The sequence below is a fragment of the Gadus macrocephalus genome, chromosome 10 (genome assembly GCF_031168955.1).
Source record: "Gadus macrocephalus chromosome 10, ASM3116895v1".
Lineage (NCBI taxonomy): Eukaryota > Metazoa > Chordata > Actinopteri > Gadiformes > Gadidae > Gadus > Gadus macrocephalus.
This window is the reverse complement of record NC_082391.1, coordinates 17,582,599-17,646,129: the sequence shown is the minus strand read 5'-3', so window position 1 is coordinate 17,646,129 and position 63,531 is coordinate 17,582,599. Positions and strand designations below refer to the sequence as shown.

At 44.4% G+C, this 63,531-nt stretch overlaps 6 protein-coding genes and 1 long non-coding RNA gene across 13 annotated transcripts; 3 read left to right on the top strand and 4 right to left on the bottom strand.

Annotated features, from left to right (window-relative positions):
• The first annotated feature begins 4,804 nt into the window (after positions 1-4,804).
• On the top strand, positions 4,805-8,343 carry gpr101 (G protein-coupled receptor 101). The gene is made up of 2 exons (XM_060063006.1): positions 4,805-5,226; positions 5,718-8,343. Exon 2 carries the CDS (start codon positions 5,750-5,752, stop codon positions 7,097-7,099), a length of 1,350 nt encoding a protein of 449 aa, XP_059918989.1. The 5' UTR covers positions 4,805-5,226; positions 5,718-5,749; the 3' UTR covers positions 7,100-8,343.
• Positions 8,344-8,967: 624 nt separating this feature from the next.
• On the bottom strand, positions 8,968-20,785 carry tm9sf5 (transmembrane 9 superfamily protein member 5). Of its 2 annotated transcripts, XM_060063004.1 has the most exons (18): positions 20,430-20,761; positions 19,913-19,980; positions 19,737-19,830; positions 19,501-19,628; positions 19,283-19,412; positions 18,281-18,408; positions 17,819-17,933; positions 17,623-17,702; positions 17,354-17,459; positions 17,013-17,060; positions 16,529-16,661; positions 15,188-15,307; positions 15,049-15,106; positions 14,036-14,195; positions 13,753-13,904; positions 13,522-13,633; positions 12,365-12,536; positions 8,968-10,006 (listed from the first exon to the last, which is right to left on the bottom strand). In XM_060063004.1, exons 1-18 carry the CDS (start codon positions 20,562-20,564, stop codon positions 9,939-9,941), a joined length of 2,007 nt encoding a protein of 668 aa, XP_059918987.1. In that variant the 5' UTR covers positions 20,565-20,761; the 3' UTR covers positions 8,968-9,938. The 2 variants fall into 2 exon arrangements, with proteins under 2 accessions (XP_059918987.1, XP_059918988.1); XM_060063005.1 differs by lacking the exon at positions 17,013-17,060 and having other exon boundaries at positions 20,430-20,785.
• Positions 20,786-22,097: 1,312 nt separating this feature from the next.
• Positions 22,098-29,637, top strand: rbmx (RNA binding motif protein X-linked). 2 transcript variants are annotated; one of them, XR_009527719.1, is made up of 10 exons: positions 22,098-22,257; positions 22,508-22,645; positions 22,913-23,019; positions 23,101-23,269; positions 23,380-23,505; positions 25,821-25,935; positions 26,054-26,182; positions 26,549-26,640; positions 28,991-29,088; positions 29,496-29,637. XR_009527719.1 is itself a non-coding variant. In XM_060063002.1 (9 exons), the coding sequence occupies exons 2-9, from the start codon at positions 22,537-22,539 to the stop codon at positions 27,772-27,774; spliced, it is 1,158 nt and encodes a 385-aa protein (XP_059918985.1). In that variant the 5' UTR covers positions 22,098-22,257; positions 22,508-22,536; the 3' UTR covers positions 27,775-28,097. The 2 variants fall into 2 exon arrangements, 1 of the variants encoding a protein (XP_059918985.1); XM_060063002.1 differs by lacking the exons at positions 28,991-29,088; positions 29,496-29,637 and adding an exon at positions 27,464-28,097.
• A 489-nt stretch (positions 29,638-30,126) lies between these two features.
• Positions 30,127-54,109, top strand: arhgef6 (Rac/Cdc42 guanine nucleotide exchange factor (GEF) 6). Of its 5 annotated transcripts, none has more exons than XM_060062999.1 (22): positions 30,127-30,435; positions 31,178-31,261; positions 33,743-33,827; positions 35,044-35,156; positions 36,031-36,235; positions 36,910-36,962; positions 37,580-37,674; positions 38,231-38,326; positions 39,310-39,432; positions 40,796-40,934; positions 41,194-41,253; positions 43,158-43,304; positions 44,384-44,470; positions 44,737-44,818; positions 46,412-46,527; positions 47,434-47,613; positions 49,210-49,230; positions 50,184-50,280; positions 50,940-51,026; positions 51,199-51,295; positions 51,438-51,492; positions 51,663-54,109. In XM_060062999.1, the coding sequence occupies exons 1-22, from the start codon at positions 30,271-30,273 to the stop codon at positions 51,783-51,785; spliced, it is 2,310 nt and encodes a 769-aa protein (XP_059918982.1). In that variant the 5' UTR covers positions 30,127-30,270; the 3' UTR covers positions 51,786-54,109. The 5 variants fall into 5 exon arrangements, with proteins under 5 accessions (XP_059918982.1, XP_059918980.1, XP_059918983.1 ...); XM_060062997.1 differs by having other exon boundaries at positions 47,434-47,637; XM_060063001.1 differs by lacking the exon at positions 30,127-30,435 and adding an exon at positions 31,031-31,081 and having other exon boundaries at positions 47,434-47,637.
• Positions 47,761-48,181, bottom strand: LOC132466013 (uncharacterized). The gene is made up of 2 exons (XR_009527721.1): positions 48,011-48,181; positions 47,761-47,974 (listed from the first exon to the last, which is right to left on the bottom strand). It is a non-coding gene; the product is annotated as an uncharacterized LOC132466013 (long non-coding RNA).
• On the bottom strand, positions 53,727-56,838 carry LOC132466012 (uncharacterized). Its single transcript, XM_060063003.1, has 4 exons — positions 56,335-56,838; positions 56,017-56,059; positions 55,480-55,599; positions 53,727-55,320 (listed from the first exon to the last, which is right to left on the bottom strand). Exons 1-4 carry the CDS (start codon positions 56,566-56,568, stop codon positions 54,953-54,955), a joined length of 765 nt encoding a protein of 254 aa, XP_059918986.1. The 5' UTR covers positions 56,569-56,838; the 3' UTR covers positions 53,727-54,952.
• Positions 56,839-59,188: 2,350 nt separating this feature from the next.
• On the bottom strand, positions 59,189-63,106 carry tmtops3a (teleost multiple tissue opsin 3a). The gene is made up of 4 exons (XM_060063788.1): positions 62,520-63,106; positions 61,522-61,850; positions 60,115-60,348; positions 59,189-59,437 (listed from the first exon to the last, which is right to left on the bottom strand). The coding sequence occupies exons 1-4, from the start codon at positions 62,893-62,895 to the stop codon at positions 59,189-59,191; spliced, it is 1,188 nt and encodes a 395-aa protein (XP_059919771.1). The 5' UTR covers positions 62,896-63,106.
• Between the last annotated feature and the right edge of the window lie 425 nt (positions 63,107-63,531).

Genomic DNA, 63,531 nt, shown 5'->3' with positions numbered 1-63,531 from the left:
TGACAGACCATCTGAATATTCTTACCAAATATCGTAGACTTCTCCGTTCAGGTCCGAGTATTTTGACTTATCCATAAGTTTGAAAGTGCTAGCGGGTATAGCAGGAAACACGTATTGACTCATCCATCTACCATTAGTAATAAACCTATATTTATGATATTTACTCAGACCGTACTGTTTATAGTTGATTTCTCTGCTCTGTCACTCTCTGGGTGAGGCAGTCTAAGGTCAGTGCTGAAATGAAAATGTGTTCTATTATCAGGCAAGTCCAACCAGAAATGTAAAGGCCCCTCTCTCTCTCTCTCTCTCTCTCTCTCTCTCTCTCTCTCTCTCTCTCTCTCTCTCTCTCTCCCTCTCGCTTTCTACTGGGATGTGACAGGGCAACTTTCCCACGCACAGACACACACACACACACACACACACACACACACACACACATACGCAAACACACACACATACACACACACACATCCACCCACACACATACGCAGATGTGCACACACACACACACACACACACACACACACACATACTCACACACGCTAAATGCATGCACATACGCACACATTTTTACTTTTATGTCCAAGAACACGTGCGTGAGGGCTCTCTCTCTCTCTCTCTCTCTCTCTCTCTCTCTCTCTCTCTCTCTCTCTCTCTCTCTCTCTCTCTTTCTCTCCCGCTTGAGCACTCTCACACTTAACAAACTCAATAAACAATTCTCCAAGGCTTCACACTTGTATGTATACACACACACACACACACACACACACACACACACACACACACACACACTCACACATAGAGACGCACACATACAAAGGCACACCTGTCAGGGCCTTTCCACTGCGTGAGCACAAGCAAAGATGTCTGGCCCCCTTCTCTCTCTCTCTCTGTATGTGGTATCCATGTCTGCTCTATCAAAGCAGCTCCATTCAGCTCTTACTTTCTCATCTATAACCCTGAAATAATAGCAAGAGCAATTTTCACATTAAGGCAAGCAAGAACACATGCACTTTTTTCTTTTTTCCTTTTCTCAAACTTTCTCTCCCTAGCTCATTCTCTCTCTATGCCTCTTTCTCTCCCTCGTGCGATTAATGAATGGGATTGAGTCTGACCCCCGTGGTTGCAGTCTAAGCAGCCTCCACGGCTAAATTGGCGGGATTACATCTCTGTAGTTTCAAAGTAAAAGTATGATTAAAAAAAAACTCGCTGAACTCAAACGGTGAGAAAGAAAGCAGGAGACATGCACCGCGAGATGTCTGATAGCTACACACATCCATCCATCTTTAAACATCCCCTCCATGGCATTCATCTCAGTGCAGAGGGAGGAAGCGTGGAGGAAAGATCAATGGGGAGAGCTTCCCGCGGGCAGTGGAGCCCGGGGGCCTAGCCAAGGGGCCTCCGACGGCCTGGATCCAACGCCGTCTGACGTCCAGTTGAAGGAGGAGCGGGCTGTCAAATACGAAGGGGAGGATGAATTAAAGTGCACTTTGGTCCGGAGAGTGGTGCGCTCACTCTGCCAGTTTTCACCACAACATGTCTTGTCCAAAAATAATTAGATCAGGTCACGCCGTTTTTCATTGCCGGGAGTAGCCCGGCGGATTCTTCAATGGTCGAGCAAAAAGGGGGAAAGAAATTGCCCTGGCATTGAATGGGAGACTCGCCGCTCCCAAAGGACACTTTATTTCTCTACACTTGAGGTTTGTTGTCTTTTGTCACTATTCCCCCCCCCCCCCCCGCCCTCGCAACCCCCCCCCTCCCAGCCTTATTCACCATTTGCTTTCATGCAGCTGTGGCCCCTGTTAAAAAAAACACACAAAAAAACGTTTTTGTGCTAGCACCATGAATACTTGGTGATGGGTGGGTGGAAAAGGGGGGGGGGGGTTGTGGCCATGGCAGGTAGCCCTGATTGCAAGTTAATCTTGTGAAAGAGGCTCATACAAGTACTTTTAGATTCTCCATAGGCCACAGAGGGCTCATCATCAATCGGGGGGCACTTGTCCCCTCCTTTGTGGCCGAGATGAGTGCAGAGCGCGGCCTGTGTGGCAAGGCAATCACCTTCTGGGGGAAAACACTAGTAATTACTTCTAAACTGTTTGGGCTCCATAGACAACCCGCATTGTGTGGACGGAAGGAATGAGAGAGGCTTCCTTTCACGAGCCGTCGGTGTGACGCTGATCTCCTGTTATCTGTTTGTTTACACTGAGCTTGCACTCTCTCTCTCTCTCTCTCTCTCTCTCTCTCTCACTCTCTCTCTCTCCATCTCTCTTTCACTCTCTCTCTTTCTAGCTCTCCCTCACTCTCTAGTTCCTTGCAATTTGCTTGTGCACTAACAGATTTTTCCTTGTGCATGTGTGTGTGGCAGTGTGTTTGTGTGGCAGTGTGTTTGAGTATGTGTGTGTTTGAGTATGTGTGTGTGTGTGTGTGTGTGTGTGTGTGTGTGTGTGTGTGTGTGTGTGTGTGTGTGTGTGTGTGTGTGTGTGTGTGTGTGTGTGTGTGTGTGTGTTTGATTTGTTTTTGACAGGAAGAACCTACTGGAATGTAGGATACAAAGCACATACCACAAAATGGATTAATTGAGAAAGAAAAACGTCATTAACCACATTATTGTCCTACAGTTAGGACACCCCTTTATTTTTGCTTTTTTCGAACATCCTAATACAATATGAAATTATGTGACAGATGAGGATTAAAAAAACATGGAATTACACTAACAATTAAGAGATACTACGAGTTAAATGTGACGATTAATCACAATTTATCTTTTATATCAGTGGCACGTTAAAAAACCCTTTTTAAATTTAACTGTCATTCTATTTTTGGACACTAGGTTGTAGTCTTGAGCAATACATGTTTTTCAAATCCCTATCAGATCATCAAAAGCATTGTGATCTTTTGTACTGAAATTATGGGTCAAAAATACAGTTTGAGGTGTAATATCCGCCAACACACACACACACACACACACACACACACACACACACACACACACACACACACACACACACACACACACACACACACACACACACACACACACACACACACACACAATGCAGTGCAATGCTGTACGAATAATGAAAGACGAAAGGGGACGAATGTATCTGTCATATTGTTTGTTGTTGCAACACATTAAAATGGTATAGGTCTTACTTTTGCATCAACTCAAGAATTTATGCAAAAATAGTTTCAAATTACTGCTAATATTACTAATTATGTAATGCATTGAGTAAATATATATATTTTTTGCCATAACATCTTTGAAAGATCTAACCAGAATTGACACACAAATCAATGGCCTTCGTGTACATACTTTCTTGAAAGTTATTTTATTATATTGTATACCTGTATGTTATATCCTAAAGAGCCTTGGTCCAGTTGGTCTTCTAAAGAATGGCATGCCTGACGTAGTTCGTTTGAACCATACGCCCACAACAAGTTGACCCTGTCAAACAAGTTTTTCCAGGGCAACACACACTTTAAATAACCTATTATATTGAGGGAGGGGGTGTGTGTGTGTGTGTGTGTGTGTGTGTGTGTGTGTGTGTGTGTGTGTGTGTGTGTGTGTGTGTGTGTGTGTGTGTGTGTGTGTGTGTGTGTGTGTTTTTTTCCTATTCCTTGGTGACATGAAAATCTGATAGTTCATGAAATTAACTATCAAGTCGCATGTTTTATGATGATAGTTTGATAGTTGCTAGCTAATTTCAAGAAATTAATTTCATGAACTATCAAGTTTTATGTCACAACAAAAATTAACTATATTGATTCAGAAATATAAACAGTGTAAAAAAGACTTGCCCCCTCAAACAGGCCATAGCGACCGAGATATCTCTCTCTCTCTCTCTCTCTCTCTCTCTCTCTCTCTCTCTCTCTCTCTCTCTCTCTCTCTCTCTCTCTCTCTCTCTCTCTCTCTCTCTCTCTCTCTCTCTCTCTCTCTCTCTCTCTCTCTCTCTCTCTCTCTCTCTCTCTCTCTCTGTCTGAGCAGGGGTTGACGAAAGGTGGCACCCCGCTGTGCCTGTCGCTGCTAGACAGGCACTTGCAGCACCTTAACGATGACTTAACTAAAGAGGATTTTTCTAAAAGATGAGCTTATCCCACGCGCTCTGTCACTGTGGAGATATATAGGTATACCACGAAAAATATATATATTTAAATGATTCATCTTCAAAGCGGTTCAAATGGTTAAACTGTGTCGACTTTGCACGTCCTCATGTCAATTGCTGGAGAAAAAAAAGAGAAAAATATTAAGAGCCTGTTTTTATCCATCCCCCACTGTAATAAACATTAAGGAGCGCACGCTGCGTTATTAGTTATTACATTATTATTATTTATTTAATACTTCCCAGGACAGCTCATCGTGTAAATACGTCAAGATCACGGACAGGTTTTAGGAATAGCATTTGCTCTGTAAAAAGACACGCATCAATACACTGAAGCGTGCTTGTACACAGCTGATTGGGCTACACAGAGGTGGGGTGGGGGGTGTTACGTTAATGACAGCAAAAAATACCACCTACCACCATACCATGCCACCTGCACAGAAGCACCAGGCTACGTAGGCCTAATCTATTTTGATATTCTGCCTCCGTTTATGGCGGAGAGTCGAATATTGGTGTAGTACTAAGGGTGACCACTAGGTGCCAGAGTCTGACTAGTAAACATGGACCGATCCCACCTCCCCGCACGTCCCCAACTCACCCAGCCACCTAGAGGGGGACTCTTGTGAGTAGCCTACTCATAGTGTGACAGCTTCCCCAGGAAGCTCGGGTGACATTTGCCTCACTTAATGACAGAGTATCAAATAGAGCCTTGGACGGTCCAACACCCACACACACACGTGTGTGTGTGTGTGTGTGTGTGTGTGTGTGTGTGTGTGTGTGTGTGTGTGTGTGTGTGTGTGTGTGTGTGTGTGTGTGTGTGTGCGCGTGTGTGTGTGTGTGTGTGTGTGTGTGTGCGTGTGTAGGTGAGAGACTTCTCGCTGGGCGAAGGCACGAAGCGTATGCTGAACCGACGCGAGAAGCGCGGGGGGGGGCAGCCAGTTTACGGGGACGACAGCTAAAATGGGAGCAGAGGAGAATGATGATGACAACCGTGTAGCGACCACCGGAGACCCTACGATCCGGCACTGAAGGTAGGACGGCGGCAGCCATCCGTGGATATCGCCGAGCAGACAGAACCACGAAAAAAACAAAGGCATTGAGAACGCACTGAAATAGAGGATCAGAGGTAAGTCTATGGCATGATTATTGAACGTACGCTATTCTGTTGAAAAGGGCGGTTCGATTCAATGGTTTTGATGTTGAATGATAAACAGTGTCATTCTGTGCGACCAAACGTCGTTTGTTGAATTGGTATTTCATATTCAGCCCGATCCATATTCATTAGCTGCTTCTTTGATTCTCCAGAAAGGACGCTGTCGTGCATTGACGTATCCAAAATTAGAACTGGACCAATCAATGATTATGAATTCAACGTGAATACACAACATTCACGTGTGCACATACGAGTGTCATCACACGGTGAATAAGAGTATGCCATTTATGCCATCGCTGAATGCATTAGGCCTACATGGTAGAGTGCTTCCCAATGAAGGATGTTGTTAATTATCTGCTTGAGATGACCTATGGTGCTTATGAGTTGAATATATTCAAATGATCGAAAACCGTCCCATCTGACCCGTGTTTCTGTACCCCCCCCCGCCCCGGACACCTGCACAGGAGGTGCCTCGCATGCACCCGTCGTACCAACCATGACCAGCCCCCAGCCCCCCGGCGTGAGCAGCTATAACTCCACCCCCGGGCCCTGGGACCCGGCCCTGCCCGTGGCCGTGGCCGCCGACGTCGGGGGGGGCCCCGTCTGGCTGTCGGTGGTGAACAGCGCGGTGAAGATGGTGCTGATCTCGGTGATCGTGTGTCTGTCCCTGTTCGGCAACGTGGTGGTGCTGCTGGTCTTCCAGAGGAAGCCCCAGCTGCTGCACGTGGCCAACCGCTTCGTCCTCAACCTGCTGCTGGCCGACCTGCTCCAGACCGTGCTGGTGATGCCCTTCGCCATCGCCGCCACCCTGCCGGGCATGTGGCCCCTGGACGCCCGCCTCTGCCAGGGCCTGGTGGTGCTCATGCACCTGTTTGCCTTCGCCGGCGTCAACACCATCATCGTGGTGTCGGTGGACCGCTACCTGGCCATCATCCACCCGCTGTCCTACCCCACCCGCATGACCCCGCACCTGGGCACCAACCTGATCGCGGCCACCTGGGTGGTGAGCCTCATCCAGAGCACGCCGCCGCTCTACGGCTGGGGCGCCATCGACTTCGACCGCCGCCACAACGTGTGCTCCGTCATCTGGTCGTCCAGCCTGTCCTACTCGCTGGCCGTGTGCGTCTTCTCCTTCTGGCTGCCCGTGCTCATCATGCTCGGCTGCTACTGGATGGTGTTCCGGGCGGCGCGCCGGCAGAACGCCCTGGTGCACCCCGTCCAGAGGCACTCCCCGAACCCCCAGCCGCAGGAGGCCCCCCCGCCACCGGTCCAGGGGCCCGGGTCGGACGCGGCGCCGGTCGCCGCCCCGCCGCCGCCGCCGCCCCCTGGGTACCAGGTGCGGGTGCGGCACCGACGCTTCCACTACCACTGCAAGGCGGCGCGGGTGGTGTTTGTGATCATGGCGTCGTACATCGTGAGCATGGGCCCCTACAGCGTGCTCAACACCGTGTCCTCGCGCTCGGGGGCCGCCGTGCCCCCCTGGCTGTCCTCGCTGGCGCTGGTGCTGTTCTTCGTGCAGTGCTGCCTCCACCCGTACATCTACGGCTACATGCACCGCAGCGTGAGGAAGGAGTTCCTGGCCCTGCTGTGCGGGCCCCTGTGCAGGCAGGGGGCCCCCAACCAGATCTCCGCCATGGAGAGCTGCCGGACGGCCGCCGACGGGCGCTCCGGCCCCCAGGGGGGCCTGGTCCCCGGCCTGGCCAAGCGCGTCTTCCCCCTGCACACGTGGGAGGAGGTGACCACGTCCTCCTCCCCCACCTTGGACAGGAGGTCGAGGGACAGCCGCAAGGAGACCACCTCCGTCAGCCTGAGCCCGGAGAGGGAGGTCCCTGTGGGGACCGCCTGAAGCTACGACCTGCAGCTCGGACTCTCGCTCCCAACCATCAGGATATACGTGTCATGTTGTTGTGTTTCGTTTTGTTTGTACATTTTTAGTTGCCTGTTATTGAGGCGGTTGTGAGAAGAAGAAAAAAGAACAGAACATGAAAGAGCGCGTCTCAATGGTCTACTGTTCAATTTGTCGTAGTTGATGTGTTATGTATATCATTTTTGCGGGCCAATGTGTGTCCTCATGACAGTTCTCTATTTAAATCAATGTTTTGTATATTTTCATATAGATGCAGTCGTAATCGGTTATCGATTGAACCAGCCATGCATAGGTCTGTTACCTTTATATGTTGCAGTGTTGTTGAAATCCAGGCTCACGTTTACGTTGTGAAAAGATTTTGCTGTAAATATGGGCCTTTCTGCTAAAGTAGAGATTTTCGGGGATTATCGTCTGCTATGATTTGATAATCATTGACTCGTCTGCCGAGGTTCAGAGATGACATCTGCCTTGTCACCTCTGAATCTCAGCTATCTTCATCACAGATATCATCTCTCTTTGTGTCAGTGAAAGCAAGCAAACTTGTAAAGCATATAAACTCAGGGTATTAATGTTCAAATGTTGAGTGGCCATGTTTTTAAGCATATTCTGAAATGTGTCAGTCACACTGCCGTGTTTGTTACATCCATTCTTATTTTTTTGTTTTTTTTTACCCAAACAAATGTGGAAGGTGGAAAACATCTATCTGAGCAAACAGGAAATTTTAGAAATTTGCCTTAGTCATTCTCAAAAGGAGGGGTAAGATGTGCCTCATCTGTGACAACGCCATGGTCAACCCTAAGAACAATGGCCGCCTTCAAAAGAATACACTGACAATGACCACAAGTGCATTGAAAATTACGCCAAAAGAAACAAAAAAATGAAACCACACAAGTCCAACTAGTCATTTGTGAAATCGGCATGCAGTTGGATGTTTTTCTTAAAACAAATAGATTTCCATGCCATAATGAATCTCTTTGAAGACATATGGCAAAATATACCTCATACCTGTTTTCTATTTTGCATCAAACCAGAGTTTTGATAGTGTTGTGTACCCTCACATATATAACGGACTGATTTCTGATGTACAGTACATACCATTACCTCAAGGCCCATTTGAGAAAAAGGCAATCTATTGAACTGAAGTGGTAGAAGGCATGGTCGCCTTATCTTTTGATTAGAGCTAAGTGCTGTACCCTGATTGAAGGTCTGTTAAGGTAGAGGGATTGAAACAATAAAAAAACGGCACTTTAGGGCACAAAGTGCAAAGGAAGATGGCATTTCTGCAAGATGCAGAATGAGCCATAGACAAACATGCTACAGATATATATATATATAACATTTTCATTTATCATTTTTTGGTCCACTAAAAAAGCTTTTAAAAAGGCTTCCTAAAGCACTGAATATTTTAAGATAAGCTCGTATGAAATTAGCATAGAAGAAAAAAGTTACATTGACAAATGTCTACAACGAAGGCATGTGGTTTTCTTTGGAGAAAAGAAAAAAATATTTGATATTAGGACCAAACTGTTTAAATTGTTTAATGAATCATACAGGCCTTACATCACCATAAACGAATGGATAGATGTATTGCTTATGTTCTGTACATAAAGAATTTTGGAAGTGCTTTTATAGTATATCTGGGTTAGTTCTATAATTGTATTTTCTTTCAATCGTCTGTATAGAACTCATTAAATTAAACGGATGTGTAAAATGTAAGATACATCTTTCTACCATATCCACTTGACTGATCCCCAGCCATGTATAACTCATTTGGTGAATAGTGTTGTCTTACCTTTATAACCTCCAGATCACCAGCTCAAACCGTGTCAAAGAAATAAACCGAAGCATACTTTTCCAAATAAGTATTTATCATTTGTAAAAATGTTACCAGCAGGGAGTGCCAAACCCACACAGTCCACACTGCTATTAACAACGGAAGAAGAATCTGCATTTCAGGTATTTGTAACTCAAAGTGTTCGCGAACATCGCTGTGCCGTGTACTTCATTATTCTTCAATCTCTATTGCGATGAACCCCTTGACAAACGTTCCATGGTCCCCAAGAAGTCACACTAACCTCCTACAATAAAAACATGTCATTTTAAATAAAAAGGCAGGAATGGAAAAACAATGTAGAGCGATCATGGTTATAGAGAGACCTCATTTATGAAATTACCACAATAATAAGCTGTTTATAGTCAAGTCTGTATATGCCCTTCACCTTCCACAAAAACAGAAAAAATGACTTTGTGTCACTATACTATACTATATACATGCATTTGAAAAGGTATGTATATATATATATACACATATATATATATATATATATATATACACACACACACACACACACACACACACACACACACACACACACACACATTCATACATAAAAACATAGATATACCAACGCATATTATGTCAATACAGCAGTAGAGATCAAAAGACTAATGATAATATAAAAAGTAGACCAAGAAAATGGGACGGAACACAGTTGTGAACTTTGATTTCTTGAGGCCTATTAGTTTACTCTTACATCCAAAATTATTAATATTAACAACAACAGCCAGATCTTTGGAAGTCACCTTTATGTTCAAGGAGCCAAAACCGCTCAAGAGCAAAAAAAAAATATATGAAACCCAAAAAATAGGAGCACATTCAACAACAACAAAAAAAAAAGAAGGATTTCTTGTTTTGCCCTTGCCGTTGTTACAGAGATAAGCAATTTTCTTTTGAGTCTTTTCACATAAATTCCTCTTCAGAAGCCGATGCTGAAGGGGCCTGGGGCTGCGATGAAACCTGTCCGCCTCACCCAGCCCTTCAGTCCACCTTGACCACACTGTAGATCTTATTCACAAACCAGAAACTGGAGAAGAAGCCGATGGTGCCTGGGGCGAGGAAGGAGAAGGAGGAAAGGGATGAGGGTTGAAGTAGACTGTCTCGGAATGAAAGAAGACATCACTAAACCTACAACTAAAGTAAGAAAAAAAGGACTATAAAGACAAAACCTCTGTCCCAGCCGACGACACCGACCCAACTCAGAGAAACACAACGCAAAACCTCCTGCCTTCTCTTCTTCTTTGGTGCACTGCAGCATTGAGCTCCAGAGAGGCGTTTGTGTAGGGACCAGAATGAATTGAAACAAAACCCCTGTACCCAAAGTGAAAGAATCAATTGTGGACGTCGAGGTACCGTCCGAGTGTCAAACCTCAAACCTCAGAACAAGCCGTGCTAACGTGGAAACGGCAGCAGGCGGTCTCTGTGCATCCGATAGCCTGACGGATCTCCCATTAGCGGCTGCCAACACGCCAGGATACTGCGAAGGGAGGCCTGAACCCTTGCCGTACCATTATGTCACGGGGGAAGACATGGAACGTATGACTTCCCTCAAGCCTCGCTCTCCAGGAGACGGGTAACATTTTAATTAGCCCAGCTTTCCCGGTGGCTGTTCAACAGGTTTCATGTGTTCTTAGCGCAGACTTAGTGTCTTACTGTCTGATCAAAGCAGGGTTGAGGGGAGACGGCGATAAAGATCATCAGGAGAGTTCTTATTCATAATAATAAGAACAAGCCGGATTTGGATTATTATCACAATCCGAGCTGGCAGTATAGGATTTAATACATGGCATCTCTTCGCTAAAGCTTGATGCTCGTTGGTTAGAATAACGTCAGCCCCCTGCTGTGATGATGGACCAATAGGCCGTCGTATCTAGCCCCCAGACAGCCACAGACCTGAACATTTCTCCTCCCGACGTCCAATGACATCGCAGCTAATTTTGTGGCCTAACTCCACTCACCTTCTGTCACAATTGTAACATGATGCAGTCATGTGTGTGTGCGTGTACACGCGTGTGTGTGTGTGTATATTTATGTGTGTGTGTCCTCCTCCTTCCCTTATTCAATCCTACGGTCTATCTGTGTGGTAGGGTCAGCAGAGAGGGAAGGATGTTGCCACTAAACAAGAGGCAGCAGCAGTTATTTGCTGGGGAAAGGTTTACCGAGGCCTCTGCGGCGCATATTACAGTCCTTTACAGCAACATTCAACCTCAACACGCCATGCCTCAGCTCACGTGGTCACATGGAGGGCGATGTAGTAACGTGCCGTGGGCGACGGATACATATATCAATTAATTAATGTGTCCATATATTTTACTCTTGAACAAATAATAGTTTGAAATGGTTGAAGCAAGTGTGTGCCCTTGTGCATGCGTGTGTGTCATCACTCGTAGTAACCAGGAAGTGTTATTGACGTTATTCTTTCACATCTAGTTAATCGAGATAAGCTCACAAAATGAAAAGGCTTGTACGGTTGGACTCCTTGGAGTCTCCTTCGTGTGGCATATCGTTTGTGTAGATATCATGACGTGAAAAAGATCGTTTACGTTAGCATTGAGCTTCTACCGTAAGTACATTGGATTTGTAAGAAGCAGCTAGCCACTGGCCATATAAATTGGGGTCCCCCCATCTATCCAGCACACATCTAGCTGGACACGCCCACTTGTGATTTCACAATGCTGCACATTTTTAAACTTGCTTGTAATGGCTAATCACAATCCCACCTGGTGGTATGATATGTCCCCTTTAAGGGTGAAATACAGCCACACTAATGTCATTGCTGTTCAACAGGTAGCTCTCATGCGGCAGCTCTCATGCACCTAATGGACGACTACTGTTGTTATCACGTGCCACACTGCGCGGATCGGATCATATTTCTTTCTCCCCTCCGATAACCGATCCAGTGTAATGGGCAAATATCGGCCTGATATCGATGCCGTGGACCGGATCGGGACAATTATAAATTTGAGGCTAAAATCGTGTTGCAATTCTTCCAGAATCAAAGTCTTTCAGATTCTTTGTAAAGATAACATGCCTTTTGGCTGACGCCTCTACAAGCCCTATAGACATAGAGGGTATGAATGAAAAAAATAAAAGGTTGGGATTTCTCTGGGTGGGGCTAAATGCTAGGGGCCTTGATAATGCAATTTGAAACTGGATTCTTTTACTGCGCAAGATGTGACCAAAGTCCAAATCCTTTGTTTCTGGTTCTCCCTTTCTCAGCAGAGAACCAAGCAAACAGTAGAGCAGTGCTTCCCGTAAGCGCTCCTTGATACAACAGGATAGAGATCCTGCCCTATTGAAACGACCCGCGCCCACCGCCATTGTCACACATCCAGATCACAGGCAGCCATTGTCAAGCCTCCACCCTGAAATCCCTCACCAAAAAATAAATAAATAAATTGTTTTACCTGTGAACAGGAAGAAGATGAGCACCATGATGGTGGTGTAGCCGAAGTAGAGGATGGTGCTGGCCGCGCCTACTATCTGTAGCTTGGAGAAGAAGTAATGGATGGCGTAGATGAACAGGTAGACGGCCGTGAAGCCACTGGTCAGGAACGATCGCCACCACCAGTGGTAGTCCTGGAAATGAGAAAACATTTAAGATTTTAATTAGGAATAAAAATGTACCAAAACATTAGGCTTGCATAAATATGTTTCTTCCTCTTCGTTTTGGTGGATGTAAAGGACGATAGACGTGCATTTGAAATAAACAAGAGGGCCCGGCACTGCTTCTTAATCACCTCGTGAATATGACCTGGTTATGTGAATGATTGTGATTGTATCGATGCGTGATTGTGAAGTCACTAAATTAGCAGTCATCTACATGTTTTGTGTGCACCGTTCCACTTCTAATTCATTAATCCATCCGTTTCACCGACCAGCACCCTTTTTCAACACACTTTTTAGGGATCCTACGAAATCTATAGGAGCCCTATTTTATTTGTGTTATTCGTGTTATGTCCCAAAAACTGTATGCTCAAAAGCTGTACAAATTGCCAGGCTTGTAGAACTTGTAAAATTAGTAATGGGTTGTTAAGTGGTGCACTTGAATTTCAACATTCTCAACAAACTGACCTTTCCCCAAGGAAAGTATGCATTGAACTTTGCATACATGCACCATTCGGCATGATGAACAACTCATGGTGCAACCCATATGGTCAGACCATTTAGATTGAATGCAATGTCCACAATTCAAAGGATAGAACAGGCCAAAGGATACAATACAAAGGATAGAACAGGCCACGTAGGATATTGAGTGTGCGATAATGCCTTGTTTAACCTGTTTACATTGATTGTTCAATGCACAAAATATATGCAGTCGCACCCAGCCACATTCTCATGAGTCTGGTGAACCAGCCATTGGAGGCTGCTTGAACCAGCCATCAACCACAGACTGCAAAGTTAACCTCCGGTAAACCTTCTCTTATGGCCTACCGATACAACTTCACCATAGCTACCAGGCTCACCGTTTCCTCCACGTAAGGTAGACTGCTTCTTTTCAAAATATAGTCTCATCTGTGCTCGATGTACGTAACCATGGGAAACGCCCCGATAATCCCCTCACCTCAGCACAGAGGTGGAAGTAGCAGAGCAGCACTGTCGCCTCAGAGCAGGTGATTAGCAGGATGATGAACACGAGGAACAGGAAGCCAAACATGTAGTACATCTGGTGGGACCTGAAGGACCAGACACACACACACAAAACACACTGAGGCAAATGCATAGCATCATTGAGTATGTGTTACGGCTTTGGGAAGTTAAAGCCACCGGAAGTGACTTCCGGACAAATCCGTACCAAATGCTGTTGAGGATGAAGAAGAGCTGGATGAAGATGCAGCCGAAGGGCAGGATGCCGCCCATGACGATGCCCGGGATGGGCTTGGTGAAGAACGACTGCTCCGGAATCTGCCGGGGAATCTGATTGGTTCGAACGGGCTGCTCGATGGCCTAGATGATTGGACGGCAAGAATCGTCCGGGAAGGTTAATCCGAAAGCATCACAAAATAAATACATAATAGTGGTAATATTTATAATTCTAATAATATAATAATTCGCTCTGAAATGACCGCTAAACTCACAGGTTTCTTGAAGCCAAAGTAGGCGCCCAGAAAGGTGAGGGGCACGGAGATCCCGAACCACAGAGCCAAAATGGCGACGAGGGTGCCAAAGGGGATGGCCGCGGAGGAACCCTCCACCCACAGGATCAGGTTCATCAGGAAGAAGTCTGCGAAGATGATCCTGGGATACGTGGGAGAGACGAGAGCGGAGGGGTGGAGTAGGAGAGGGAAGAGTCATTCAAGTAAACAAAAAAGCAGACTACTCACACCATGACCTTTATTTGGTCAAATATTAACTTTTAACTGGAGTGGTGAGCACCACCACCTCAGCTAACAATGACGACGGCATTGGAGGACAGGTAACAAGGAAATGACAGTGTAAAAAGACTGTATCGGTCGATTTTTCTTTCGTCATGATTTACAGATTTTTAATTGAGACATTGTAACATTTGTTATCATCATTGTGTCATTTTTATGATGTAAATTGAGGGAGGCTTAGCCTGGCAATCCAGACCCACATCTAGAAAGCTGTAGGGTCTGGCAACGAGTAATGAAAATGGCCCAACTCGAGGGGCGGCACCAAGCATGCATTTGAAAATATCAGAAGGATACAAGGGGTGACGTATCCAGACCAGTGGAGCTAACCAATAAATAAGACTCTTGCTGTATCCGGTCGGTAAAAAAGCAACGCTTTTGGCCTGCCTATATTGATACATCGATGTGATTGATTAATGTTCTGGGCCATGGGAGGCCCAGAACACAAAAAAAAAAATCGGCATAGGTATCGGCCCCAAAGAAATTCCAGATCGTCGATCCCTAGTCTCTTGAGTCTGCCCGTTCAGATTACAGATCCCAGCCTCCAGCACCATGATGGCTCGAAACAAATACGACGCGGAGAAAAGGGAAACAAACCGTTGGAACTGGATATGAGCGGCTCCTCGATCGACAGACAACATTCTAAAAAGGTCTCATTTGAGACACTAATATCCAACCAATATGCGTGCGATGAAACAAGAGAAGGACACTCGACCTACCCCGGGCAGAGCAGGGCCGTCAAGAGGACGTTGGTCTTCCACTTCTCCCCCCCGAACGCTGAGGGAGCAAACAGCAACCATCGGTGAAAAAGAGAAACGTGCCAGTACAATAACGAGGTGGACGGGGGGGGGTCCGTACTTTTGTAGAGGCGTGCGGATACGTAGCCGGCCGGTGTGCCGAGGAGGACCCAGAGAACCACGGCGCACGTCATCAGAGCTCCGCGGTTGGCCGGGCTGAGGAAGCCCAGGCAGGCCAGGACTAGAGAGAGGCAGACAGACACACACCCGTCACTGAGGTCCAGCATGGAGCCACACGGTTAATGAGCCACCGTGTCAGCAATGCAATTGAAGACAGATTAAGAATCTTTGAACGTCACGCGAGTCCCACCGCTTGCGCCACGTCTCAAAAATCAATACATCAGGGGGAAGAGAGATAGTTGAGGTATATATATTGAATATTGCTGCCAACCCATCTAAAAAACTAAAAACATAAAAAGTTTTCACCAACTACAGCACATAATTTAAAATAGATAAATATAGAGAAACTAAAGGTATTTTGCATACACTATTCAAATCAAGGGGCAACATAAGAGTTTATGCCATAAAAATGTTCAATGTTCAACTTGTGTGCGTCGCCATGACAACAGTGGCTAGAACGGGAGGCAACCAGGAAGCGCGACTTTATTTACGACCACTTTCTGTGTTGAAAATTAAACCCATTTGCGCGAAGGATCATTGACGGATGGGTAGAAGCCGTTTAGGTAACTATTGCTCAGCATTTGCCCTATTGGACGCATGTTTCTCAAAGAATAAACAGCAGCCCAGACAGGATGAGCAATTGAATGAATTAAAACAGAAGTAGCAATAAAGTAGAGACAGTAAAACTCCGGTCAGGTGCCGGCCTTTACCTACTGCAACAACTTAGGAAAGGTCATTGGATTGGTAAAGGAAGGGCCTGTGTGGATCATAGCGTTTAGTGCGCATTGCCTTCAGAGCAATAGAGAACTAAAGTGAAACGTCACGTTGTCCTGGCCACCAGATTTTCAGTTCTAAACAACCGAACGAGAGATGCCGTTTTCCATTGCTTCCATGTGTTGTTTCTTTCTAAATGAATATAAATCAATTTCAAGAGGTGAAAATCACTACAAATCGAAACATGGCGAGGCGTTCATGTATTCCCCTGGGCTATTAAAAGGTAAAGTTTGCGCTAGCATGAAAGATAAAGTTTATAATGTAACGGTAAATTGGCTCAATCTCAATATTACTTGCATCATTGGTAAAGCAAACTCGCAAATCAATTCCCAAAAAAGATCGTTCCTTTTCTATAAAACGTTCGTGTGGCATACGATTTCCCCTTGTTCATTTGGTTTGTGTCGAACCGAAAATCGGTTGCTACGGAAACACGCCATCGCACTTTAGTACTCTATTGCTCTACAACCAACCATCAAACAAATGATAAAAGCAGAAAGAGGATGCTCACAGAGTGTGATGAAGGTCATGATGAAGATCTGGGTGCCCTGTCCGAGGAAGACTGACAGTAGCATGCCCTTCCTGGGGGGCCGGAAGACGTCGCCGTGCACCTGCTTCCAGCCAGACTCCTCCTGAGCGTCCTCCTAGGAGGGGGGGGGGGGGGGGGGGGGGGGACAACAGAGAGACGATAAAGTGAAGCACTGCAGGGTTCTCTGACGTTTTATGGAGCGGAACAGCCAGTACCCCGTTAGTATCGGAGTGAACAGGCCACTATTGGCAATCAGGGGAGAAATAATTAGGTAAGTAGATCATTATAAATGGAGGTGTTTGAAGGAGAGGTTTACCCAACATTTAGCCCATTAGCTCCTGTGCCAAAAGCAGCAGAGGGGGAACATAGTTTATAGAAAAAATAACTATATCCCTCCCGCTTTTCCCTACCAGAAGACCCAATTTCACCACCTTATATACACATGGATCAGAGTAAATAGTCTTACGTAGTTTATTTGGACTTTTCCTGATGGTGTCGGAACCTTAATCAAGTCCTGTGGAACGTCATACAATTTTTAAATAGCTATGTATTCTCATACTGGTCATACTTAAGTCAAATTAATGCTTCAAATTTTTTGGGGGATATTATTTTATAGATTAGATAAATTAGATATAGATTAGATATAGATTATTATTCTATCGGCACAAGCAAACATGTGTCCGTATTTTGTTTGCAACCTCGTTTGCAACCTCCATTTCAATTGCTCCTAGCTATTCCTGTTAGCCACATAGCATTATTAGAGGCAGGGATAAGAGGAAGAAACCCTGAAATGGCATCTATCTTTACCTGGTCCACCTGGTTGTATCTCGCTATGTCCTTATGCAGGGTTCTCAGCATGATCATGGCAACCATGCCAGACAGGAAGAGGACAATGACTAGCGAGTTCATGATACTGGAAAACACATCGGTCACACCACAGCATCAGCAAACAGGTACAAAAACAAACAAATCAAAGAAAACACACAGGCACACTCTAAATGCTGGCGTACAGTAAGTAGAAACTGTTCAACCTAAGAATCCACGCACAAAATCCCAAATGTAGTATGTCACCATACCTGAACCACTGGATGTTGGTGTGGGGCATGGATACCAGGATGTAATCCCATCGGGAGGCCCATTTGATGGCGTTGTTCTCCTGTGAAACACACAATTTATACGTCACTACAGGCTATTGATCCAGGTTAGGCACCAGTGGCACCGACAGACAGACGCACAGAATCACACACACACACAAATGTTGTGAAATCCTACCTCAAAGCTGACCGAGTAGGTGTATGTTATCTTCAGGTCGGAGTCAAATGTTCCGAAAACATCCATAGGTACTGTCCCGCCACACGCCGGTTTATTCTCGTCCTCGTGTTTGATACTGTCCCGCGACGAACACACAACAAAAAACATTACAGCAATACAACCAGGCGCTAAAGTCAATGAATAAACATGTTGAGGAAACTTTTAGTCAATAATAATAGATTCTGCATTGGTTGCGTCCATCAGCGTAGGGGGATTGCATGGTAAAAAACAAAAAAAATGCTAATCGTGAGATTAGTTGATTGTGTATCCGAAATTCATTGGCAAAGCAATCCATGGTTCCATAATTTCAGTAGGATGGATCGCGAATGCGTCCGAGATTCACATCACATTTTCCACATCATTCCAGTTACCAGTGCTTTATAATGACAATTGTGGCCTTTTGACCAGGCCACAAATACATACCTCCTGGGCTCCATAGTAGCAGCCACCAGCCTTGCACCTTTCCATCCTTCGTCCCCTCCACTGTGGTAAGTGATCTTAATGTCCACATGGTTGAACATATAGAAGCTGTTTTTTATATTGAAGTTGGCCTGGAGAAAGAATAAGGTATTTTTAAACTGAAAATGGTCACTCGTAGATCCACATCGCTTTACCTTTAGAGAAATTGCTTCAATACCACAATATAGAGCAAAAAGACAATAATTCAATTGAGGTATTTTGATGTCAACTGTAACTCAAAGCGATTCATATATCAAGGGGAAGCTCTACCCTAGCCACGGCAACCATTCTTCCAACCTCTCTAAACGCTATATCCCACCGCAACCTCCTGTATTATTCGGACGCCTCAAGACAGACTTAAAAGATACTTTAAAATAACACCGGACTTCAAGATGCATGCATCTTTATATTTATATATCTTAGTTTAGTCGTCTTATCTCAATTTACCTTACAAGAAATTTGGGACCACTGCCAGTGCCAGCTAATCGCTACTTCAACCATCATTGCCTACAATGAAACCTTTGAATAGCGATAACATTACCTCATGAACACACATTTTGATACTCTGTATTCATTACTATACTACTATGTACTCTTATCAAGTGCAAATTATAATGAACATGGTTATATCGTCAATCTCAATTATGGGACAGAGCCTCTGTCAATTTATAGTGTAGACTTATACACTAACACGATTAACAATTGAAGCTCTGCCTCTGTCAGAGCTTCAATTGTTAATCGTGTTAGTGTATAAGTCTACACTATAAATTGACTTTAGAACAATGAGTATTGGTTTACAGTAGGCCTAAAAGTTTAAGAGAACACAAAAGTTCATTTTTGCTGATCAAGTAGAAAGACAATGCCTTCCCCCGTGCACCACTCAAGGTTACACCAGAGCCCATAGAAGAAAGTGAGCCAGTATGTGGCTCATCGGTTACAACTCCATGTTCCTCAGATCCGACTCACATTGATAACGCAGGCGTCCTTGCCATTGCCCTCAGGGGTGACGTAGCAGCCAATTGGAAAGCCCGGATTGCAGTACTTCTGACCCTGCTCTACATCATAGCACCAAGTGACAGGCATATTGTCAACGATCCTGGAGGAAAAATTAACATCAGCCAAACCTGCTTTGCATGGGATTATTGTTGTAAAAATGTTGTACCACAGTGAACAGGTTGGTTTACCAGTGATGCTGGTAGTTCAGCTGCATTCCACGCTTAAGGAAATCCAGTTTTTCTCCATCCTCCTTGTTACCCTTTTTATACACTTTTGTGCATACCTTCTTGCATTCCACTTTTTCATCAAAATTGAACTGTCAAAAGAGAAAAGATTGTGACCTTAACTTAATGGCTTTACATGTTAAGATCTCCTCCCATTTTCCATGGGGACATATTACATATTTACTAGTCATGATTCTCACTTTGTATGGGGAACTCTCAATTCTTTCACCAAACAACACCTGCCCCAGGTTCTCCGATGGTCTGCTCTCCTTGTCATCTTGGCAGAAGTCAAACCTTTTGAGAAATGTGCAACAATTACAAATAAACACCTTGAACACATTCAGTGAAACCACACTAGCCATTGAGAAACACGTACACGTCATATTCGTAAGGTAGGACCGATTCCACTGAATCCAACCGATTCACGAACAGCTGAATCTGAGTCTGTAATGAAACAAGAGTTGTATCGGTCAGTTGAGAATGTCACGAGTAGTTTGAAGCCACCTGTGCCCGCCCAGCAGCTCATTGACAAGCGTCATACATTTTCGTCTGTCTATGCTACCCTTGCAACACACGCACTACTAAATAGTAGCCTACTATGTTTACTTACAACTGATAGATGCTACGTGTAGCCATGTAAAAGAAAGACGCCCTACGGTAAATATTAAGTACATGCACCTTAGTCAGATAGCATTCTGCTAGCAATGACGGTAACGTTACTACTTGCCTTAACTATGCCAATGTGGCAGCGGTAGTGATTGCAACAGCAAATATTAGCAAATTAATTGTTGTTTGTTTAGATGAATCAAGAAACTCAGGCCCAAAGAGAAAAAATAACAGATGTGTATCTATGTAAATCAAATGCATGATCAAATAATGTTCTTTCACTTTACCTGGCATTCACCCTCTTCTTTAACCTCCTTACAGAAACTTACTGGAGCTAAACCCGGAAGATAAAAAGCTGAACACGAATATAACACAGACAACGCGCATAAGGGTAACAACCCAAAGTTCGTTCGAGTCTTCATTTTAACTCGGTTTCGCTTGTTGTCCTGGTCTCCTGGTGTATAATGCGATTATTACAAGACAACAGGATAATGGACCGTCGACTAGCTATTAAGGGTTAGCTCACTAGTTAGCCTGCGCTGCTGCTGCCGCTGCTGCTGCTCGGGTTAATGATAAGGTGGGCCGAGCTGCCTGTCACGGTGGCTGAATGAACACTGCTGTCCCGCCTACCGCTGTCATTCCAGGACTACCTCCAGGGGGATGAGGAGAGAACAAACTGGAAATTCAGGAAACACGATCGTTCCACGACCTCATACCGTCCAACCGTCCGAACCATGCTATGTAGTAACTTAAAACGGCCGACACAAAGGGACATTTATTTGTTTAGATACCCAAATCAAAACCGAAGTTGAAGTTAGCTCCCTATTTGCAGCCTGGACAGGATTCGACCAGGAAAAGAGTCAATTTGTTTTAATGACAAACACATTACCACTGGTATTGCGGTATGTTTATTAATCAAAAACAATATATTTGTAGTGTGATATTTCCCACTCAAGGAACCTCAACCATGTTACTTTCCTATGAGACAGCATTTCAGCTGTCAAATAATTAAATAAAAAAATAAAAAATGAAACGCAAATAGACTAATTGCATTTAATCACTAAGAAGAATGAGGGCTGACGCCCAGATCTATACTAGAAAGTTCACAGCATGATTTAGACTTTTTAGAGCCCGTTTTCACTCAGGACCCCCCATGTCTATCTTCACACATTTGAACACTTCACGTGGGGCCCTCAAGTATAGGATTCAGTCTGGCCCGAATGCTTTTTCCCACTGAGAACCAATCAAAAAGATGGCTTTGGTTTTTCTGTCTTTTCAGCTGTCCTGATTTGATTGAAATTAAAACAGTGTCTGGGGAGTCTTGTCTGTCTGTCTTGTCAGTCTGAGTACCGACCTGACATTTCTTCTTTATCATCTATTGATGTACAAGATAGATAGATAGAATCATCAACCTCCTGGATTTCCCCCGATAGCGATTTATCACATAATAAACCATTCGATGATGTTAAATCTCATTTGGGTCTAAGCCCTCCTAATGGAAAAATCCTAGAAGCGCCCCTGGAACCGACCTACAAATTCTCTCTCTTGTATGCGTTGAATTAGATGGAATAAGCGTGATTAGATTAGATTCGATTTGATGCAATGAGAATGTCTAAATTATAGATATACATTTTTTTCAAATCCCACCGGGCAGCAAGAAAGCAAGATTTGTAGTGTTAATTAGCCTAATATAGATGAGATAAAACGCCCTTCCATTGATTAAAACATGTTATTTGAAACGTTAGAGAGAAAGCAAAACTACAATTTTGTTAGATTCGCTTTATATTTCCATATACTTTAATGGGATGGAGATCAGACTCTTTAAAATTGTATTTGATGATATCTGTCGAAGCAGTGTAAAGTTCTCTTATCATCGTTTTGACACATCTGTCCATGTCTCCCATGGCCGAAAGAGGGCAGTATAATGATATCGCGTCTGCCTCAGCATCTGGCGCTCCAAGAAGAAGAAGTAGAAAGAGGCGGGGTGGAGAGCTCTATTTCACCGCGTTTGCTCCTCGCTAAATGTTTGCTTAGCTAGCCAGTACCAGTGTATCTTGGAGATAGCCCAGAAGACAAAGCTTGGTGCCGAATAAGTGGATGCAATAATCTGAAACGGTAACCCGTCTCTCTTTTCTAGTACATACGGTCATTTTCTGGCAACTATTGTGTTTCTAATAACATGGCTTGTTAGCGTTACCTTCATTTCAACCATCGCCATTTTACCAATTTGACTGGGACAGTGCTAGCAGATAAGACGACCGCTTCTCCGCTTGGGCGACGATTGATACAATTCAAATAGCTGAGTGTTGTGATGTCAAATTTCATGATTTACCATCCACAATGAAAGTATATCTCTCTTTTGCAGGCCTTGGCTCTACTCTCTAACGTTACACTATGGCAGAGGCGGACAGACCGGGAAAACTGTTCATTGGCGGTCTCAACACCGAGACCAACGAGAAGGCCTTGGAGCAGTACTTCAGCAAATATGGCAGGATTGTTGAAGGTTAGATTGAGTTTAAAGTATTTATCTCGGTTCGTGATTTTAACCAGGTCTACCGTTTATATTTTATTTGATAGTTTGTGACGTGTAATGGACACTTGTTTTATTTAAACTTGTAATAGTAACAATTCCAGGCATTTTGTGCTTTAGACATCATTCTATGCAGTTTTGTGTTCAGGACTTCCGTTCAATGTTTTGCGCAACTGGCTTGAATGGAAAACGTTAGGCTTCGATGCACATATAATAAGCAAATTTTAATTCTCATTTCAGTTCTCTTGATGAAAGATCGTGAAACCAACAAATCAAGAGGTTTTGCTTTTGTTACATTCGAAAGTCCAGCCGACGCGAAGGATGCAGCACGTGAGATGAACGGCAAGGTAACAACTTTTGCCAAAACCTCACGTTGAACTGCAGTTTGAAAGAATTCGTCATCGAATGCTTTTTTTTTTTTTTAATAGTCCCTCGATGGCAAGCCGATCAAGGTGGAGCAGGCAACAAAGTCTCAGTTTGAAAGTGGAGGCAGGCGTGGACCGCCACCACCCATGCACAACCGCAGCCGGGGTCCACCTAGAGGACCCAGAGGCTCCCGGGGAGCCCCCAGTGGCATGAGGGGCCCTCCTTCCAGAGGTACTTTCAGCAATGAAATGTGATCACCGTTGGCATATGGCAAAAGACAGTCTGGATATGTTGTACATCATGTTAATTTATGACCATCTGTGTTTCTTGTTTGTCAAAAGACTACTATGATAACCCAGGGAATGTAGACCCCTTCTTTAAAGGGATGTCATCCAGAGGCCCCCCTCCCCTCAAGAGAGGGCCCCCAGTCCGCAACGGTGGCCCCCCACCCAAGAGGTCCGCACCGTGTAAGTATGGGGGGAATACAACAGTGGCTTATTTATTTTTCTTCGGATCAAACACTAAAACAAAACTAGTGCTTCTGCATGCTTGTATCACCTGGTCTACAACTGCTTATGTTCTGACAGATTTCCTAACGGTTGAATGGGAATCATCTATATTGTATGTGCATATGAATAGTGCTTTATTGCTTCAGAAAATGTCTGTCACCTACTAGGAAACGGATGGTATATATTTGAGGGTTTCTTTTCTACATTCAAAATGTATTGGAGGCCACCAAACAGATTTCACGGACAGTTGAAGTAAAACCCTGGTCGCATGGTGCTTTCTCAATCGCACCAGGATTGAGAAAGCATAGTTAAAATATACTCCACGTAAATATATTTTGCATGGTATTTTTGGCGGCGAATGTTAGGTGTACGTTGTGTACCTGCTAGTAGCTAACAAATTGCAAAATAACGATTTCGGCTGGATATCAAGGAATTTGAAAGTTCAGTACTATCGGGTTATGTTAAATCCACACGGGAATCATGTTTTTAAAAATGATGGTCTTATGAAAAGGATAGAAGGTCCTTTCATTTTTTTTAACACCCTAACCCACAAGGAGGTATCGCAAATTAATATAGGCTTTTATAGATGGGTAGATAAATACAAATGTTATGTAGTGTTTTAAGGGTCAATATTGACTGTAAAAAGTATAGAATTCAGTGTTTCCCGCAGGATTTTTTTCAGCAGCGGTGGTGTGGTCCCCGATCCCTCTAGGGGGGTCCGGGGGCATGACCCCCCGGCCGAATTTTTTTTGTACCCTTTACATTGGAATGCATGAATCTGGTGCACTTTGAGAGGAGAATATGCACTTAAATCCTATTCAAACAGTCCTGTGTATTACTGTAGATGGGATTATTGGTGTTGTAACTTTGCCTTTTGTGTCTTCATTTACAGATTTTTATATTTTTGTATAGTAATATTTAAACAAAAAATGCCACAACGCAAATATAATTTGCACAATTTATTTACAGATTTTTGCCTAATGCTTAAACACTAAACATGGTTGCTATGCCCAAAGCATAACTGTTTTTTTACATAAGAGACTTTGTTCAAAAATGAAATCTCCTGCAACAATGGGCCAAACACATCTTTTTAAATTATAAACCTAACTAAAATTTGAAAAGAACACAGACTCACACACATAAAAAATAAAGCTAATTGAATACCAATCAGTGTGAGCCTTAGCACTACAAATAGACCTCAGGTGAGCTCAGCTCCTTTGTGAGACAGTGAGAGTCAGGGGAAGAGGACAAGAGAACGATGATAAGCTTGTTATTGCTTAAAACACTTCTTCTTAGTCTTGGGAGTCAAAAAGTGATGAGAAAATTATAAAATAAATATAAGTCATACATAATAGAAACTATTCATGATCTTTTAAGAAGTCCTTAGGTTTTTTCCCTGCATTTATGCTAATGACCACATGCTTACAGGCGATTAGCATAAATCCCTAACTAAAATACGCGATGAAAACGGATTTTATATGGCAATAAAGAACAACATCGGATCTAACAGTATGGATTCATTTTTCAAAGTTCCCAAAAATACCTAGGCTATAAATTCCTGACTGGATATAAGCTCCTGTAAAGGCTATGAGTGATCCCAAAAAGAGCGACAACACGCACACACACATAGGCCTACACACACACACACACACAATACTAGAGGAAAAACGGCACGGAGGTTGCGGTTTATAGATACAATAAAATGAATGAGGCTCAGAGGGTTTTTAACACTGGTGGTCATGTAGCGACACATTTTAGCAACTTACTTTCTCTCTCTCTCTCTCTCTCTCTCTTTCCTTCTTTCTTCGATCTTCCGCTTCACTCGCTACTGCTAGAATCAATGTAACTTTGCAACCGTGTAGGGTAGCCTACTGCCAACAACTGCCACACTCGCTGTGTATTTTTCTTGATGTTGGTTACGTGACGATGTGCCGCGTGCTGCGCAATTGACGTTACGCGCTGTACATTTTCTAAAAGGAGCTACGTAAAAAAAAATAATAATTAGGAGAAGGATTTTTATTGCAGCGGCGGAGAAAATTCAGCAGCGGCGTGTGAACGTGGGGGAAACACTGGAATTACTTCAATGTACACAGACCGATCATGCTTAGTGCTCTGTGTATGGTCACCCCTGAAAGGCCCATTATGCAACACTAAAAACTCTGCATCAAATTATTTCAAATGCGTGTGCCCTCAGCCTGAGACAAACATATTTCTATATTGACTCCAGATGTTGTATTTCTGTGCTAAAGTTTTTTTTGCCCTGGGTGTAACAGCACCAATGTCGGGTGACCGGGATCCCTACGGGCCTCCACCCCCCCGCAGAGACTCCATGTCCAGGAGAGAAGACTACCCGTCGCCGAGAGATGACCACTACAATTCCAAGGACAGGTAATTGAATACAGTAACCAAACCCTACAACTGCATGGTTTAAAAGCTTGCCTGCTCAACGTGATTGCATCGTGTTTTTTTTTTTTTCATTGAAGTATATTGACCCCTGTCTCAACAGCTACTCCAGTAGAGACTACAACTCCAGGGATTCGAGGGACTATGCACCCCCGTCCAGAGATTATTCTTACAGAGAGTACTCCAGTTCCAGCAACAGAGATGACTACGGCTCAATGTCGAGGGGATACAAGTATGTTCAAATGACACCACCTCTCTGCTGCTCCTCGGTTTGGTGCCACCACAAGAGTCGTGTGTTCTACAAAAACACTTGAAGCGATTGAGCGTCTTTGCAGACTGCAGTTAGAATTAATGTATACATTTGTTTCAAGACCATGCCCTAGCCTTTGTTTTGTATTGATATCGTAGTCTCCGCAACATGTACGTCTGTAGTGCATTGTCGGGTATATGCCATTTAAGATGGCCCGATAATTCCCGGCATAGTATGATCTATTCAAAAGCGAAATCCCTTTGATGACCGCATGATGCTTTGGCTGTTTGGAGTGTTTGGCAGGTAAAAAAACAAAGGTATGTAATAAAGATGCTAACTTGTGTGCAGTGAGCGCGACGGCTATGGCGGAGGTCGGGAGCCCAGGAGCTACATGGAGCGCCCGAGTGGCGGCTCCTACCGAGACTCGTATGATGGTTACGGTAAGGCATGACCCCATTTGTCTCATAAAGGGACCTTCCTCTGACTCCAGCCCAAACAGGACTGCTTGATCGACCTGAGGAAAAAGAGAAAAACGCCATATCCCCCCATCTCAAATAAACAGAGGCCGCTTTGTTACGTTCGTAACGTCCAAAGGGAAAGTTGTTAAAGCCAACCTCCTTAACAACTTTTGGAGGCAGCGCAAAATTCCCTGAGCTACATAGGAACTTTTTTGAGTTGTAAGATAATCACTTGATATTTTTTCCGTTGCATTTCAAGCAACAATCGGCGAAGAAATCAGTCAGTCAAACTCATCAAGGCAAACTGTTAAACTGTCTGCAGGAGTGGGCATCTATAAAGGAATCTCAAAAGGTCCCTGGAACGTCCTGTGGACCGCTCCGTGTCTGTGCTTTCCAAATCACTCCCTCAAGGAGTAAATATCCCTCCCCAAAAAACCTGTCAAGAAAACTCTGTCAACCACATGCTTATCTGCAGTTCTGATCCATGGAGTTCTAAAAAGGAAAAACAAATGTCTACTTCACAACAATGGCATGCTGAAAGAGGCCCTCATTTTCCATGTAACTTCCCTTAAGCTGGAAAGATTGTTCAATTGTGTTGCCTGATTTAAAAAGTGTAAAATTGTACCCATAGTTAGTCTGCCGAATGATGTCAACACTATGGGCAATATTAACAAACTAAAGTATAGTTACTCTTCGAAAACAGCATAATGTCTGTTGGCAAAAAAAAAAAAAGTGGTCAATCGGAAGTGTATTTTTTTTTTTAAGTTGAAAATTTGCCAATTACCTCACCCCATTGACCCTGCAGGTAACTCTCGCAGTGCCCCACCCTCACGGGGCCCCCCGCCCTCCTATGGTGGAAGCAGTCGCTATGACGACTATGGCAGCAGTTCCCGAGACGGCTATGGCAGTCGTGACAGTTACCCGAGCAGTCGCAGCGAGCCCTATCCGCCTAGCCGCGGGGAGCGCAGCATGGGAAGGCCCGAGAGGGGCCCCCCTCCCCCGGTCGAGAGAGGCTACCCTCCTCGTGACTCGTACGCCGGCTCAAGTCGCGGAGCCCCCCGGGGGGCCCGCGGGGGCCCTCGGGTGGATAGAGGAATGGCCCGCAGCAGATACTGAACACGAGGACAATCGGAATAAATGCCACAACGTTCTTTTTCACTGTAAAGTTACATGTGTTGTCGAGCAAAGTTTTGGAATGGGCCGACAAAGTTGACCCCGTTGCCATGTCTTATTCTGTGGAGTATGAGCTTGTCCACTGTCTTTCCTCCCACTTTTACCATTAGTTTTTAGTTAAGTGTAAAACGTTTTTTATAAATATACATATTATTTCTGCTGCCAGTGTAATGGTTCAGTCACATGTTTTTATTTTTTACATAGAGCTGTGAAAATCTGCTTTGCCCCTTAGTTGTTGCTTTCCTACAATAAAGTTATTGGCCAGACATTGTTTATAGCTAATTTCTCTTTTAAAACACGACCAGTAATATCAACCTGACACTACTAAGTAAGCATCCTGATGTTACCCCACAAACTGCACTAAATGGCTTGGTTAAAACTTTTCCTACCTGAATAATTAATCTGCTGACCTGAGGTAACTCTAAACCAACATGTACTCTCAACTGGTCCTCCTGTTCCATGGGGAACAAGCAAAAGTCACATCATCTGAAACTTTCCTTGGAAATGGATCCGTCATCATAGTCAAAGTATGAAGGCTTTCATCCATCTAACCAAAGACCCCAACAACCAAACTCGAGTATATGCAACTCAACTGATAAGCCAGCAGCTGGTAAGCAAAGCAAACCTCTTTGTTTCTCATCTGTAACTCAGTTTATCATTGTCCTGTATTCCTATCTACTCTCAGCCAATGGCCAACCCATACCTCAAAAAATCTGAAAGCTCCAACTGAGTTAGGGTTAACATCTAGCCCTTTCACCAACCAAAATTGTCAACAGAAGATATGGTCCTCGGTCGACCAATGAGAATCGGACATCCAACTTGCCAACGGTTTCCAAGATTGCTGAAGGGCACAACTCAAACCATTAAACAAAATCTTTTTGTCGAAGGACATGTAGTTTCTTAGCGAAAGGATTATGTGCTAAATTGTCATTCTTAGATCACTTAAAGCATTGTGTCACTTTCAAAACCTTTCCTATCATGCAATTTCAAAAACAAATGGACTCCTGGACCCAACCGACTCCTTGATGACAAACTGGAAGCTCGACCCCTGAAGTGCCAAACAAACTGAGCCGGACCATAGACGACGTGGTTGTTTCAAGACATTTGGAAATACCTGATTAGCTGTTGGCTATGAGCTGATATTGGTGTTCTTTTGCAGGATGAGCTGTATGCTGAGATGAACTTGGTTTTTGCACCATATCGGCGTCCTCTTTGAGTCCAGGACCAGTAGTGTCCCCCCTAAACTCATGCAAACAGGTATGTCTCCTAATCGACAAACTTTTTTAAACGGTACACATTAATGTGATAAGACGAGTTATGTGTAGCATGATCTACTTGGTAGGTAAAAAATCGTATGGAGCAGCATGTGACTACGGTTCACAAGTTTAGGAATACCCAGGGTGGAGTTATTGCGTAACTTAAATGCATATGAAGTACATTTAGTTGGAGGTTGTGTCATTGCTTAAAACGTGTAATAACACTCACAAACAAAATGTAAACTTATACTAAATTCAGTTTTCTGTACCCAAGTGTTTCAATTTATGTTCCTTATTTATGGAAATATTGAGGATACAGTAAATGTGATTGAGTATATGAGTTATCCTATATAGCCTTTTTGAGATTGAAATGCTCTTAACTGTTAACTGTCCTGTGCCATGCTGCAGGTCACTGTTCCAGTGGTGAACTGTATGTCCTCAGCGTTTGGCATCAACAGTACGGGACAAGGAATGGCAGACTTTCAAATTAAGGATTACTCGTTACAAAAACATATATATTTACTTCATTTTTAATAAAAAATTCAATGTGTATTTTGTCTCATTTGTTGACGTCGAACACCTCTGGGCATTTGGCCATATTCTATATGTAGGCTATAAAAATATGGATAATAAGTTCTGTTCTAGTGTGCAAAGCTCAAACCTTGACTTGACTGCATGTGGCTGTAAATGTAATGGATTGGTTTACTAAATATTTTTAAACATACACGAAACAGTTAGCTTATTTCTTTGCATTTAAAGACTAGTTTGAAATATGATAACGTTTCCAATGGTTATATAACGGGTTATTTGTAGATATTTTACTGAATAAACAGTTCAGTTATGGGTTGTTAAATCGCTGGAAACAAACGAATTGACCATCTCCCATTCATAATAACAATGTCGTTTGACTGCATCAGGATTTAATATAATCACAAGATGACCAATGTTTATGACTGCAGTTGATGCACAGCATGGTTTTCAACAACGGTACACCGGTCCCAAACCGGTTTCAGATAAGCAGCCGATGTAAGTTCCCGGTTTGCCGATAGGGGTGATCATCAGTCTGTTGTCCGGTAGCACGTTTTTTCTTGCAGAATTGCGGATGTGAGTTGCATACATTGATGCGGAAAAGAGACGTCCGATTTTGAAATGCATGTTTAGATAATGTTCAACACTCGGCGCTATGAATCCCGAAGAGCAAACGGTGACTTGGCTGATATCGCTGGGAGTACTCAGTTCTCCTAAAAAGAACATAGCGGACCCAGAGGACTTTCTTAAAACATCGCTTAAGGATGGAGTCGTTGTGTGCAAACTTATCGAGCGAGTTGTACCTGGCTTCACTGCCAAGGTGAGTCCAACTAGGCCCTCTTTTTCTTGAAGTTTGTTGACATGTGAATGTAAACGTCCCTTCTAAAAGTCCCCGAAATAGAAGGGAGTGGTTTAATCGATTATACACGAACAAGAAACACTAACTCCGTGGTTATTTCTTTAATCCTTTTAGTTTCGTCAACATTAAGTGGAAAGGTGACACAGAAATTGCAGTTAAGATGACTTTATTTATTTTTCTTCGACGGGAAGACGTTCCGCATTCTTCACCACCCTCAAAATGTTTTGTGAAAAAAAAGGTGATCGTAACTGTTCAACTTCCTATACAGCTTGCCTGTAGATACAGGCGGCTGAACAAAACAATTATGCTTATCTGATCCGGGCTACTTTCAACAACGTCGACGTTTTATTCGGCCCTGTGTTGTTGCAATACTTAAGAAGTTGAGGAAGGTAAAGAATGATAAATAACAGTTGCAGGGGTGATGAATCGTCACTTCCGCCTAGAATGCTGTTACTCCAGTGCGCGCGCCCCCTGAGCAAGCGGTAGCGGCTTCATGGTTGAGCCTCCTGCATGGAGGAGACGAAGCCCTATAGACTAGTTGGAATTACTGCAGCCGTCCTCCCCCCTTGTGTACACTGTGCTTACAAAATTACAGTCAGCTCATCAGGTCTCTTTTGAAATATTGTTGGCCTCAGACAATCTTACGGCGTATTAAGCCAAGGTAGGTTATGTGTTTATATATTTATTTCACGTCTCTATCCAGTACTGTCAAGATCCGAGGACCGAAGCAGACTGCATATCCAATATTCGGGAGTTTCTAAGAGGATGTACTTCATTGAAAGTTGAGGTAAGTTACAGTTTCAGGAATTATTTTACCCTATCGTAATCTTTTGGCGTTAAATTTCCACAGTGGTTATCTTCAAACCCTACTTTTGGCCCACTATGACTCCGGTCTCCAATCATGCATTGTGATCTGCTGTTCACTGCTTTGGATAGCCTATGTTGTCATCACACCTCCATGTGTTGTCAACCAGGCCTGGTAAACACACATGCTGTCAGTCAGGGAACTTTCTTGTGGTTGTGGTTGTGTTATTCTGTACTTATGTTATAGACTACAGTCACCACTCGTGGACCAACTTCACAGCCTATACACATTCAATGTATTTAGTAACTTTGTTGCAGGCTCCATTATGGGAAGTGTGTTCTGGAGCTGCATTCTGCAGATGATTAGTGCTTGGAGAGAGAATATATATATTTCTCTTTCATGTACCCATCTCTATTTTCCAGACTGGACAGTTGATTCTCCACCCATTTTATAAATAGTACCTTTTGGTCTTTTAAACAAGCAATTGACTCGACAAGATGTGCTCACTGCAAGTCAAGTGGGTTCACTTGTTCAGCCTAGTTGGTTTGTTATGTTTGGGAGGTCCCGTATGCCTTCGCCCACCATCCTACAACCACTCCATAATTATATATATTTTTTGTGGCTGCAGGATTGCCCATGGGCAGCAAGGCTCTGGATCGCCACTGTCAAATATAGCCTCCATCGTCCCACCGCTTTCTTCTGTGGTGCCCTGCCCAGTACTTTGGCCAGTGATGTGATGGTGGCTAGCGTCTGTTTTTCCTTTTTTTTTTCCCCCAACTCGTCCTTGTAGCCATAGCCCCACTTGTCATGTGACTGCACAAAGAGAGCAGTCATCCTACTTTCACTTCTGCTGTGGATATATAGAAGAGGGGAAGCAGTGGCAGCTGTCGAGGGCCCAAGCTCCTTGGCAAACCTTCCTAGATGACGTGTGGCTCTCACTCACCACCCTCAAGTCAGTGAGGCGCGACTTCTTTCATTGAAACTATAATTAAAACGTGGCCAATGGGGATCATGCACATCTGCATTGGGATCTTTATACGGTCCAGTTTTAGGATGTTATGTTGAGGAAGAGGCTCAGCAACTTACAGTTGTTCTTTTGGATTTTTCTTTCGTGGCTTGTTTGCTAACGTATCATTTAAATGATGTGTTCTGTTGTATTTGCATGTTCTTGATAATTTTATGATGATCATTTTTAAAGATAAATACTTTCAAAGGGTACAACCTTTTGTACATAATTTATATTGGCCTAGATTATGAGAAAGATTGCTAAACTGGATGAGTATTGTTTAGTAACGCCAGTTGTTTTAGCGCTGAGTGAGAACTTGACACGCATGACAGAAGCCTTTCCACTCTAAGACAATAATTAGGATATTTTTATAAAAATAAAGAAATGTGTCGCAGAGTGCATGTGCAGAATACACAGAAGAGAACACATCAAAGCACGAATGAGTAGCTGAACCGTTGCAGCCCAAATCTGTAGATCACAAAATATGGGTCACATCGCATGCCACTCTCTGCCTGTTGCAGTCTAGTAGTCCCACTATGTCTTCCTCTGTGTGCATCGTCGGTTGCTGCAGCAGCCAGGATTCACCTACTTGTACTTACATTTACATTTAGGGCCTTTAGCAGACGCTTTTATCCAAAGCGACTTACGTACATTTGTCATAAGAAGTGCAACAATATATCGCTGTCGGTACAGTAGGATGTTCATAGAACCAAGTGCAAGTACAACAATCGCTAGGCTAACCAATTCCCCGTGTTACAGCAATGATAGCAGCTACTGCAGTTGCTACACAGTTAAGTACTATAATACAATACAACACAATACAATACAATGTGGCCACACAGTTAAGTACTAAAAATACAATACAACACAATACAAAACAATGTTGCTAGTACACAGTTAAGTACTAATACAATACAACACAATACAATAAAATGTACAATGGTGGCCAGAAGGGGGGAGGGTGGCTATGCAGAGTCGAGGTGGACTCTGAACAGGGTGAGTCTTGAGCCTTTTTCGGAAGATAGTGAGCGACTCTGCGGTCCTGAGAACGGCAGGGAGCTCGTTCCACCACTGAGGTCCCAAAACCGAGAAAAGTTGTGACTTTGCTGAACGGCCTTTGCTAGCTCTTAGCGATGGCGGTACCAGACGTCCAGCTGAGCTAGTTGAGCGGAGGGATCGAGCTGGGGTGTGTGGCTTTAGCAATGCTTGGAGGTAGGCAGGGGCAGCTCCATCGACTGCCTTGTATGCCAGTACCGTCGTTTTAAATGTGATACTTCTGTATTAAAGTAAACATCCCTGCAGACATCTCTGCTTTTTGAAGTAGTGATGGTGAGTAAGGGGGGATGTGTCTTTGACCTACTTTTTCCCCTCCATCATTCCCGTGTGCTAGGTTGTACTGCATATACTGTGTTGAGTTCCATTTACAAAGGCATCTTCTGACTCTGGTGTCTTTGCAGGGCTTTGAGGCCGAGTGCTTGTACACAGGGGAGCAATTTGGCAAGGTTCTGACCACCCTGCTGGCCGTCAACTTTGCCACACAAGGTAAGGGATGCGCAGCACTCTTCCAGCTTGTTTACCAAACATTTTGGGAGGGTGAAAACTGATCTAGAATTTGAGCTTTTGTACGCTGTCAGCCGCTTTCTCTTTTAGGCATGCAACATAGCGGCTGCACTTAGTAGAAAGATAGCAAAGATAGAAAGATAGCTTTTTTAGTAACTTTGAAGACCTCTTATGATAGATCAAGTTGAATCCTGTCTGTTATTTAAAGTAACTTTTTAGTTAGTTGCGAGAAAATAATTTTTTGTTATATTAAGTGGAGCAGGAGTTCTCTGAGGTTATTATCTGTTACAAGGTACACTATCAGACAATTCATTTAGAGAGACGATTAATAGGACGCACATGCGATCATTAGTCCACAGTTCTCATTAAATCATCCAATATTCTAGAGCTAACAGTGTAATCAGTTGTGTAATGGTTCAGTGCATTTAGGATTTTTCAAAATCATTAAATGGGTACAGAAATTTGTCTGAAGTTGGGACAGAATTCACAAGTGTTCTATAGCAATCCATTTGGAAAACCCTCTATGGTCTCTTGAAGATGTTTTGTCATGAGATATGAAAGATAATTGGATGCCAAAGTGCCCTCGCTGAAATGTTTTTAAGGTCTTTTAACGGAGCCTGTCGAAAACCATTTTAACAATGTCGAATCAAATTTGACTCAAAGTCCGACTCTTCGCTTTATTTAAATTTAGTTTGGTCAAATCTGTTTATGCTCACTGCTGTGAATGCATATGCTGTGGTCTAAGAAACCCACCCTATCCATGACTTAATTTAATTATTCTGCCTTTGCTGCCAAGCACATTTTAATGTGCTTTACAACAAGTTTACAACTGTAATTCAACTAGGATATGTACCAAGTGATCCTTGTTTCCAGGTCTAAGTTAGTAATGCTGGTCTCCATCATAACTCTATAATAACAATACAAAAATAATTAATGATAAAACCTGCTATCGACAGGAAATAAGCCCAATTCTATGTGTTATGGTTGGTTTTCATTTAAATAATACGTTTATAGGTCAAGTGTGATCTATAATGTGCACAGTCTAGCCGCTGCTAGCTGAATTGAATGTGAGTCGAGTTACCTAGAGTTTGTTCAGCCAAAGGCTTCAATGTTTGTGACTGTGGTATCATGGCCAAGGTGATGTTTAGAGCAACAGAGAATGCACCAAAATAACGGAAGACTGCACTTTTCCCCACAGACTGTGCCACGGAGAGATCATGTCCACCGCAGGGCTCCATTGCTTCTAGTCCCTCACATAACCTCTCCTCTGTCAAGTCCAAAGGATCGCTACGCAGACAATCCAAAACAGCGGTATAGCCTCTGACACAGACACGCACACACGTGCATGCAGATTGTTCATTTCTATGTTGTACGCAATGTATTTGAATGCCATTTCCTTCGACTATTTCCTCTTTTTTTGCTGACAGGCAAGTGTACAAAACACCATTTTATTTATTACACACACATTGACTTCCTGAAACGTTAAGTATGTGATAAAAAGATTATTTGATAATTATTGGAATTAATTGGAGGGGTGGTGTTTGCGGATTCCAAAACGAAATCAAGCGTTTTGAAATGAGATCTGTCCATGATTTGTGGTGGCTCATCAGAGGGTTACCGTGTTGGTATGCTCTCTTGCTAAAGAAAACCTGTGCAGCCACTGGAATCCATTCACTGGTTGATGGAATTTAATTATTGGAGAATACTCATTGTTTTCATTGATTTGATTGACGGGGCCTATGTGTTTCTTGGTCACAGTCGTGGCAGCGGTGGTTAACAGGGATTTTATCATCCAGGAATGCAGAAAATCCCTATCTCCATTGTATTGACCCACTTAGCCTAATTTGATCCACAACACAAAATAGGGGATTGTATCAGTAAGACTTTGGGAAACAGTGATATAAAGGATTTGCCTATCGGACATTAAGACATGGTAACTATCGCTTGATTCTCAGCAAATTCCGTGATCTGCCAATTATTCAATTATCGTTATTTATTTATTTATTTATTTTACAAACTGCACTCACACAGCAAAGGCACCATTGTGGATTCATGTACGCCATCTATTTTATTTTGCATGCGCACTTAATTTTTTTAGCTGTAGCTACCCTCAGCTGCTCTCCAGGTGCCCCCCCATACCAATGCTATACCCTGACCCGAACACCACCGACACCTCTCTGAACAGGAGATGGGGGAGAACGGCGGGGGCGGCCAGGCCATGGTGAAGGCCCGCTTCAACTTCAAGCAGAACAACGAGGACGAGCTCTCCTTCAACAAGGGCGACCTCATCCACGTGTCGCGGCAGGAGGACGGCGGCTGGTGGGAGGGCTCGCTGAGCGGCCGGACGGGCTGGTTCCCTAGCAACTACGTCCGCGAGGTCAAACCCTGCGGTCAGTTACGGCGCTGTAGGCCCTTGAGTCGATTGACTCAACGGCGTATTTAGTATATCGGGGCTAGCGTGAGTTTTGCTGCTTGCTACCGCTAGGATCCTCTGCTAATGTTGAAGCGTTGTTCAACCCCCGCTCCCGCTGAAGAGTGTGTCTTGTGTTAGCGAGTTGGGACATGGCTTGCAGGTGTGAACGCCATCGGACCACGGCCGTCCACAGCATTTCTCCCTCTAATTTAGAAAAAGGCATCAGTCACTAAGGAAGCCACACACTGTGTTGTTCCACCAAACAGCCAGGAGTCAAAGGCAACGCTGTTATTCACGCTACCTTTAGGGCCCTTCTCTCCTGGAAACCCCACGGACGTGAATTCAAACCCTTTGCTGCTTTCTTTCTTTTTTTTTTCCTTTGGCTCCTTCAAGCACAACGTTTCCTGTAGGAACATGTTCTTGGGACTGAATGGATCTTGGGGAATGATTAAAGCAGCATTTTTTATCATAATAATATACAAACATTCAATGATTAAAATTACACTTTGTTAATATAATGACTCGTCTACTTATTTAAGAAATGTTCACGCCATTTCTCACGCCGGGTTCTTCATGATGTGTTATTCGTGATGTTTTCATGATGTTTCGCGGCGCGTCTCTAATAAGTGTTGTGTGATATTTCCATTACAGAGAAGCCAGGGTCTCCTAAAGGAACTCCGCTTACCAAAAACTACTACAGTGTGGTGAGTAAGGACCGCTTTTACTAACTCTGACACACGGACTGCATACTTTACCCTCTGTACTGCAGTTCCTCTTTGGTTTTGGCTGCTTTTTATGGCCATTTTCTCTTTCAGTTTTTGCATAGGCTTTTCCTGTTCTGTCCAAAATGGGCAACATTTCATGTTCAGTAGAAATAACCTTTGACTTAGAAAATAGCAATGCATTACATATGATAAACTTGATACGATTAACCATATGTAACCTTTCCTTCACTTTGCAACTTTTGTTCAAAGTTAAGATCTTTCTCGCCTTTTTCCTCCGTCTACCAAATTGATTTAGAAAGAAGGGAGCACATGGTTGTCTGAGCCATGGGTTGGTGGCTTTTATAATTAAGACCAGATAGTAGTGTGTTACCTCCCAGTACCCCAACGTTTCTAGGCTTGATCCCCATGTCCAACCTTCCTCAAAATGCGTCCCTTTCCTGAATTTAAACGGTGATGGTAGACACCTCATAGTTTCCTCACCTTGAACAGAAGGGATAGCTGCAGTGTTCTAAACTTTTTAATCAAGTCCACTGAGTAATAAGGATGCTGGCCTGATTTCGAATGTGTGAATACTAGTGTTCCCCTGACTTTCCCAGGTGGTCCAGGACATCTTGGAGCATGAGCGGGAGTTTGTGAAGGAACTGCAGACCGTGCTGGGCTGCTATCTGCGGCCGCTGCAAGCCAGTGACAAGTATGACATAAAGAGGGGCTAGGCGGGACTTTCTCAGCCATGTGGAACAATCGCACACTGTCTTACACAGCTAATTAGAATGCATGCATGCCTCCCGCCGTGCGGGAATATCTTTTTTGTATTTTGCTATCCACGGGTTGAAACGGGTTCATGCATATCACGACGGTTGGATATCTCATTGTTTTGCATATTATTTAACGCTGTAAATCAAAGAAAATCAAGTCAAATCGAAGGAGTTTGTATAAGGCTTATACAGTCCTGCAATGTGTATGTATTAATCTAGGGTGAAGAATTCCGTACGCTCAATAAAACGGTACAGTCAAACATTTATACAAAGGAATCTAAAGACACATGCACTGCTCACCTCCTCATGTTTATACACTTTGTTTATTCATGTTAGCAATGAATGGGCCATCTCTTACTCCAAACCAACGTGCATGCTTGAGTCATACAAGGTACACCAGTGGACTGCTAGCTCTGGCCTGCTACTGCCAGTCAATCCAGACGGCTGACGGAGTGCAGCATTACGCTAACGGATAATGTGGGTTCTGTCTAGGCTGAGCAGCGCAGACAGTGCCAGTCTGTGTGGGAACCTGGAGGAGATCCTGACTTTCCAGCAGGGCCTGTGTGTGGCCCTCGAGGAATGCACCAAGTAAGTCACGTGACCCCCTTTCAGCCACAAAGTGGTATTTCCATCTTTACCCTACAACCGTACATCTGTCCAACGTCAGGTCTCTCTTGGCGTTTACCAATTAGCCCTTTTGGCCGTACCGTTCTGCTCTGATTTGGGTGTTCACTACTAATTTATATGCACCGAACTGTGCTGAGCCACGCCCGAGATGGACCGTATCAGAGGTCGGGCCAAATTGAGCCCGATCCGCCTCCAAGTGTTCTGAGGTGACCTCATCCCTGGTTGCTGTTTGGAGGCAGAAGTTGTTTCTCAAATTGTAGGATTATAGACGTATAAAAATACAATCAACTGTGTTCTTGTGTATGAGACGCATCACCATGCATGAAGAGTATGGCTAGAGATCCCAACAGCTTATTTCTTTCTTATTCATTCGTTCCTGTAAATGGGTAATGTGTGTTGATGTGTCCCTGAGCAAGACACTTAACCCTAACTGCTCTTGACGAGCTGGCTGTCGCCTTGTATGGTTGCCACTGCCGTCGGTGTGTCAACGTGTGTATTAACCGATGTAAGTCGCTTTGGATGAAAGCGTCTTCTTAATGCCCTAATTGCAATTGTAATTGATAATGAAGGTTTGATAGAAGCGCACAGCGGTGATGTTACTTCTCTATGATGTGTCCGTGATCTTTCGGTGCGCCACCTTGTGGTCGTTAAATATAGAGGAGGAGATTTCATTCAATTATTTGTGTTGTGTGGAGCACTTTGATCCGTCTTTGTTTTGTTACTGATCCTCTTCTGTGTTGTGCTGTCTTTCTCTGTGCCCCTCCCTTTGGACCGGCCTTTTTCAAAAACCTGCATAGATTCTCTAGCCTTCTGTTCCTACGTTCAGTTAAATTCAAAAGAGCATTATTGTTACGGAAATTACACATATGCATTGGCAACGCGGATGAATACAAACTTTGATAATTCTCTCTCTGTCTCCTTCTCCCTCTCTCTCTCTGCCGCAGAGTCCAAGAGAGCCAGCAGCGCGTGGCCGGCTGCTATCTCAACCTGCTGCCTCAGATCAGACACCTGTACCTGGCCTACTGCTCCAGCCACCCCTCGGCGGTGTGCGTCCTCACCGACCACAGGTCAGCCCCCCCCCCCCCCCCCCCGCCACACCGGGGAACACACCTCCTGGAGGCTATGAGAGGCTGAGGGGAGTAGGCCCCAATGCATTGTGGGGAGCAGTGGCTCAGGAGATGGAGGGGGACGGGATGCTGGTTCAATCGCCAGCTCTTACAGGTGTCGAGGTGTCCCTGAGCAAGACACCTTATCGTCAAACGTTTCAGACAACCATAAGGCTGGCACTATGCTGTTTCTGTGTGAATGTTTGCATGAATGGGTGAAAAAGACAAACAATTTATAATCGTGTGTGTATATATATATATATATGTGTATTGCTACTAATGTCCGATACCATTATCTTTATCAGTTTATGCAACGCCATTAGTTATTCTACAAGTGATGCATAGAATCTCTAATTTTAGTCTTTCCTATAAATTGTTGAAGAACACCAATTGCTTAATTAAATCGAGCAACAATTTAGCAAATTTCCTTTTATAAATGGCTGTATTTCAAACGGTATATTGACTTTATTTATATAGTGCTTTTCACACCATATGGCCACTAGAAAGGTTTAACAATTCTGCCACAACACACACTTTCACTCACACACACACAGACGTTGGTGCCAGCCATGCAAGGCTACAGCCAGGTATGTAGCCATCTGGAGCCGATAGGGATAAGAATCTTGCTCAGGGACACCTCGACTCTTAGCTAGGATCAGCCCTGGATTGAACCAGCACTCTTCCTGTTGCCAGACAACCCCCTCTGCCTCCGGAGTAACTGCCGCCCGCAAGTCTTTTGGCCACAAGGGGTCAGGCTTGCTCTCTCTAAAGGCTAGTAAAGGAACTGTGTCGACTGGAATTATGTTCTGCTTGTGGGAATTTCAACAATGTCTTGTTTATCTTACCTATGTGGTTCTTTCAACTATAAACTATTTTCGATGTGATTGGTAACAAAGGACTTTATAATTTACGGCCCACTATTAAGTCAACTGGCAGAAGCTCACTCATCTCTGGCACACATCAAAAGCATTTAACCACCGCGTGTCGCTAAATAGCTAGAGCACTAGTATTCAAACAATGTGTTTCGATAACATCATTTAAATTTGCATTGAGCTTGACATTGACGTGGATTATTACTGTGTAGCAGGAAATAGGATGCACACTGTTGTTGTATGTAGTGCGTGTGACAAGCATTCAAAACCTGCTCACATTAAACACATTTTCATACAAGATACATTTGGTATCTTAATGATGGCCAAATGTTTCATGTTTATTTTGGAAACAGCAGTGGTTTGTATTAAGGTCCACATTACTATTATAACCAGGCTCATGGTGTGTTTTGTATGTATGTGTGTGTGTGTGTGTGTGTGTCCGTCCTCCCCAGTGAAGAGCTGGATAAGTTCATGGAGAGCCAGGGGGCCAGTGGACCAGGCATCCTGACCCTCACCACCAGCCTTAGTCGGCCCTTCATGAGGCTGGACAAGTACCCCACGCTGCTGCAGGAGCTGGAGAGACACGTGGAGGTAAAGCCCCAGGGATCGCCCTCCCTTTGAGGGCCTGCACACTGCCACGTCATGTTGCAATGAGCGCCGTGCCTCTGGAAGCATGGGAGCTTTGAAATGTTGTAGTATTGACAGCTAATATACCATAATAATTTTTTTGTGTATACAGTTCTTTCTTTCTTACGCATTTAGTTTGGTTTCAAATGTATCTGTACCTTGAAATAAGTTGTGTGTACGTATAATAAGCATTGGGGTATGACTTTATTAATGCGTTTCACAGGACGCCCACCCAGACTATGGCGACATTGTGAAGGCGATGGCAGCTTTTAAAAACCTAGTGGTAAGTCTGCTACAGAATTCTCTACTTGACCATGCACGGAATCCAAGGAAAAGAAACAGCGTTTCTTGGCGGATATCATATTTGCTGTATTGAGTCGAAGGTCGCTAAGCAACAGGCTTTGTTTCGCCAGTCACATGTGGATCTCTCTTTAGTTCGGAACCAATGAATAATTAACACTTAGATTTGCCCATTCCAAAGAAAGGAGTGAAAATAACCACTCGTAGAAGTGTTTCAGAGCATGATCGCAATTTAAAGTTCTAAAATGCACTCATTTGAGATGCCCCCTACAGATGCCCCTTCTCAGTCGCATTCAACGATTTGATTGGTATGTTTTGCTTTTTTGTTCACCAAGTATTCCCATTTGTCTTTAAATAACGGAGCCAAACTAAAAAACGATTCAACATCTAATCAAAATATCTGTCAGCCTTTTTGGCTGACAAGTCTTTCCTGCTACCCACAATAGTTTCCTCAGTACTAGAACCATAACCCGTGTGTGTGAGTGTACTCCCACATCCACCAGTGAACCGGTGCCGGATGACTAGTGCAACTGCATCTGCATTTTGGGGGGGGAATTAGAAATGATGAATTAGAAATACAGTACCATGATGGTACTGTAGTTTGTATAAGTTCATGAATGGCTTCAGACTAAATGTAGGAAGCAGAAGGAGGAAAAGTAAAACAACAATCAACTAAATAGAAAGAACCCAACATATTTGGTTGTGTAGCACAGATTCGACCGTATTATGAAATCCAGATGATGGGATGGCTACAAATCGCAGACTGAAAACTGTATCTTCACTAAAATGAATGCCAAAAAAAAGTGTCTCGCAGACATAGTAAGCTCTCATGCTATTTCTTGTAATATGATACTGTTTTACCATTGTACGTGACCATCAAGCCGCCGCGCGGCAACCGCCCTTATAACCGCCTCGCTTGCGGAGGGTTCGGCGCGACAGTGTGAAGGGCCAGGCGAAAGCTGAGCGTTGGGGCCAAATCGGTGCACGATCACGTGGGCGGCAACCGCTTCCTGGTTTACAGCCGCTTTTGTGACGGCCTCCCTTCTGCCGCCTTTCCCTCATTGAAAGGAATGGAGGCGGCGAGTTGCCGCGCGGCGGTGTGAAAGCAGCTTTACTGTTGGAATGCACCGGTACCCGTCTAGTATCGGTGATCGCACTAAAACCTTCTGTGTCCTGAGCGCATGGCCCAGTTCTCACCCTCCTCCTCACCATGAACTCATATCGGCACCGTGCACCAGGGCATGGTGCACCTCAAACACCTCCGAACCCCTCCGGTAAAAGGAATCATAGGGGAAACGCTGACGTGTTTGGGGGGAAGATTTAACCACAAGGTTGATTTTTTCTTTACTATAGTGCTCCAACCAGATCCAAAGACATAAGTGAACTCGTAATGAAACCAAAATTATGCAAGCTGTTGCTTTGTCATGTTTTCCTGAGTGAAGAGGGAGAGCCCCTGACAGCGGTCCTCTGAACCTTGCATCTTTACAACCGGGCTGTCTTCTGGAACGCTCTGCCAGAACGTTGTTGGAAAATAAACAGAGCCCTGTGTGTGGAGTTTATGCCAAAATGAAGCTACCCACACCAGGTGACAAACATGACCTTATCTGCAGACCTGTAACCTGACCGCAGCTTACCTCGAGCGCAAGTCTTATCAAGATAAGGCAAGCCATTGACTAAACAGAGCCCTGTTACCATTGGCGACAAGCGCAAAAGCAATTGGACAAAAAACAAGTCAAATCTAACTTTTTAATAGTAAATCATAAATATAATAAAGCTTGCAAAATGGTGTTTTTTTTGTTTAACCGTTTCAATATTTAAATTAAATTGTAATACTCATATCGCATTCAATCCTATAATGTACCAACATTGTTTCGCGGTGGTCCTCAGACGCAGTGCCAGGACCTGAGGAAGCGTAAGAACCTGGAGCTCCAGATCCTGTCGGAGCCGGTGAGAGGCTGGGAGGGAGACAGCATGAAGAGCCTGGGCAGCGTGGCCTACATGTCCACCGTCCACACGCAGAGTGGCACCAGCGAGGTGAGGCACTGAGCGCTGGTTGGATGCGACGGCCTATGGAATAATACAGTTTGTAGGAAGTAGGCGGGTGCAAAGGGAGCAATAGGGAAATCGGTGTATTGACACTGGGGAAGGTCAAAGGTTGGAGGTTAAAAGGTATGGCGTCTGAGGCACCCTTTTGCCAGGGCAAAAGTCAGTTGAAGGAACGAGTTAAATCGGAAGGATCAGTTAAACAATTCTTGTGTAACTGATCTTGTTTTTCTCGTGAACTTTTAACCAAGATTAGAATATATACCACTTCTGAATTGTTTTTAATGTACTTTGCTATAGCAACCTCTCTGCATAGCTTTCATGACCATATGAAGATGTATTTGTATTATATTACAAAGTAAACACTGTTGTGATGTTAAGATTGAGGTTGTTGTTTTTTCTGCAGCATATTTAAAAATATTCTCTTCAGACTGATATTATTTGAGTACATTGTTTAGTATAAACAGGGATATGAGGTTGTAGGTTTAGTTTAGTGGCGTACGCTTCATATAGATCACCATGGTCATTTATGTTTTGAACCCCAGAGACGTCAGTTTCACACCCGTCATGATTTGAGGCTCCAAGATCCCTCCCTATTTTGGCGTCCCTATTTTGGCGTCTCTATTCTTCAGAGCATACGTTTAAGGTTCTGCCAATCTCTGCATTTATCACAGATATTAAATGGTTTGATCTGATTGGAAATCTAATCAAACAGTCTCAAAATGCGTAGGCAATGGTTGAACAAGGAAATTAAACATTAAAGATAAAGAGTAAACTGGGGATGAAACTGAGCCGAAGTTCCTTCGGCTGAAAGACTTCAATAACGTTTAGCCGGTCTTCCAACCAAGAAAAGTGTGAGAGGGCCGGCCTTGATTGTGTCTGCTGATTCCCCCTTAGCAACATGATTAATCAAAACCAATATCAAAGGAATAGAGAGTGAAACCCAGAATTGAGGTTTTCTGTTGTCAGACCTCAAATTTGTGAAACTACCAGGGCACAATCTCAAACCCGTACCAAAAAAAATAAAATTCAGTGCTGCATGTTAAACTAAAAGGTTGTGTTTGTTGCAGGAGAAAGAGGAGTGCTACCTGATGCTGTTCCCTAATATGCTGGTCATGCTATCGGCTAGCCCCAGGATGAGTGGCTTCATTTACCAGGTGGGTACTGCAGGAGGGGGCTTTAGTTTGTAGTGTCATTGGTTTGCATTTCCTCATAAACGGCACGCAGTCTCAAGCGGATATCCTGTGTCAGCGCCGGTAAACATATCGTTTTTTACCTTCAGATTATAATCATATTAGACATGGTGTATATAATTTCAAAGGCTAATGCCTAGTATTAAAACGATTATTACATTGTAAAGACTAGTATGTTTTGAGGTTTGAGGTATACATTAATAATACATATCTCCCCGCTCACTTTACAGAGCAGACTACCTCTGACGGGCGCTACAGTGACCAGACAGCCAGAGGACCCAGAGACCGCCCACTATGCCTTCGATATCACAGGTCAGTCGCCCTCCACAGTCAGGTCCTTAACCTTTAAACCCACACCATGTCACTTTTGTACGGCAGCCATTTACGTCATTCTAAAAGAGACTGACCATCCACGAGTGATTCACCATCCGGAGAATGGCTCTCTATAAGTAGTGTTATTCTGGTCTGCTTCTGCAACCGACCTTCTTTTATGCTTCTTCCTTTCCTATGATGAGTCAATGTCTGAGTTTGTGTTATACCTAATATTGGGTCGGTTTATATACTCAGTCATTCAGAATAACAGGTCATTATACTTTTCTCAAGTAAATGTATTTCGATTCGGAACAAATGTGACACTTCTGATTTGATAAAGTCACACCTCTGCCATAGTGGCACCAAGGTTAAGTGTGTGTGTGTGTGTGTGTGTGTGTGTGTGTGTGTGTGTGTGTGTGTGTGTGTGTGTGTGTGTGTGTGTGTGTGTGTGTGTGTGTGTGTGTGTGTGTGTGTGTGTGTGTGTGTGTGTGTGTGTGTGTGTCAGTGTTAATTTTGTCAGCTATTTTAGATTTAGTCTTTTGACGAAAATGCTTAGTATATTTAGTCACATTTTAGTCATTGTTTTCCGTTTAGTCGACGAAAAGTCCTTACATTTTAGTCAACTTTTAGTCATTACTTTTAGTCTGCTACTTTAAATGTTTTCTCTTTTTAAACTAGTTCAATTAGGCTAACCCTATATATGGACACCTGCTAAGTTGTTCCACTCAAATAGAGTACTAAAGTGAAAACGTTACGTTGTCCTGGCAACCGGATTTTCAGTTCTAAACAACAGAGATGGCGTTCTCCATTGCTTCCATGTGTTGTTTCTTTCTGTCAAGGCGTTCATGTATTCCCCTGGGGTATTAAAAGGAAAAGTTTGTAAACGTTAGTTTAGTTTAGTTATTTTTTTAATATGAAGACAATCTATTCTCAATATTACTTACATCATTGGTAAAGCAAACTCACACATCAATTCGCAAAAAGATTGTTCCTTTTCTATAAAAGGTTAGTTTGGCATAGGATTTCCCCTTGTTAATTTGGTTTGTGTAGAACCGAAAATCTGTTGCTATCGAAACGTGACGTCACACTTTAGTACTCTTGTCTGTTCAGCCTTCAAAACGATAGCTGGTAAATTGTGAAAAATGCATTAAATTGTAATCAGAAAACGCGGTTATATGCTATAAACCCTATAGTATCTTGGGTATAAAGGCTGGGAAGAATTTCGAATCATAAATATGTACAATGCATAACGTTAGCTCATAGCTGAGTGGACTATACCTCCCGTTGCCAAGTCGTAGCTAAGGTCCGTCCTATTTACTGGAGGAGTGAACAGTTGCATAAGAACCTTACGGGAGTGTACTGATTGGAAAATATCGTGCATTTTGAATGTCCAAATAGCACACCAATAACATTTTCGTCTCGTCTCGTCAACGAAAACAAAATGACATTTCGTCATAGTTTTTATTATCAAAGATCTATTTGTAGCTCGTCAACGTCTCGTCTTAGTCACGGAAAAAGGTTAGTTGACGAACATTTTTCGTCATATTTTTCGTTAACGAAATTAACACTGGTGCGTGTGCGTGTGTTTTACAGGGAGTGTGATGGAGCGTCTGACGGTGTCCTGCAGTACACTGCAGGATTACCAAGAGTGGCTGGAGCACCTGCAGCCCTACATCAAAGGAGGCAGTCCTGTGGGCACCATCCAGAAGGTACAGACCAACGAACAGGGTCATACCGCAAGGGAGGGAGTGCATCTGACACCTTACAATAAGAGTACATTCATCAACCATTACCAAACACTGGTTCATCAGTAATAAGCCTACCTTTTCAATAATATAGAAATTAATACTTTAGTTAATATGAACACCATTTCCTTAGTTAAATTAAATGCCTTTAGTAAACTTGGAACACAATTAGTAATTTGTTACTACATTATGAGTTAACTGTTAATTATCTCATTACTGTATTAGCTCATGTTAATAAATTATCCCTTATAGAAGTGTTACCAGACGTCTGCATAACATCAACACAGGATGTCAGTTTATTGAGAAGTTTTACATTATAGAGAGGTGTGAACAGTGCCATGAAGCAACTTCTCACTTTGATGCAGGAAGTCTGTGAAGGATAATGTGAAGTGTGAAGCAAGAGTGTCGATGATTGTTACTTTCACGTCTTGAGGAAAATCCCAGTTCAAAGTTTAGATTTCGGTGAAATTAGCTCAATTTCATTCCAAATTAGTTTTACAAGAACAAACAAACAATGTATTTAAATGAATAAGGGAAATCCTAGTTTAAACTAGGTTGCCTTAGCTGTCACTCTCTAAAGGAGAGAGATAACTAACTGACTTAACCTAACCATTTTGTTTACAGTGGTCTTCAAGTTCTCACCTTATTATCAGACACAACGCTGCTTGATGAATTGCCATAAAGACTGTGTAATCCCCTACACGCCTTGTATCTCCTCTCCATGTCAGAGTCACATTTACGCTTTTCAAACATATTGATCTGAGGGGTGTGTGTGTGTGTGTGTGTGTGTGTGTGTGTGTGTGTGTGTGTGTGTGTGTGTGTGTGTGTGTGTGTGTGTGTGTGTGTGTGTGTGTGTGTGTGTGTGCGCAGACGGCAGAGGGTAAGCCTCTGAGCATGGTCGGCACGCCCTCCCACCTGTCCCACCTGGGCAGCTTCAGCGTGGGCAGCCGAAGCCCCCTGGAGCCCCCCAAGCTGAGCAAGCCCTGGTCCCTGAGCTGCCTGCGCCCCGCGCCCCCTCTCAAACCCTCTGCCGCTCTGGGCTACAAGGAGGTAGGGAAGCCCGTCCACGTCCAGGTACACTCCGCCACACACACCCATGGGCACGGCCCGAAGCCTGTTGTTCCGTGTATTGGTTGAATGTACTAACAGTCTTAACGTGATTGTCCAATGTATTATTTTACGTTGCGATTTGGGTCAATGTAATGTCTGAGCCTCAGCGTTACGTTGAGTCATTTAGATCGTTCTTTTTCAATGAACTTGAGATGATGGAAACAATAAAAATTAAGACTACGAAGGGGTAACCATATATCGTAGGACATGAGATGAATATTTGAACGTGTGAGAAAGATGTAAGATGAAAGATGAGAATTCCACATGTTTTCCCCCCTAAACCTTACTGTATCTAATGTGTCTAACCACACACACACACACACACACACACACACACACACACACACACACACACACACACACACACACACACACACACACACACACCCCAACATGCAGAATTCCACTCATCAAGCATTTAACATCTGTGACCCTCTTTCCTCTAAACAGCTGAACCAGTCACCAATGTAGTCTTCTGTGAACAACCTCCCCTTTCCAGGAAGTAGATAGAGCTGCAATGCCATTACTGTGATTAAAGCCACAAACCACTCGTGCTCGAGTAGATGTATGCCAACGAGAGGATCTCTGGTTTAACCCTCCGCGGCTCTCAAAAGATCCCAATCAGCCCTTGCAACGTGTCTCCCAGATGTAGTGTAACCACAACCAGTCTGCGTGGCCACTCTTCCTTTGCTCCGTGTTTTGAGCCGTCCCGGAAGGTCCGCTGCAAAGCAGGGTCAAAGGTCACGCCCGCTGGGGCGTCCTCTCTGTGGGCCGTGGGGTCACCGCTGGACAGGGAGAGAGAGAGAGCGTCTGAGGGGCCTTGTGTCGATTGGCGACCACGCCAACCAAAGTGTTTAGCTCGCTCGCGCCACAGACCTCCCTGCGTCCCGATGGAATCAAACCCAGGATGAAATGCAAACCGATGAACCGGCGTCACCAGGTTGTAGTTAGTTATTTTTTCCCCATCGGACCTTAAATGGCGCGACGAGCCGGCACCGTGGCTAAACGGTTTCCACCGCTGATGGCGTCTTTTAGTAATCGGGTCACAGCTGCATCGCCTGCGACCTATTTCCTCATTTCAGTCTGTGGGTTGGCGCTGCTTGACCACCACGCTCATCACGGGTTTGCCGCGTGGTCTCCTAGCGATGCACCAAATGCACGTCGATTCCTGCGAAGGTCCAAGACCAGCGCAGAGCAGGCAGCGAGCGAATAGCAATCTAGGTCATGATCTTTTTGGTTTTGTGAATGGTGACGTTTGCATGCGCAACCTCACAATCTTTCTTTTGAGTTGTTCATTTGTCTCTCCATCACTCATCCTCTTTTTACTTCCCCATATGTTAAAAACACACACACACACACACACACACACACACACACACACACACACACACACACCCCAAATGGTTGGGGATGGGTCTGTTTGAATTGTTAAAATATTCTATCCTATTACATCATCCTCTTGTCATATATTTTTTTCATGCACATTTCACTCCCTCTCTCTTTCTTTCTCTCTTTGTTTGCCGCCGTCTCCCATAGAGGATGTCTTATATCATGAAGGTAAGGTTAGATCTCGCAATCTTCCTGCTGTGTGTGCGTGTGCGCATCCATGCATTTTGTCATGCCACTGTTTGACGTGCGCCCTTACCCGGTCATCGTTTGTTTCCTGCGCCTGCTTCGCACATCTGTCCCACCGTTCTACCGATTCTGACCGCACGTCTGTCCGCCCCCCCTGTCTTATGCTCAGAGTCTCTCCGACAGGTGAATGCACTCTCCTCTATAGCCATGTGGGTTGGTACTCGTAGATCCTCGTCGTTTTGTATCATCTCCACATTGTGGATTTGCAGTTTCAAGTCGGGCATTGCTCTTTGCCACGGAGGAGGTGGTCCGCTGTTTGACTGCTTTTCATCTTTTTTTGGTCTGTTGCAAACAATGACACTTTAAACAAAGAGGAGGTAGATGATATTCATGAAGAGTTTCAGCTGTCATAATACAGCTGTTCATCACAAAACACATTAGTAATCACAACAGTTCCGTTTAGCATTTGAGCATGGCAGGAGATGGCTTAGGCGTCAGCATAAACATACACATTATACACAGTAACAGTTCATATATAACCTGTTTGATTATCAGTGGTTCATTGTTTTTTGAATGCCAAAAGAAGTGGACGGTGTGCCAATGAATGTGTTGACCGTTCATTAGCGCACAGTGCTTCCATTGTATAATCAGACACTGCTCATGTGGTATGCCTACAAAATGGGTTCCCCAACTGAACCGATAAATATACTTAAAGATACCTATCAGAGTTGTCCCCACTACATGCTTGATGTGCATTATGGCAAATGTTGTGGTTTATTGCTGCTGTTTGTTGTTGTCGTGGCTTGTTGGTCTGTTTACCAGACATGTGCTTCCGTGTAAGCTTGCAGCGTAGATGCGGTCCGTGCATCGGCATGTTGACATGACGGGGTCGACACAGGCTCCAAACACTCACCCCTGGGTCTTTGTCCCTGCAGGACTCCAGCAAGAGCCCGCGTCCCATAAAGAAGTTCCTGCCCGGGAACCGCAAGAAGGACAGGAAGCCCTCTGAGGATGACTCCCTCATCCGGAAAAGTATGTTTTAGTGTTTTCTATTCTCCAAAGTTGCTACAAAATGAAGAAAAGGACAAACGTGGCGAACTAACGTCCACTTCAGTCCAAAAAATGAAACATGATGTGAAAGCGAATACTCCTTTCAGTTTTTTTTTTGGTGATGATGGACGCTTTTTCCAGTAAGGCTTTGTAAAAGATCAAAGCGGAGATATTTACGAAATTCTAAAAGTCCCCCAGCAGCTTTATGCCAGTGCTGAATACATGTAGTCGAAACATGGCCGCAGTTCTCGTCGATGGCAATGGTGAGATTACAGCAGGTTATTAAATTAGCTAAACGCACAATGGCAAATCTTACACATGGTGTTAGAGTGTGTGTGTGTGTGTGTGTGTGTGTGTGTGTGTGTGTGTGTGTGTGTGTGTGTGTGTGTGTGTGTGTGTGTGTGTGTGTGTGTGTGTGTGTGTGTGTGTGTGTGTGTGTGTGTGGTGAGAGAGGAGGGAAAGCCACGGAGGAATACCATCTATAAACGTGCTGCTTGTACTTCCCTGGTTCATTTTGTTCTTTCTCTCTCCCCAGTGTGTCTGAGAGGGAGGCTGTGTGTGTGTGTGTGTGTGTGTGTGCGCGTGCGAGCATACCCTAATCAGTGTGTTGTTGTGACCTGTGGTGCCTCTGTGCTCTTCAGGCACGGCGGCGTTGGAGGAAGACGCCCAGATCCTGAAGGTGATCGAGGCGTACTGCACCGGGGCCGGCCTGCACCAGAGCGCCTCAGGTGGGGAGCCGCTGCCACGCTCGCCTGCTGGGCTCCCTGCCTCGGATCTCAACACGTCACATGCTATTGGTAGGATTTGAAATGTGCCTTATGTCTAATTGTGTGTGTGTGTGTGTGTGTGTGTGTGTGTGTGTGTGTGTGTGTGTGTGTGTGTGTGTGGGGCATGTGCCAGTGAGGAAAGAGTGTGGGCCTCAGGTTCTGCTGCCAGAGGAGGAAAAGATCATTGTGGAGGAAATGAAGAGCAACGGCCAGACCGTCATCGAGGAAAAGTAAGACCTTGTCACTCAAGGTGGCCGGACTTCACCCCCCCCTCGCCCCTCATAACACCTCAGCAATTCATTTTTACAGCCAATCTACCATCAACATCTTGCGCAGTTGAATAAACTTGTTCTTCGTTTTTGGGCTTTGCAGAAGCCTGGTTGATGCCGTGTATGCATTAAAGGACGAGGTTCATGAATTGAAAAAGGTAATTTTTCCTCAGGTGTAGGGAACAAGATACCCTGATACTGAGACTCAGATACTGATACATATGTTGGGTGCATGCATGTCTGTACTTCTTTATTACAATGGGATGGTCATTACTTATATCACTTACAAAAATTGTGTGTGTGTGTGTGTGTGCGCGCGCTTACACAGGAGCACAACCGGATGCGGCAGTTCCTGGAGGATGAGCAGAAGTCCCGTAAGGACCTGGAGCGAGTGGTGCGCAAGCTGTCCAAGCAGAAGAACGACATGGCGTGGGACGACGCCAACCACTGAGCACAGTCTGCTCCCTCCCTCCCCCCCCCCCCCCCCCCCACCCGCCTCACCATGCTGGGCGGGGCTAGGGGTCAGGCGGGGGGGGGGTCCAGCGTCCAATCGATGGTACATATATACGTAAGCATGCTTTTAACGGGGCGGGCACGTCTGTCTGGCTCTGTCCGGCCGTCCGTTTTTCCTTAGTTACTCCTCGCACAGTTTTTCCGCATTTTGAAAGCGGAGACCCCCTCCTCCCCGTGGACACGGCCGGGACCACTGCCCGCTTCTGATGCTGGATCCCCCCCCCCCCCCCCACCTCTCACCCGGAGCGATCGCCAGCGGGAGGCCGGCCTTTTTTTTGGGGAGATTTAGATCCAACAGAGTTACACCAAACAACATTAACACCCCGGTGACGCTCACACTCACACTCACTCTCACACACACACCGGCATCCGCTGTGGGGGGAGGGTGTCTGCACATGCCACAAACGAAAGCGGGGGGGGGGGGGGGGGGGGGGTCGTGAACCAATGCTCTTTTCAGGACCGTCGCCACCAGCAGCTACACGCTTCAAATCGGCAGTGAAAGCGAAATCTAGGAGAAACCTCGGTGGAGGCCTGGCTGAGCACTCGCCGTGCTGCTCTTTCCTTCATGAACGGATGGAGGTTGACGGCTAGTTCCTCCCCCCCCCCCCCCCTACCATCTCTGTTCTAGCCACATCCGTCATGTTATTATTACAAGCTTGACTTAATAAGACTTAATAATCCCATCACTTAGTTTGGTACAAGCTTTGACCTCTTGACTATCAAACGGAGGCCCGATGTTTTGGATCTCTGACCTTTGCTGTAGTTTCTTAATGCATCCGTGACTGTGTCTGTATATCGCATGATGTACAGTGTTTCTACAGTACGACAGTACTGCATTAGAACTTTGATAATCAAAATATTGAAATGACTACGACTATCAGGGATGCAGGCTCATAACAAAATAGTATATATCCGGAAGTGTCTGTTATATACAGTATAAAATACCAATAATGATAATAATAAGGATGTCAACTACTTTTCAGACTAAAAATGTATAAAAGTAGCATTTAAATATTAACTAATGGGTTGTTTTTTTAAATATGTATTTATTGTATATTCTAAACATCTAATTATGTTAAGTAAAAAAAAAAATGCAGTTTGCTACCTTTGCACCTGTCTGGAGTTCTACCGAACCTGTTTTTATAGGCAGAAAAAATTGAATTTTGGTCAATAGGAAATTATCTACCACAAGAGTTTGAGTTACAATATTGGCATCTCCTTCTTTTCTTTCTTACCGATGTAGGGTTTATTTTCAGAGTTATATGTATATATAAATCTGCAAACAAATTGCAAACAAACCGAGGGAGGATTTGGAGATGTGTGAGAGTGTGGGGGCTTCGTGCGCGTAATACCGCAGAGAACAGTTTTAAGTGCCTTGTGAAGCCGTCGGTATACTGAAAAGTTGAAGCAAAAAAAACAACCGTCAAAGTGTGGTTTATGTTCTAGATGCGCTGGTGGTTCTGAGAATGATTTCAAGTGGAAATACTTCGGTTTGCACTCAGGCTTACTGTGTACTTTGCTTTTGACAAGTAGAATTCCAGCTATGGTTGATGTTTGCCCTGTGACACCGTTGATCTACAACTGCCCTCCAAGGTTTTTTATTATTTTGTGGGCAGGGGGGCGGGGTTTGGTACACCGTCAACTAGAGTAAGGCGTTTTTATTGGCCGACTGCTGTTTTCTCTATAGCCATGTTGACCAGATGTAAATAAACAAAAGTGGGAATTGACAGTTGAAGCATTTGTATCCCAGCCTCCCGAGGCTAGACTGAATTGTTGGTCCAACCAGTTTATGATTACACCCGTTCCCCAACGATTTGGTCGTTGAAAGTCATTAGAAGATGCTTAAACAGAATGAACAGAACCCTTTTGTTCTGACACGTTCTGACGTGTTCCAGACACGGTCCACATTGTTTCGCCTGTAAAGCGGTCTGTAAGTGTCGTAATGCATAAAGCTCCTTATACCATCTCAACTTTTTTCACTGACCTATGCGTTCTCCTTTGCTGCTGTGTTTAAGGTCAAAGTAACCTCAGTGAGCACTTAGTTGTGGAACAGAGGAGTTTGTGGGGGGGGGGTCAAGTACGTCCACATTGTTTATCAAGAACCCCCACGTGTCCAGTAGAGCTTTGGGCTATTTTGAAAAGAAAATTGTTCTATGCAAATCCTATTGTTACAAGTATTGTAATGCTTTTTTTTTGTAGACTCTCTACCCTACATCATGTGTCATTATGGCCATTCTTTTAATAAAACAAATTACAAAGAAATGCAAATGAATCCTATGGATTGTGTCTCTTAGATTATACATAAAGGGATCAGTGTAGCCGTAGTAAGCGACGTGCATGTTCAATTGAAAACCCATCACAGCTCGCTAGTCACAAAAAGAGTAGGTAGCTGAGCCGACGACAGCTCAGGACTTCCTGTGCATGCATCGCTTCTACACCGCTACCCCCTCGCTAGAGAAAGAGGCTTCTGCAGTTTTTTTGACGGGTTTGAGCCTTCCACTATTTATTCACGTCTTACAATGAATTGTTTTAGTAAAGTTGACAAAGGACTTTTTGTAGATGAAATAGCTTTTTGAGGGTGTAAGGTCTGCATATTGACACTGAAGGTAAACTGAGGAGATTAGTAATACTGGAATGAGACCATGGACAATTAAGTATCACTTCTATTCACATGTCTCAAGTGTCTTACAACGCTTATTTTAAAATGTGATCTGCCCCAGAGAAAAACTTGCATGGGGGCATTTATCCATATTGGTTTGTAATCTGTGTTTAGTGAGCCAACTTCAGTTGACTATGACTGTTTGTCGCTATATTTTAATTCGGTTTTCACATGTTTAAAGAAAAACAACGACTGGGCTTTTAGATCAAACACACATTTATAAATATAATAAAAAAAAAAAACATCCTTTCTCATAAAATGAAAAGCACTTCTTATAAATAAATTAAAATACACATCATCTGGTATTAGGTATCCATAAAAAAAAAGAGCAAGAAGCTCCTACATTGCTTGGCCATAAAATTGCATTCATCAAGTCTTTATAAATAGTTGATGTCCCCTCCTATTGGACACCACAGACCGGACGTTACAAAGCGCTAGGAGGCGTCCTACAGCTTAAACATTCCAAACGTGGTGGCTCCTCTCTCGTAGTCTACCCATTTGTGGTTCTCCACCCACACGCCCAGCAGGTTCCCCACCTGCAGGCTCAGTACCTGCCCCTGCGAGGCCGTGCACTGGCCCGTGTTGTGGTTCCCCAGGCTGCAATATGCCTTCATCAGGTCATGGGGCTTGCCCGTCTCGTTGTGCTTCCGTCTGACCATGCTGACCAGGGGCATGCCCGGCTGGCCTCCCCCGGAGAAGCTGACCCGGGCGTAGACGTAGTAGTCTCCGGGATGCTGCACCTTCAGCCAGCTGGCCCAGTAGTAGCCTACGTTCTTCAGAATGGAGTGATCCATGTTCCACTGCAGGTATTGCACTGCAAGTATGAATCACAGATGACTTAAAATCGTTTCAATATGCATTTTATTATGGAAAGGGAAAGAAATCTTTCTTTGGCAGGCTGCTGCCGTATCGGATAATTATGTTTAATAATAATAATAATAATTCAATTTTTCAATGACCCAAAGACGCTTACAGTCACCACCACTACGTGAAGGTGTGCTCGTAGCATCGCTCGGTGGTCTCTTGACTGTCATGCCCGCCATGGCCTTGGGGGACGCTTTCTCTGAGCGTCGCTCGGAAGTTCGAGCGGAAACTGCGAAGGAAAACGGTAGTGTTCATTTTTTTTCACCCTAGGTCGAGGAGGTTTGACCGGGTGTAAAACCAAGTTAACAATGGAGATGTTAATGTGTTTCTCGATCGCTTTGGCTCAATTCTTGATTGTAAGGTCGAAAGCCATCACATGCGAAATTATCCATTCGATATCAAAATTCAAGTCAGACAAACATGAATATTAAATATTAATATTATATATATAAAAAAAAAAAAATCCAGATGATAATGAAATAGGAATTACGAATTTACCAGCCAACCAATCGAGTTTGTGCTGTCATAAAACAGTGGTGACAATTGCATTTACAGTTTAGATAATTCTAATATTAATTAGTTAATTAATTAATTGAGCCAAAGTGATTCTGAAAAACTGATTTAAGAAAAACTAAAGTTTACCTACTTTTGCCCTCCTCATTGGGTTTCGCAGACTCAAGTGGAGAGATCTAACAGAAATTAGCAACAAAGAGAGGATGTTATTAATCATGTTATTAGTCATTTAAAAAAATAAAAGCATTTGAATAAGTAATTTAATTCCTAGAATAGTGAAGTGTCCTAACTGTTTTCTAGAACAACATACATGAATTTTCAAAAAGCATAATAAACTATCAATGTAATTTACACAAAAAGCTTCCAATGGCAACTGTTGTTCTTCAAACAAAGGACTATTATGATCATCTTCAGTACTGACATCAATGCTAGATTCAAGGGTGGAGGTTACCATTCTGCCAGTGTACAAATAGTAGAATCCTCCACAAGACAGGAGCAGGTGGAGCACCACGACCAGCCCTAACACCCGGACCACAGCCCTGGTGGGGCCCCGTCTGGGGGCCAGGTGTTCGGTTGGCAGGCTGGTGCACCGCGGCGGTGGCTGGGGTGGAAACGCGCTTGTCTGGTAGGTGTTTATCATGGTGGTGCTGGAGAGGGACTCTGTGGCCCGCCAGTGAGGTGTCATACGATTTCATACATCCACTTCCTCGACGCCTGTCACTTGTCACATGTGTGGGTTTGCCTCTGTGAGTGTGTGTGGTGGGGGGGGCCTGCGATTCTTAACCCTTTCAAGTGCTGATCACTGAATTGCATCTAGTTGAGTTTGTTTGATTCCCATTAGACAATTTCAGAACGAAAATCTAGTTAAGAAACAAAAAGACAGCAATCATTTAAAAAACACAACAAAAAAATATCTGACTACCATGAACACTCTGAACTACAAATATATATGTAGCAGTGCTCTCTGCCACAGGCCTCCAAGGGGGTTTAACTGGACCTCACCGTCCGGCAGGACACAGGTGGTTTGATGTTGAAATCCAGCTTGGAAGTTTGGTCAATGCAGAGCAGGTGGTTCACGCTGCAATGTCGGAGGTCGCCCTGAGCGTGTGGTGAGGGCTGGTTTAACCTCGGTGCATTCAGGGGTTCGGAGCGATTGTTGACGGCGGGGGGGGGGGGGGGGGGGGGGGTGGGGGGTATGGAGCGATTTTATTTTATTTTTATTTTTTTGGGGGGGCCTTTTGGGGGCCCTAGTAGTGGCCCGGGGCCCCAAGCAATTGCCTGGTATGCCTAATGGGACGCGGCGCCTCTGGGTGCATTGATTGGGTAATGCTCCCATGTTGGGCAGCCTCAACCACGCCCAGAGTCAAAACAGTCTGACACATCAAACATCAGTGAGGATTCAATATATGATTAAATTCATACATCTCTCACAGCTTTGCTACAAGTTTAATAAACTTAGACCACATGTATGACATTAGGAAATTGGCATATTATACGTAATAGTGTATTTTACTTTGCTATGTTTTAACCATCTACGTACTGATTCATGTTTTTTATATTTGTTTCAAAAATAGCATTTGTAGAACAGTGTAGAATGTACGAATGCTACATATATGGCTACAACATACTTCTATTTTAACTTCCAATTGAGTCACGACTGAAGATGGACCCTGTGTGTTCAGCTTTCTAGCCTGATTGGATCTTTTTGTAAATGTGTGTGCTAGTATATCGAAATACAAAGCTATATATCTACAATGACAAAAAAAATGTCCTTCCTTGAAACGTGTATCGATTATTATCGATACCTTATTCAAAGAATATTTTGACTTATTCAAATAAATATAACCAATGACTAATACTTCAATGGAAATCACAGTAATCATTAGTCATTTTGAGTTCACATTAATATCAGTGGAAATGGCTTACTTAACAAAGTCGTATTAATGAATAGGTATTTACCATGAATGTATGGTATTTACATGCAGACCCTTATATCACCTGCTGGACAGTAGGAAACATGGATACAGTTGATATGATTCCAATCACTGAACTGACAGCCCCTCCCTATACTCTGACTTGCACCCTGACTAATACTTGCACACTTAATAAGGACCTTGCGCTCATAACTAAAGCCCTTGCACACTGACACGACTCTAAGCTCGCAAAACATTTTTAAGTTGGTTGTGTATTTATTATATTCTAAACTGTTTTATTTTAGGGTTCATATATTTTTGCGCCTAACTACTGTATTGGGATGGAGCTGATAATGTACTGTGGCGAAGAGCTTGACTGTCACGCCGACCACTTCTGCCACCTAGTGGGGCCAGTCGATTCATTCATCTCCTGCACTCTAGACACCTGTCCTCAGTCATCAATGAAGACCCAGTGTTTTCAACCTCGGTTCTCCAGACGATCATTGCTAGATCGATGTTTCACGCTGTTTGACATGTTGCCAAACACTCGCCGGTCTGACTACCCTCCTGTTGCCGTCCCGCCGTTACATATCTGTTGATTGTCAGTTAAGACACTTTTATTGTCAGCCTCACTCTGTGTCTAGCGTTTGGGTCCACTCGCTCACTTGCACACATCAATGACGCACAACTCCAATGTAAGGGTACTTGTTACATGAGGTAAATACACACTATATCTGCCCATCTATTATTCATGGGGATGTGGTGGAGACAGAATGCCTCCTCTAGTTGTAGAAATATGGTCATTGACCACCCGTAATGGTCTTGGAATTGGCTGCTTGGAAAAAACATTTTGTACGATGAGTAACACCCATAGAAACACACACAGCATGTACTGTCATGTGACAATTGATCTCATTACTTTCCAATCTGGAAAATTCCAGAGCTCGAGCCATAGGACCAATACCAAAAGTATCAAGCAGAAAATAATGATTTCTAATCGAGCATCCAATACATTCAGAACCACTTTTCAAGCCTCCTCCAAACTGAAATGAAATAAAACATACAAATTTATGACAACCTAAAGAAAGATTTAGTTGTCCGGCACTACATTAGTATGTGCTGAAGTTTTCCTAATAATCACAGCATATAGGATCAAGCGGGATTCCTCTGGATCTTGACTCTTCTCACGTTGATCTGGAATAAGTCAATAATCACAGGCTGGTGGCTCCATCGACACATTGCCCACAGAGCATTAGTTCCTTGTTCTGTAGCAAATTGGCAAAACGAGTGGCAAAAAAAAACTTGGACGTTTCACGTACTGAAGGAGCCCATGCGTTTGTTCACCCACTGCAGGCACGTCATGGACACCCAACCCCCCCCCCCCCGCAGCCTTCAATGATTGTAGTGGACAGCGAGATCGTGCATGAGCTCCCCCTCCTTCGGGGCGACGCAGTAGGAGGTGAACTCGGGGCTCCGGCAGGAGTAAGGTAGCGGGGAGGTGGGCAAGGCGCTCCGGAAGGCAGGTGAATTGTGGGAGTGCCGGGAGCCAGATGTGCGGTGTTGGGGTCTGCTGCCCTGATGGGTGGTGAAGGCGCGGGGCGGGGGGCTACACTTTATGAAGGCTACGAAGCACGCGTTAAACTGCAAAAGAAAACACAATCATTTGTTCAATGTGGGTTGATGTGAGCCTGGCATTAACCGGGTCAGGGTTTGGGGTTATAATGTGCTCATAGTGCCGTGGTTCTCAAAGTGAGGAGCGAGGGGCAAAGGAGATAAAGTAGTAAAAAAGAGAAAGTAGTTCCACGGTAAAAGTTGCTTTGGGGGGGAATGACAAACAAAGCGCACGTTGCTAAGCAACAACCTGCATGTCCAAAATTGCATACGAGTGTGTTAGCTACATACAAACCTTTGTCATTATTGTGCACCATACACACATTCATTTATACTTAATATGAATGAACCTTTATGCGCTATGAGGATTCGTTTTTACACTCTGTGTCAGCCTCACTCCGTGTTGAGCATTTGGGGTCCACTCGCTCACTTCCCCATAACAATGACGCAGAAGTGTGCAAGGGTACTTGCAACATGATGTGAATACTATCGTACATGGGGATGTGATGTCGACATAATGCCTCGTCTAGTGGTAAGAAGATGGTAAACAGACCACTCGTAATTGTCTTGGAATTGCCTTATTCCATCCCGTCAACCGTCCACTCAGCCGTGCACTCAGCCACCCACCACCCACCCACCCTCCTGGTCCATCCATCCCCTTCCACTCGCCCAACCCCGCCCAACCCCGCCCCCCGGCCTCCCGTCACCTGGCTGTTGAAGAAGACGTAGATCACGGGGTTGACCACGGTGCTGAGCTTGGCCAGCACGGCGGGCAGGGTGCCGGCCAGGGGGGTGACGGCGCCGCCGGGGCCGAAGGCGGCCACCAGGGCCACCACGCCGTAGGGCATCCAGCACAGCAGGTAGCCGGCCACCATGGACAGCACCATCAGCAGGACGCGCTGCTCCCGCCGCTGGGCCGCCAGCAGGTTGACCGTCCCCACCTGGTGGAGGACATGTGACAATGGTGACCGGTGGGTCGCGCTGTGCGTTGACATTCATCCAGGGGAGACCTACGAGGTGGAGGTGACATAACTAGTTTGTGTCACCGCTCCCTCCGCTCAACCTCTGCTGGACTACTATGTATCCCCACATCACGACTCACTACAATGGGTGCCCGGTCATTCAGCTGTTCAGCACCCAGGCTCTGGAACTCCCTCCCCCCACACATAAAACAGTCAGACACCATTACAACCTTCAAGTCACAACTCAAAACTCACCTGTTCAAACTCGCACACAACGTCTAACTGATCACTGTTTTGATTGTTTTTTTGTTTTGTCCTGTTTTTGTTTTATTTATTTCTTATTGCTTATGTTTATTTATTTATTTATTTATCTTTTTCCACAATGTCTTGTTTTTTAAAAAATTGTATGATGACTATATGCTCTGTAAGGTGACCTTGGGTGTTTTGAAAGGCGCCTCTAAATTAAATGTATTATTTATTATTATTATTATTAGTATCCCTTAGTAACAGGGCGACCCCCCTGTCTATAAATACGTTCTGATTGGGTGATTCATTCGGCTAACGCCAGAAACACTGCCCCCCCCCCCCCCCCCCCCGGGATACATTGAGGACCTTGTTATTTTCTTCTGAACCCCGTGCTTTATGTACGGACTTCCGGTGTAGTGACTGGTGAGTCACCGGGTTCGGAGACTCCCCAGTAGGCTGGTGAGTCAGAGGTAGGCTGGGGGAGAACTCTGCGTGACCTGCCCCATTTAAAGCTGCATGGACTGCAGAAGAATAAAAGGATAAATATTTCACCCATGACAATTGACACGATAATGAGGAAAAAGACATGTTGAAGAAACAAGATGAAGACTTTGAGCCACTAGAGAGAGAGAGAGAGAGAGAGAGAGAGAGAGAGAGAGAGAGAGAGAGAGAGAGAGAGAGAGACAGAGAGAGAGAGAATTTACCATAGACGCTGTAAGCGTCTGCCTGCCTGCGTGTGTATGAATATGTGGGAAAAGTGTTCCAAAGTGTGAGCGTGACCCTCCTCTCTCTTTTTTCCGTGGATAGTGTTCGTAGTGTGTCTGCACGCGTGTGTGTCCCTCTGCACGCACACAAACACACACGTGTGTGCGTATGTGGCTACAGGTGTTCATGAGTGTCACTCACCCCTCTGATGGCGAGGAGGATGCGTCCGTAGCAGTAGACCATGAGCAGCAGTGGCAGCAGCAGGCAGAAGACGAACAGACACAGCACGTAGGAGACGCTGGAGGCCGAGCGCACGTGCCACTGGACGGAGCAGGAGGTGCCAACGCCCTCGGGGCCGTAGCTGCTCCAGCCCAGGAGGGGAGGCAGGGTCCAGAGCAGGGAGTAGACCCAGGAGGCACCCACGCACAGCCAGGCCTTCCTGAAGTCGGACACGTCGGCCTGGGCGCAGCGTAGCACGTGGCTGTAGCGCTCGTAGGACAGCACGGACAGGGACACCAGGGACACGATGCCTAGGGGAGACGGGGGGGAGAGAGAGTTAGGGAGAGAGAGGGGGGGGGGAGGGGGGAGAGAGAGGGGTGGAGGGAGTAAGTGGGGAGGGAGAGAGGGAGAGAAAGCAAGCGAGAGAGAGTGAGGGAGACGGAGAGAGAGATGGAGAAAGAGAGAGAGAGGGAATGGGGAGAGAAGGAGAAATATAGAGGGGGGAGAGATAAAGAATGTGTTTGGTTGTATAATAGAGAATAAGACAAAAAAGTTGTAGAGAAAGAAAGGGAGAAAGATGTAGCGAGAGAGAATAAAAGTTGTAGGTTACATCAAGGCATAAAACACTCATAATTAAGTGCAATTCATGAAATAAATATATATACATAGAACTGGTGTTTTTTTGCCTGTTCTATAGTTATGATTAAGTCCATTCTAAATGCTTAACTGCGTACTGTGCGAGGCAGGCTATAAGATGAGCGTCTCGGGAGTGCCATTTCGTTTCTCATTTTGTCACACAAAAACTAAATTAATTTAAATGTATGAAAGAATTGTTTTATATAAATTAAGTACAATTTAGACAATAGCAAACTATGTCAGATACTTACTTGTTTCAACGTTTAAAACCAACCAAACAACACAATGACGGAAAGGATGCATATTCGTGCATCCTGTCCAAGTCAAACTACGGAACGACTCACCGAAGAGGGAGTTGGCGAACCCGTACCACCTGCACCCCGGGTCTCCGATCAGCCACCTTCCATGGATGCTGGCGGCAAAACTAAAGGGAGTCCCAAAAAGGCACACCAGGATGTCGCTGACGCTGATGTTCAACAGGATCAAGTTGATCGGCGTCCAGAGACACTGAAACTTCGCAAATACAACGAGAACGAGAAAATTGTTGAGGATGCCGAGAACAAAAATAAACCCGAGACACACTGCGACTAACGTGTGTCCAGTGCGACTCAGTCCGGCCGGGTACTGTAACAAAGTATCCCGAACATTATGGGCGCTCAGATTGGAGTGGGTGCTATCAATGTGGCTCAAATTCCAGCCTTGGCCCACGTCCACAACCATACCACCCTCCGCTCAGGACCGATCACTGGCTACACGGAACGCTTGCCTATTCAATCTCCTGCAAAAGCGTTCCAAGGTAAGCTCTAAGCTACAGGTGTTCACTCACTTTCTGACCCCAGCTCATTTCTGACCTGGAACGGACGTGCGCCCCTTGCATTGGCACTACTTATCCCTGATGAGGTCCTATATATGCACCGTGGCTATCGGTATCCCCCCCCCCCCTCTCTCTCTCTCTCTCTCTCTCTCTCTCTCTCTCTCTCTCTCTCTCTCTCTCTCTCTCTCTCTCTCTCTCTCTCTCTCTCTCTCTCTCTCTTTCTCTCTCTGTCTCTCTCCCTCTCTGTCTGTCTCTCTCTGTCTTTCTCTCTATCTCTCTCCCTCTCTCATTTTCTCTCTCTCTCTCCTCTCTCTCTCTCTCTCTCTCTCTCTCTCTCTCTCTCTCTCTCTCTCTCTACCTCCTCTCTCTCTACCCTCTCCCTCTCTACCCTCTCTCTCTCAGTCTGCCTTCTCAGCCATTCCTCATTATTATTTTCTTCTCTTGCTCATATCTATCCATCTATCTATCCGTCTATCCATCTATCTTTCTATATTTTCTATTCTATATCTGTCTCTTCTGGTTGTTGTAAAAAAGACGAACCA

Bases quoted from the DNA above. Each gene is read 5' to 3' on its own strand.
- LOC132466012 (XM_060063003.1), bottom strand. From the start codon at position 56,568: ATGACACCTCACTGGCGGGCCACAGAGTCCCTCTCCAGCACCACCATG. The intron at 55,600-56,016 runs GTAGGTAAACTT...TTTCCTTCGCAG, and splicing joins ACCCAATGAGGAGGGCAAAA to TTTCCGCTCGAACTTCCGAG. The intron at 55,321-55,479 runs GTAAGCGTCTTT...TCATACTTGCAG, and splicing joins TTCACGTAGTGGTGGTGACT to TGCAATACCTGCAGTGGAAC.
- arhgef6 (XM_060062997.1), top strand. From the start codon at position 30,271: ATGAATCCCGAAGAGCAAACGGTGACTTGGCTGATATCGCTGGGAGTA. The intron at 36,963-37,579 runs GTGAGTAAGGAC...TGACTTTCCCAG, and splicing joins CCAAAAACTACTACAGTGTG to GTGGTCCAGGACATCTTGGA. The intron at 51,493-51,662 runs GTAATTTTTCCT...GCGCTTACACAG, and splicing joins AGGTTCATGAATTGAAAAAG to GAGCACAACCGGATGCGGCA.
- tm9sf5 (XM_060063004.1), bottom strand. From the start codon at position 20,564: ATGAAGACTCGAACGAACTTTGGGTTGTTACCCTTATGCGCGTTGTCT. The intron at 17,703-17,818 runs GTAGGATTTCAC...TGTGTTTCACAG, and splicing joins CCTACTCGGTCAGCTTTGAG to GAGAACAACGCCATCAAATG. The intron at 13,905-14,035 runs GTGAGTTTAGCG...CCAATCATCTAG, and splicing joins ACTTTGGCTTCAAGAAACCT to GCCATCGAGCAGCCCGTTCG.
- gpr101 (XM_060063006.1), top strand. From the start codon at position 5,750: ATGACCAGCCCCCAGCCCCCCGGCGTGAGCAGCTATAACTCCACCCCC.
- tmtops3a (XM_060063788.1), bottom strand. From the start codon at position 62,895: ATGGTTGTGGACGTGGGCCAAGGCTGGAATTTGAGCCACATTGATAGC. The intron at 60,349-61,521 runs GTGAGTGACACT...GTCCTCCACCAG, and splicing joins TCCTCCTCGCCATCAGAGGG to GTGGGGACGGTCAACCTGCT. The intron at 59,438-60,114 runs GTGACGGGAGGC...TTTCTTTTGCAG, and splicing joins ACGTCTTCTTCAACAGCCAG to TTTAACGCGTGCTTCGTAGC.
- rbmx (XM_060063002.1), top strand. From the start codon at position 22,537: ATGGCAGAGGCGGACAGACCGGGAAAACTGTTCATTGGCGGTCTCAAC. The intron at 23,020-23,100 runs GTAACAACTTTT...TTTTTTTAATAG, and splicing joins CACGTGAGATGAACGGCAAG to TCCCTCGATGGCAAGCCGAT. The intron at 23,270-23,379 runs GTACTTTCAGCA...GTTTGTCAAAAG, and splicing joins GAGGGGCCCTCCTTCCAGAG to ACTACTATGATAACCCAGGG.